The sequence below is a fragment of the Malania oleifera genome, chromosome 8, assembly GCF_029873635.1.
Source record: "Malania oleifera isolate guangnan ecotype guangnan chromosome 8, ASM2987363v1, whole genome shotgun sequence".
NCBI classification, from domain to species: Eukaryota; Viridiplantae; Streptophyta; class Magnoliopsida; order Santalales; family Ximeniaceae; genus Malania; species Malania oleifera.
The window spans coordinates 86,565,246-86,637,334 of NC_080424.1; the positions used below are offsets into that span (position 1 = coordinate 86,565,246).

General features: G+C 35.5%; 2 protein-coding genes and 1 long non-coding RNA gene across 7 annotated transcripts; 1 reads left to right on the plus strand and 2 right to left on the minus strand.

The window, feature by feature from the left end:
* Positions 1-7,073: 7,073 nt before the first annotated feature.
* LOC131162943 (abscisic acid 8'-hydroxylase CYP707A1-like) lies at positions 7,074-11,111 on the plus strand. Its single transcript, XM_058119571.1, has 9 exons — positions 7,074-7,342; positions 7,503-7,824; positions 8,145-8,294; positions 8,435-8,683; positions 8,803-8,892; positions 9,082-9,160; positions 9,771-9,877; positions 9,990-10,108; positions 10,604-11,111. Exons 1-9 carry the CDS (start codon positions 7,146-7,148, stop codon positions 10,710-10,712), a joined length of 1,422 nt encoding a protein of 473 aa, XP_057975554.1. The 5' UTR covers positions 7,074-7,145; the 3' UTR covers positions 10,713-11,111.
* Positions 9,935-31,320, minus strand: LOC131162944 (uncharacterized). Of its 2 annotated transcripts, none has more exons than XR_009138874.1 (2): positions 30,942-31,320; positions 9,935-10,461 (listed from the first exon to the last, which is right to left on the minus strand). It is a non-coding gene; the product is annotated as an uncharacterized LOC131162944 (long non-coding RNA). The 2 variants fall into 2 exon arrangements; XR_009138875.1 differs by lacking the exon at positions 9,935-10,461 and adding an exon at positions 25,700-25,988 and having other exon boundaries at positions 30,942-31,312.
* A 3,685-nt stretch (positions 31,321-35,005) lies between these two features.
* LOC131162945 (thioredoxin-like 4, chloroplastic) lies at positions 35,006-49,945 on the minus strand. 4 transcript variants are annotated; one of them, XM_058119575.1, is made up of 5 exons: positions 49,604-49,945; positions 49,260-49,440; positions 37,106-37,564; positions 36,554-36,607; positions 35,006-35,325 (listed from the first exon to the last, which is right to left on the minus strand). In XM_058119575.1, exons 3-5 carry the CDS (start codon positions 37,397-37,399, stop codon positions 35,203-35,205), a joined length of 471 nt encoding a protein of 156 aa, XP_057975558.1. In that variant the 5' UTR covers positions 37,400-37,564; positions 49,260-49,440; positions 49,604-49,945; the 3' UTR covers positions 35,006-35,202. The 4 variants fall into 4 exon arrangements, with proteins under 4 accessions (XP_057975558.1, XP_057975556.1, XP_057975559.1 ...); XM_058119573.1 differs by having other exon boundaries at positions 37,106-37,590; XM_058119576.1 differs by having other exon boundaries at positions 49,536-49,945.
* Positions 49,946-72,089: the final 22,144 nt, after the last annotated feature.

A 72,089-nucleotide genomic window follows, 5' to 3' on the forward strand; every position in this document is an offset into this window, starting at 1 on the left:
GAAATTGCATTCATTTAAAATATTGTGAAAGTAATATATAAATCTGCCCATAACTAAGTAGTATCCAGGGCTAACTTTTCACAATATGGGACCTTAGGTGAATGATTTAATTAGGAAGTCTTAATATTTTGATTTATTTTTATTTTTATTTTTATTTAAAATTAATTTTTCTATTCAAGATTACATTGAGACTTAAAAAAAAAAAAGAATTAAATTACAATTACTTTACTTTTTAAAATACAATTTTATTTACTTTTGAGATAGTGGAAAAATCAATGTATGGAAAGAAATAACATCATAAATAATATTAATATTAAAAAAAAAAATTGGCAACGCTCACTTTGGAGATAGCGGTAAAATCAATGCACGGGAAGAGATGATATCATAAATAATGTTCATATTAAAAAAAAATTTGGGACAAACTGTTTAATGGCCTTATGGTCAAGTTGGCATTGGTAGTATCTTAATAAATTTATATTTGCAAACCTCTCGTTCTCAAGTCTTTTCAAAAAAGAAATTTTCTCAAGTCTAAATTTAAGCTTCTCTAAAATAATACCGAGCAGAAAAAAGAAAAAAAAGTGAGTGACCCATAATTTCTTCCTCATAAATCAAGCGTTAATTTTATTATTAAAAAGTTTGGCAATCCAACAATATCTGACTGGGTTAATATTTTATTATTTTATGTTTTTAAATTTTTAAATTTTTTATTTCAATTTTGATGAAATACATAAAATATTATTAATCAGAAGTGTATGTAAGATTTAATCATCTTTTCGTGTACATGAATGAAGGCATCATTACTAGCGTGCATATATAAATTAATTCTAAGTAATGAAACATGTGGTTCCTTTTTTTCCTTTCTTTTAATAAAAGTTACAAATTAAAATTATTCGATACAAGATACATATATATATATATATATATATATATATATATATGTCACACACACACTTATAGCATATATACCCTGATGTATGCAAGTTAAATTGGACCGATCATATTATATGTATTTTTTTGTATCATTTTTTTAAAATTTTCAAAGAGATCAAGAAAAGCTAAAAATAAAAGATAAGAGTGAAAGTACATTCAACAAAAACTTTATAAAAATAATAATCCCTCTTCTAACTTATTAGCAGATTTTATATTTGTAAATCCCCTAAACTCTTTTCAAAAATACAATTCTCAAATTCACTCAAATGGTTGATCAATTATGGTTGACTAATACTTTATTACTTTATAATTTGTTTCTCAATTTCAAATTTTTTATTTTGAGGCTGATATAAATATTAAATATTCTAAAAAGCAATGTTGAGTGGATGCATTTACTACCTCTTGTCCTATAAACTTGAAGGAAGACATTAACTCTCCAAGAAGAGATATAAATTTTTAATAATGTTTTTTCTTTTTTATCTTTTCTATAATAAATTACATATAAGAGAAATATTTATACAAATGTAATTGCTTGTCGTGTTGAGAATCTGAACTTGGTGAAAAAAAATAGAGACAGCAAAATAGTAATACTGAATTGTAATTGAATGAATGAATTTACATCAGACTTGAGTCATATTTGTAATACATCAAAATAACAAAATAAACTAATAACTAACTATTCTAACTAATTCTTTAGCTAATCTCTACTAACTAACTCTTCTCTTCTAACTTCCTTTCTGTTTTAACTCTTTCTTCTTTCCTTTTTAATTCCATGTTCTCAATATAAGATGGAATACTCCAACACCCCCCCCCCCCCTCTCAAGATGAACATGGATGTTAAGAATGTTCATCTTGTGAAGATTATGATGAAAAGATAAAGATCTGAGGGGCTTTGTAAATATGTCTGCTACCTGTAATCTTGACGGAATATAGAAAAGTTTAATAACATGTTGCTGCATTTTTTTCTCAAATAAGATGACAATCAATCTGGATATGCTTCGTTCTCTCATGCTGAACAGGATTTGTAGCTATGGACATTACTGATTTATTGTCAGTATATAACAGAGCTGACTGGGAATGATTGATATCCAAGTCTTGTAAGGCATACAATAGTCATTGAATTCCACATGTTGTAGTAGCAAGGGCTCAGTATTATGCCTTTGCAGACGAACGACTAATGGTAACTTGTTTCTTTGATTTCCATGAAATCAATGAGTTGCCAATAAAAATTGCAAAACCAGTGACAATCCTTCGAGTATCTACACAACCTGCCCAATCACTTTTTGAAAAACCCTTTAATTGAAAATCTGAAGAGGATGGGAAGAAAAGACGTTGCCCCGGAGTAGCCTTTAGATACCTCAATACCTGAATGGCTGCTTGGTGGTGACTGACAATAGGTTTTGCTAAAAACTGACTGAGCACTTGTACAGAATAGGCTAATTCAAGCCTGGTCTTCGATAACCTGATGGATCTCCATATAAATTATCATTTTTTGATAACTTGAGAGTAGATTCCATAGGGAAGGCAACAGGTTTTGAACCAGTTAAACCCGTGTCAGCAAGTAAATTAAGTATATACTTTCGTTGGCATAAAGAGATACCAGTTTTGGACCATGCAACTTCCAAGCCAAGAAAGTATTTTAGCTGTCCTAAGTCTTTGAATTTTGCATCTAAAAAGGACTTCAACCTTTCAATTTCCTGAATACTATTACTTTCCAAGAGCACATCATCCACATAAACTAATAAGTTCATAAAGGAACTGTCAAATTTCTTAATGAACAGAGAACAATCAGAATTACCTTGAACAAATCCATAGGAAATAGCTTGGCAAACCATTGCCTAGAAGCCTGCTTTAAGCTATAGAGACTCTTCAAAAGACAACAAACTTTTTATTCTCCTTGGACAGCCAATCTAGGAGGCAATTCCATGTATACCTCTTCATGTAAATCACCATGTAGAAATGCATTATTGACATCTAGTTGATGGAGATGTCACTATTTGACTGCAGCTATAGCAAGTAATAATCGAATGGATGTAATTTTGACCACAAGAGAGAAAGATTCAAAGAAATCTAGGCCTTCTTGGTGAGTATACCCTTTGGCCACCAATCTAACTTTATGTCTTTCTATAGTTCCATCAACTTTATATTTTACTTTGAATACCCATTTACAACCAATAGTCATTTTATTTGTAGGAAGAGTAACAAGCTCCCAAGTTTTATTCAACTCCAAAGCATTAAGTTCATTTTTCATGGCAGCTTGCCATTCATGTAGTCTAGAAGTTTGTTGATATGTTTTGGGTTTTGGAGAGTTTGTGATATAAGTTAAAAAATCTTTATGTGATGTGGTCAGTCTACTGGTAGAAAGAAAATGGTGAAGAGAATAGAAATTACCAGGAGGGTCAGTTGAAGTAGATGCCTGAGTTGCACTTTGAGATAAAGAGATATTACCACAATAATAGTCTTGCAGATATGAGGGTTTTTATTTAATTCAGGTTGATTTTCTGAGTTATAGGACTTCTTTGTCAGTTAAATCAGATATTGGATCCATATTGGAAGGAGATAGAAATGTAGATGAGTCTAAATCAACGTGTGTATGAGGTTCAGAGAAAAGAGTAGAATTATTATGTGGTGATGCAGATTCTATATTCTGATATGAATTGAAGAATGAGCTGGAAGAAGGGGAAACTGAAAAAGTTTGTGAAATAGGAGACATAAAGGAATGATGTTCAGGATTTGGTGGTAACATTTGGAAAAGAAAAATTGTTTTATGGACTATGACATTCCGAGAAACAATTATCTTATTGGTGTTCAGATCCATGAGCTTATAACCCTTAATATCAGAAGGATATCCTAGGAATATATACTTTGTGGCTCTTGAATCAAATTTATTTTTGTGACTATTTAAAGTTGATGCAAAGCAAAGGCAACCAAAAATTTTTAAATGAGAAAGATTAGATGTTTTATTAAAAATCCTTTCAAAAGGGGATTTATTTTGAAGTAGATTGAGAATTCAATTGATTATGTGTGCTGCAGTAAGCACATAGTCACTCCAAAAAATTAATGGTAGATTTGCTTGAAACATTAAGGCTTTTGCAGTGCTCGGTAGATGTTGATGTTTTCTCTTCACAACACCATTTTGTTGTGGAGTTTCTACACAACTTCTCTAATGCAAAATACCATATTTATGATAAAATTTTGTGAGTAAAAATTCTGGTCCATTTTCAGACCGTATAGCTTTGACAGAAGAGGAAAACTAGTTTGCTATCATTTTACAGAAAGTTTTGATTAAAGATGACACTTCTGATTTAGCTTTAAGCATGTATACCCAAGTACACCTTGTGAAGTCATCGACTATAGTGAAAAAATATCTAAAACCAGACTAAGAAGTAGTGCCAAAAGGACCCCATATATCACAATGGATCAAATCGAAACTTTTATTAGAATTACTTTGTTATACAAGAAAAGGAAGCCTTCTTTTCTTTGCTAAAAGACATATGTCACAAACATTTGTACAATCAAAAGTGATAGCAGAATCAATCTGTTTGAGAGAATGTAATCTTGAACTAGATACATTGCCTAATCTACAATGCCATATATCTAATGTTTTGTGAGTAAAAGATAAAGTAAAAGGTGTAGAATTAAACTGAAATAAATTGTAGGTTTTAACTTTTGATGAAGCTTGAGTTAGATGGTAAAGTCCTTCTTTCTCAAGAGCAATCCCAATCATCTTCTCCACTGACTTGTCCTATTAAAAACAATGAGAAGCAGTAAAGATAAGAGAAAGACTAGATTGTTTAGTGAGTTTGGAAAGAGATAGTAGATTAAATGAAAAATGAGGAACAAACAAGACATTATGTAAAAATAAGGAATCTAAGAGACATACAGTACCAATATGTGTAGCTGGAGCTGTAGTACCATTAGGGAGATTTATGGATGCATTAATTAGTTTAGGTATAGAGTGATATAAAAGTGGTGAGCAGATTATATAATATGTTACACTTGTGTCAAGAATCCAATATAATCTGGGATTTGGCTTAGAAGCAACAGAATTACAAGAAAATAAAGTTGGTTTAAGTGTAGATTGCACTTTACCAGAAAATTGAGAGGTGGTGACAAGATTAACAGTTGGTTGGACATTATTTTGGTTGGAAGAATTGGGATGTGCTAAATTTGCAAGTGCCATTAGTTTATTAAATTCCTTTGGAGTGAAGCAAAACTTTTGTTGCTCATTACTATTTTGATTTTAGACTTCTGGAGTTGTAATGACAGCATGAGCAGAAGCCTTATTTCTTCTTCCCTTTGGTCTATTCCATCCAGGGGGATAACCATGAAGTTGAAAACACTTATCCACTGTGTAACCATTATAGTTACAATGAGTACAGTGTAGGGTAGATTTCTTTGGTTTGTCGTTGAAAGATTTTGGCTGGAAATTCTATTGATTAAATTGCTTTGCCATCAAAGCATGAGTCTCATTATATGTAGCATAATTTGTAAGCTGCCTCTGACTTTCTTCTTGAGGCAGTAGAGAGAAAACTTTGGACATGCTTGGTAATGGAACCATTAGCAGCAATTGGCTTCTAATAGAGGCATAAGAATCATTTAGCCCCACCAAGAATTTGAGTACATAATCAGATTGCTGTCTGATTTGTAGAAAATTGAAAAGTTCACAAGTACATGTTGCCATCTTACCACATGTGCATGTTGGAAATAGCCTATAGCTAATGTACTCGTCCCAAAGAGTCTTGAAGTACTGAAATACTTGATAACAGAAAGAGCACCCTGACTAATGTAACTCAAAGATTTCTCAAGATGGAAAACCCTTGGTCCATCACTCTTGAGATATTTGGCTTTAAGTTCATTCCAAAGATCAACAGCAGAAACCACAAACCCCAAGCTATTTCGTATTTCTTTTGAAATAGAATTCATCAACCAAGAAAGAACCAAATTATTTGCCCTTAACCATGCTATGTGTTTGACAAGTTGATCAAAAGGGGGAGAAGCAATCGAACCATCTATAAATTGTACCTTATTCTTGACTGTCAATGCAATGACTATCGAACGACTCCATGCAACATAATTCTCTCCATTGAAGATTTATGATACTAATAAAGCACCAGAATTATCACTTGTATGCAGGTAATATGGACTCGATGAGTCATCTGAAGGGTTGACAAAAGATGAACTAACAAGAGGAGAATTTCCAAAACTCATTTTCAAGAATTTAATCATGAAAAATGCAAGAAACATAGGATCTTCAAGAAGAAAAGAAGAGAAAAAAAAAATCTCAATTAGAATTTGCAAAACAGATTGCAAAAATAGGAAAGATGCTACTGTTGCTTCTAGTGCAAGAGCCCTGATACCATGTTGAGAATCTGAACTTGGTGAAGAAAATAGAGATGGCAAAACAGCAATACTGAATTTTAATTGAATGAATGAATTTACATCTGACTTGAGTCCTATTTATAATATATCAAAATAAAAAAATAAATTAATAACTAACTCTTCTAACTAATCTCTACTAACTAACTCTTCTCTTCTAACTTCCTTTCTGTTTCATGTCCTTGTTCTTTCCTTTTTAATTCCATGTTCTCAATATAAGATGGAATACTCCAACAGTAGTACACTAAACACGATTTTATTATGTGTGAAAACATAGTAGGGTCTACTTTACTTTTACTTTTAAAATGGTATATGAGTTAATGGTTTGAGAAATTACGATGATATTTTATAGAATTTTTTTTTTTTTTTTACTTACGTGGCATGATTTTTCTAAAGAGTAATAACGAACATGCAGTATGAAATTATATTAAGTTAAATTCATACAATGTCTGAGCTGAGATTCAAATCCAAATTTTTAAGCAGAGTCGGGGAAAAAGAAAAAACAGAAAGAGCATAAATGAGGTGGACACGTTGGGACAGAGAAAATAGTCAAAAAAATAATAAACAATTGGAAGCAAAATTATGAATTGACCTCGTAATAATTAATAGCGCACCACTATTTCTTTTTGGTAAATATGAATGCTTCTCATGAGTCATAAATGATAAAAATCCTACGGAGCCAACAAATGACATGCCCCCCGTCTCTATCCACTGTTCCCCACCTCCCTATATAAACATCCCCTTCTCCTTCCCCAGATAACTCAAATTCACAAAGCCATTTGCCCAACTTTTTACCCTTCAGCAGAACTCACTTGCCCAGATACAGAGAGAGTGAGATGGAAGGAGCTCTTGCGCTGTATGGTGTTATTTTGTTGCTTACTGCTCTTTTCTCATACATATTCTTGAGCAGAGAGAAGGGAAGCCAGCAGAGAGCTGTTCTTCCTCCTGGTTCAATGGGCTGGCCTTACGTAGGAGAGACCTTGCAGCTCTACTCTCAGGACCCAAATGTTTTCTTGGCCAGAAAACAGATGAGGTTTCCCTTTTGTGCTTGTTTGCTTGCTACCTAGCTCTCTCTTCCTTTCTATATATTTTTTTACTGCAACATGATATATGAACTTGAATGTTGTGGACATGTCATGTGCATGATCTATGTATGATTTATCATATATGTTGTGTGGGTGATGATCATGTAGATACGGTGAGATTTTCAAGACCCACATCCTAGGGTGCCCTAGTGTGATGCTGGCGAGCCCCGAGGCGGCTCGGTTCGTGCTGGTGACCGAAGCTAAGTTGTTCAAGCCCACCTACCCCGAAAGCAAGATGCATTTGATCGGTCCATCGGCGTTGTTCTTCCACCAAGGCGACTACCACATGCGTCTGAGGAAGATGGTTCAGAGCTCGTTGTCCCCAGAGGCCCTCCGAAATCTCGTCGCCGGCATCGAAGCCATCACCCTCTCCGGCTTGAACTCATGGGCGGGTGGCCGTGTCATTAGCACCTTCCATGAAATGAAGAAGGTAGGTTTGGTTGGTTTTTTTTTCATTAATGCTTAATATATGCTCTTGGTGTGTGTGTGTGTGTGTGTATAGAAATGGTCACACTCCTACAACATGCATGACAGTTTCCAAAACCCCCTTTCGATTGACAGCTCACTAGTTCTATTCAATTACCAAACCCCCTTCTCTATAATACTACTATTTGACAAACCAAACACAACCAACCCCCAACCCCACCCCCCCACCCCCATGGGAAAAGAAAAGCCAGAGAGAGAGAGAGAGAAAACATTGTCCTGCTTATGGTTTTCTGATTTTGCATATGTATTTTTATATATTTGCAGTCATCTTTTGAGGTGGGCGTGCACTTAATTTTTGGTAATTTGGAGGATAGCTACAAGGAAGAGCTAAAGAAGAACTATACCATAGTGGATACAGGTTACAACTCCTTTCCTACAAACATCCCCGGGACTCCATACAAGAAGGCCTTATTGGTAAGAGGCAAGCTGTAACGCATTAATTTAGCATCATTAGTCAATCATCTTTTTACAAATTATATGGTAGCCTTGACCTTTTAATTGAATTAACTTTTAATTCCTCCACCGCTTACGTCATTATGGATTCTTATTTGAAGGCAAGGAAGAGGCTAAATAAGATCCTACGAGAAATCATTTGCAAGAGGAAGAAGAAATTGGACGAGAACAATCTCTTGGGTTGCTTTTTGAATTCCCAAGATGAAAAGGGAGAGGCCTCATTAACCAGCGAGCAAATCGCAGATAACATCATCGGTGTTCTTTTTGCTGCTCAAGACACCACTGCAAGTGCAATGACATGGGTTCTCAAGTACCTCCATGACAACCCAAAACTTCTCAGGGCCGTGAAGGTATAAGACCCTAAGCTAACTACCAAGAAGAACCAGCCCACAGATGACACAGATTACATAAATATAACTTTGTGATTACTTAATTTATCTATTGGTGAATGATGATAACTTGCCTGCAGGCTGAGCAGAAGGTAATTCATGAACTGAATGCTGAAGGTAAGAAGCCGCTAACATGGGCTCAGACCAGAAACATGCCAACTACTCACAAGGTACATACATATATATATACACAGTGCCTGTGGTCATCTGCATGGCGATGGGGGTGGAGATTATTTTTATTCCTGCAGTGAATTCGGTTTTTTACATTGTTTAAGATGATGTAATTTTCTTAGTGGGGTTATATGTTAATTGCAAGAGTACGTCTGGCTAACAGTCGGGGCGATCAACTGTGTACACAGGTTGTACAGGAGTGCTTGAGGATGGCAAGTATTATATCCTTCACATTCAGAGAAGCGGTGGCTGATGTTGAATATAATGGTGAGAGAAAGTTTGGAAAGAGAAAATCTGTATAAAAAAATGTATAAATTAAGGCTCCTTTAACAGAAACTATTTTCTGACCACAAAAAAGTCATTTTTTTATGTTTGTTTGTTTGCCTGGAAAGAAAATACCTTTTTTCTTGCTTGGAGCAAGTTATTTACTACTATCAGATGGAAGATATTTTTGTTGAAAACACAGATGTGACCAAACAATAGAAAATAAGAAAATTAGTTTTCGAAAAACAAAACATTTACCCCCAAACCAACCGAAGCCTGAAGCCTTCCAGATGTAAAGTTTGCTCAAATAGGGAAACAATAATGGCAGTAAAAGTGCAGCCAAATAGTAAATAAGAAAAAGAACAATTAAAACCCTAATCAATTCACAGTAAATAGAAGATTATTTATCTAGAGTATTTCATACTTACGAATGATCTCTATATATCCAAAGAAAAGGAAATAAATGATTAAATGAAGAAAGAAAACACATGTATATGGTCCTACTCTTGAACCCTGACATTAGGACTAGTGGGGCAGGCCAAAGTAAAAAATAGGCACTGACATTGTGATTCTTCTTTCTTTCTTTCCTTTTGCCTTTTAATTTTGAAAACAGGGTACCTTATTCCCAAGGGTTGGAAAGTGTTGCCTTTGTTCAGGAACATTCATTACAATCCAACATTCTTCAGTGATCCTCAGAAGTTTGATCCTTCAAGATTTGAGGTACAAGTTTCAACTGTGTGCGCGTACATATATGAACTTTAATTTTTGTGCATGAAATTGATATAATAATGGGGCTTATATATAAATATGTAAATGGGTACATATATAATAGGTTGCACCAAAACCCAATACATTTATGCCATTTGGGAATGGAGTTCACGCCTGCCCTGGAAACGAGCTAGCCAAGCTGGAGATGCTTATCCTGACCCACCATTTGGTCACAAAATTCAGGTATCTAAACTTACTCTAATCTACTCAGGACAATGGCAAATTTTGTTTATGTGAACATATACATTTCTCATGAAACAAACTTACTGAAAATGAGTAGAGAGTAATTGGCGAGAGACAGAACTAAACTGCTTCCAAGCAAACAGTTAAAGAACAAAAAAGGGTGAAAAGAAAGGTCATTACTCATTACCCAGCCTCGGGTGTGTTCCCCTTGTGACAAAGATATGGACTTTGTGTTGTCGATGAGGAGTTTGAAACTTGTACTGACTTACTTGTAGGAGGATGAGAAATAAAGAAAATCCCTACCAACCCATACATCAATCAGGCCCCGGAAGGCGCACGAATTACAATGCTAGCTGAAAAACAAAAACAGAAAAAAAAAAATAACTAATGCATAGATGAGGATGATTGAATAAGGTGGCAATGTATATCTAGGTAGTGAGTTAATAGGCGTTGACAATATTTAAGGGCATATTTGTTTTGTGATGGGGAATGCAGGTGGGAGGTGGAGGGTTCCGAGAGTGGAATTCAGTATGGGCCATTCCCAGTGCCGCAGAATGGACTCCCAGCCAGATTTTGGAAAGAATCTCCCCACTCCAAAGCCTAAAAGTTAAGCTTGGGCAAGCAGCTGCTCTCATCACCTATATATGTATATCAGTATGCAAATGTAGTCCCCCCCCCCCCCCCCCCAAACTTGCTTTTTATTTCATCTCTCTCTCTCATAAGCCAATCATGCATTTTCCAAAGTACATGGGGATGGAATCAGAACGATTCCCCTTTTTTTGTGTTTGCCCCATTTTGTTATTGGCTTGATCATTTCCTCCTCCTAGCTAGTCTGCCTGCCTGTCATTATAGTTTATGTGTCCCAACTTCGCACTGTGTATCCTATCCCAAAGCAAAAGGGGGTGGCCAGAAAATTAAAAATAAAGAAGAGTTGCAGTTTGTATGCATTGCATTGATAATATTATGATTAATGGAATGATTTTTTATCTGCAGTTCGTAAAAATCTATTTGTCAAGCCTCCAAGTTTTAAAATACTTGTTCAAGTTTCCTTCTTAAAAGTGTTGATTAAGTTTAAGTTGGGTCGAGGTGAGTGTTATCATATTCAACCTTGAGTTTAATAAAGTGCTAACTCAAGCACAGGTAAACTTGAATGTGCATGTTCAAATTTGTTTACTAAAATATTAACTGAATTCAAGTTGATCTCGGGGTTGATATGAAGTTTTGATCAACACCAATTGATTCAAAGGCAAGTTTATATATTACATTTATGAAAAGAGAATGTTTAAACATTATGAAAACCTACTTAATTCAAATAGTTTTGTCGAATTAATATGTTGACTATTCACATGTAATAAATGCATGTCACTCACTTTTTAGGAAAGGAAAATAATAAGCTTACTAAGGAGATTGTATCTATGGGAATCTCCCAAAACACACAAAGGGGCACCTTGCCTACATGGGCCCCAAAGTGGGTCCCACCCTTTACGTCTCCTCAAATCCTCTAAACAATCGAACCTTTTTAGAAAATTACTCACTGCCATTGTGAGTACTTGGCTCCTGAATTTAGAAGAGTAAGTTAATGTGTATACACGCCACTTCAAAGGAAAATAAAGAATGGTATAATGATTATGCTCTCAGATCGTCTAACTTATCAAAACTAACACCTTTTTTTTTCTAAAGTAAGAATGGTACTCGAAACATAGTTAGAATTAGTTTTAGAATTTGAGAAATGGATAAAGAGTAAAAGATTAATGAGTTTGAGTGGTTTGCGAACTCGCATCTTCCTATTATTTTAACTTTTAAATGAGTCGATCAACAAAAATTTGGAACAAAGCTAAGAAGAATTTGTGAACGAGCTACTCACGAGGTTTAACAAATCAAACTTGATTTTACGTACCTCAAAAATATATTTGAAAACTCAAATAGAGAAGTGTGAATGAATCATCATAGCCAAACAATGAAAAATGTACGATATAAATTCAATATATATATATATATATATATATATATATAATTTACAAACAATAATTTACTCATGAGGTTAACACAAGCCAAACTCTTATCTTAGCTGAAAAATTAATTTAAAAATCACTCAAATATGTACATAAATATATGAATTCACATGAATCTTTACTAGTGTGTACATATATATATATATATATATATATATATATATATATATAAAGTTAGGGTGACATCACGTGCAGTGCGAGGGATGACCACGCGTCCCAGTCAGTTGAAGCAAGCAAGAGCATACGTGGCATTGACAGGGAGTCACGCGTGGCGGTGGGAATGGGAAGTAAATGGGCCGTCACCTCAGCAACTGGGCACTCCCTAAAGGCCCATGAGGGCATTGCGTGCTTTGTTGACCACAAAATAAATATGGATGAACATTTTCCTAGTGGGCCCTACCCAGATTTAGATCCTGGTGGAGGCCCTGCTTACTATAATATATATATATATATATATATATATATATATATATATATATTATTAATTAGATGACCCATTAACAGAGTTCTTTATTTTATTATTACTATATAATTTATTATTTTTGCATAAAAATTACATTTAGATTTCATTTCAAACGTGACTAATCAACTGCTATTTTATTTTTTATTTATTTATTTATTTCTATTATTATTATTATTATTATTATTATTATTATTATTATGTCAATTTTTAAAAATTGTCAAAAAAAAAAAAATGTAAAATATGCTCATTTCATATACTCAAAATATAAAGCTTATTATTTTTTTTTCTTTTTGACTGAAAATGTTAAGACCCATTTAGTTTTGAAAAATCTTTCTCATTTTCTAATTATTAGTTTTTCAAAGAATTATAAATTTTTTTTCTTATTTTAAATTTTTTATATTTGTATTTAAAAAAATAAAAAATTTAGTTAGATGTACAAAATAATTTTAAATTTTTTTTATTTTTTGATTCTTAAATGATGACAAAAAATAAGTTATTTTAAAATTTTTAAAACTTTATTTAAGTAATATTTAGAATCATAAATTTTAGATCTGTGTGAAATAGAAAAAAATTAAAAATATAATCTACAAAAATTAAAGTCTAAGATACGAATCCTAGAGTTGAAAATTAAAAAAAAAATAATGAAAAGATGTTTTACAACTTTATTATATAAATTTAAAAAATTAAAAAATAAAGTGACATTTTTATAATTACTTTAAAAAAATAAAAAATAAAATTACTTTCACAATCAAATAGTATCAAAATTATTTATTATTATAATACAAATTTTGTAAAAATAAAAAATTAATTAACTTTTTTTGTAATTTATTGAAAAATTAAAATAAAAAATATTTTTCAAAATTAAATGTATCCTTAGCCGTTTATTACATTGAACTATGATAACATTAAAGGAGTTAATTTTTTGTCGTTCTGAGCTTCATTTTTTATTTTATTTTTATATACTTGCATTCTTGTTAAATTTTATTGCACTAGCTTATTGACATTTAAGAGATTTGGAAGGTGTTGACTTTTTGAGTCTGTCTCCTATTTTAATTATGACAAATCACAGTATCTTATCTGCGTGCTAAGTGTATGAATAGGTTTACTTTTCTTAGCACGAATAACAGATGAGATATGGAAGTCGAAAAGCACTTAAACGAGCACATCATTCAACGCAATCCATGATATTACAAAGGAGCAAAGCATGATGTTCATTTGTTTCTCTTTCAAGTTGTATTATAATTATAATAAGTTTTTTTTATGATATGTAATAATCTGCATATCATGCATAATAGGTTTAAATGCTCAAAAGGTCATAGACTAACCGTAGGTAACCAAACCTGACTTCAGTCGACCGACGCCGAATTTTTGGCCTTAATTTAAAAGCCTAAGTCATAGACTAACTCTTGATTCCCAAGCACCTCATAAAAAATCTCCTTTAACTCACAAATCATATATATGCAAATAGGGGTAAAATTTAAGCAAGAACATGACTTATCTTGAAGCTTGAAAAGGCTTCGACCGACCGAACTCAGCGCATTAAAAATGACTCGGTCGACCGAACTAACCAAAAATCAACTTGTTGACTTTGCTCGGTCGACTGTTTAGTTTTTGAACGTATCTTCCACAGTCGACCGAACTAGCACGTGTCTGACCCCCAACAACTTAGTTGATTGAACTTCTAGTTCATTTGTGATTGAGTTGACCGAATCATATGAATAGCAGACTAAATTTCAGATATAGTCGACCAAACCTTGAATATTTTCAAAATCGCCTTGAATATGGTCGACCATATTTGTAGTTCAAAATCTTCACGGTCGACCGAACTTGACAATTGGGTCGACTGAACCATGAATACGGTCGATCGAAACTCTCGAGTTGCCATATTTTTTAACCACGGTAATAAGCATTAAATAGGGATTAACTTTTAACTAAACTCAAAATCCCCAATAAGTCCCCAACGGTCAAAATTTGAGTAATATCTATATATACCCCCTCATTTGCCTTGATTAGTAACTAGATTAGTAAAAGTAATTAGGAAAAATTCTCTCAAATCTTTTATACCTTTTTTGCTATATACTCAATATTTCAAGCATATTTTTCATACCCTCTTACATACTTATTAGCAAATATCATTTTGAAATAGTGAGTTTATTTTTCTAGTTCTCCTCACTTGCAAATCAATTGCAAGGTATAGAAAGATTTGATTGTTTTATTGTGTGCATATTTCAAATCATTTCCTTGGCACTACTCTCTCATATTTATACATATTTAAAAAACCTTTTTGAGAGTTTTGCTTGATTGTTTATTCCCACAATATTTCGTATATAAATATTTGATTGGAAATAACTTGTTTTTAGCTTCCTAGTCTTTGCATTCAAATTATAAGACTTGAGAGCTTGTATATTTTATTTGGTAAATCTTTTGCAAGCTTAAATCCTAAATATCTGTTGTGATTATATTTGATAAAATATTTGTGTGATACTTGATTAGAGTTTTGAGGTAGCCTTGAATATTCACTCATTGAATATATATTATCTTGAATTAAATTTTCAATGTCTCACTTGAGCTTAAATGCTATTATCTGTGAGTGCATTAGTTAATATTTGTGCGTATTGGTACACATTTGCTTATTGGAGAAGCATTGAAATTGTATACTGAAGTTTATATTTGATTATCTGTTGTATTCCAGGGGTGGCATGAGGGAGTGTTGATCTAACCCGTAAGGATCGGTTGTAAAAGTTGAGGTCAGCCCTAGTAATTTGACATGGTATAGTACCCAATGCCGCTCCACCCGTTAAGTGAGTATAAATGGAATTCTCAAACTTGAGAGCTGAGACGGGAACGTAGGCAGCATTGGCCGAAATCCCATAACATATCATGTGTGTACTTTATATTTTCGTAATTTATTTACTGCACATGTATGTTACTTTCAATAGACTGTGAATGATGCGCATGATTTAATTTCCGCACATTATATTTATCCGCACATTCAGGATTGCATTTATAAAGACCCTAAGTTGTGAAATACTACTAATATTTTTTTATTCCTGTGAATAAGTTTAAAATTTCAATTCACCCCCTCCTCCTTTTGGGAATACACTAATTCCAACAGAATGCTAAAATCAGTCACATTTTGAAAATCAAGAAAATTCTCAAAAGAAATTATAATTTTATTTTTATATTTTTTTGTATTATTTATAAAAGCAAATTTTACTAAGTGATTTGAAATTTTAATTTATGAGTAAAAACTAAATTTATGTATGAAAGCATAAATTATGTTTTAAATTTCAAAAATTTAATGTTAAGCTTTGAGACACATGTAAAAGTTGTTATACCTAACTCTTGCTCATTTGTAAAAATCTTATCTTAATCTCAATGAAATGTTGTCCATTTTAGTTCATTATATTTGGTCAACTAAAGAACAATGTACCTAGCTATAAATTTAAGAACTCATTTATTTTCATATGATAAAACTACATTTAATAATAGTCATGGCGTTGTGACGTCAAGTACCTTTAAATATTAGTAAAATGCTTCTTTTTAATGCTAGAATACCAAAAAATAATATTATATTAATCACAAAAAAATTCTAATAAAAATTTTTATATTAATGTAAAATCTCACGATTTTTTTATAAAACATTTAAAGTGTCCTTCATTATGTTCATCTTTCTAAGAAAATCAAAAGTGTAAAATAGATTAATGTCGCGACGTCTCAAAGAAGAGTCCGGAATGGCGAGAAATAACAATATTGAAATTTTGATGGAGTTGTTACTAACATGTTATTTACCTCAGTGCGGTTAGACCACCTAATTACTACTCATTAATTGGTCTCTAGACTAATCCTAAGCCAAGAAACTAGTAGTCTCAGTCTGCTTTTACCAGAATTTGAATCAAGAGTTCAGTTATGTCAGGAGAAGGTACTAGCACCCCCCACACACCCATTCTACAAATGATACCTAATTAATAATTAATTATTCCTAAATTGAAGCTAATGATCTTTAATTAATCCTTTTGAAATAGACAAATAAATAAATAAATAAAAATCAAAGTGCAATTAGGAATGTCTAATAAGACCTCCAAACGAAATGATCTTATTAGATAAACCCCCCTCAGGCCTAATACATGTGAGGTCTGAAATATATTTTTACGCTTTTTGAAATCATTGGGATGCACACACACAAAAATCAAGTAAAATTATCAAAATTTATACAAAAATATCTTTAAAACATTCCCAAAATTTTTCTGAAATTTTTCGACATTTTTCTAAAATTTTCTAGGATTTTTTCTCATTTTTTGGGATTTTATTTTCCATTTTTTAAAAATTTGGAGCCAAAATAACTCAAAATATTTTGCTTGACTTCAAAAATATTTTTCCTATTTTTGATTTTTATGATTTTTTATTATTATTATTTTTAATTAAATAATATAAGAAAACTAATTAAAATTTAAATATAAATAAATAAATAAAACGATTCAAGTAAAACAAATCGGTTCAACCGATCTGAACCAGGTCAACGGGTTTGGCTTAGTGGGGACCACATGTTCACTTAGAGTGGTGACATGTGGCATCCTTTTTATTTAGTTTTTTACATATTTTTAAAAAATTTACTATGGCATGATGACGTCAGCATGATGTCACCCCTGCCACGTAGTATCACTTGGTTTCTTCCCCCTTTTTTTTTTGTTTATTAATTTCTACAACGGGTTGACATCACTCTGCCATGTGACATCATCTAAGTGGCTCGAATCACTTAACAAGGATCGCTGACGTAGTAGCGATCCAACTGTTCAAAGAAAACACAAATTGGACGGCTGAGATTAGGCCATATTACCCCTAAAATACTAGGCCCAGAACATGACACGTGTCACCACCCAGATGTGACACATGTCCCATTACTCTTAAATATAAAAATCATTTTTTTCTCTCCTCTCTCATTTCTTTGGGTTCATTCTCTCCCTTTTTTCTCTCTTTTTCTATGCACTCCCTTTCCCTGTATTTTCTCTCATCTTCTCTCATTTCTTCTTTGTTTTCTTTTTCTCTCTCACCTTCTAAACTCTCTGTTCCACCTCTCAACCTTGACACTCGAGATCTACACTCTCTTTCTTTCTCTACACTCTCCTTCCTTTTCCTTTCTTTTCCTTTCTTTTTTAGATTTTCACTTCTCATTTTTCCCTATTTTTTGTTTTACAGATCGAATTTTACAACAAAAAGGCAGAAGACTCCATACCCTAGATTCAAACCTAGATCAAGGTTTCCTTAAATAAGTGTTTCTTCACACGATTCTTTTTGTTTTCCTTTATTTTCTCACGAACCAAACTCCAAATCAATCTGAGCCTGTTTGTATTTTGTTCATTGGGGTCCGTTTGGGTTTGAAATGAGTCAACCCACTGAATTGGGTTATGGGCTTAGCTTAATATGTGTGGGTTGAGACATTTGGATTTGGGCCTCTGTATTTGGGCTTTGAGTGAAGGCTTGGGCTCAGTCCAACGCGTGGGCTAAGGCCTTTGAATCGTGGGCCTTGAACTTAAATTTTTGGGCTCAAGCCCAATGTTTGGGCTAAAAACTTGAATCTGAACATGTGGGCTCATCCCATGTTTTGAATTTTAAAACAAATTAGGCTCAAACCTTGTATTAATGGACCCATATTCAAATTGGACCTAAGTCTCAGGTCTGGAGATCCACTAGTTAGATTGGTCGGGCCAACCTGGGTTCAGTGGGTTGGGTCAATGAACCTGGTTTAATGGGCCAGATCCACCAATTGGATCTGGCTCACTGGTTCATTTTCAGAGCATTTATCGAATTTAATATAGAACACATAACTAAAAGTAAAACACCTACCTCTGGTCTTCAACTCCTCCAATCTTTCACTCATTTTCCTTCGATTTTATCTGCAATTCTGAATCCGCAAATTCTGATCTTCAAAACCTCCAAAATCTCTTAATTCAGCTATGGTGCTCCTTCTCCAACCTTGCTAATTCTTTAGGTCCCTATCTTTTGTTTTTTTATTCTCAATTTGATTATGTGAAAATTTCACCATCCTTCACTGTGTGCAAAGTTCTCTATTTATAGGACTTCTCCTCAAATTGATTAACCAATCAAAATCAATTTAATCAATCAAAATCAAAACCATTTTGCTAATTAATTTAATTAATCAACTTAAATTTTTTTCAATAAATCTTAAGTAGCTAATCAATTTTAAATTCTGATTTTCCTAACTAAATTTTTATTGTGCGTGTGCAGGTACAAGCAAAAAGAACTGAAGATCTTTTCCCTTATTTTAATTTTCCCTTTTCTATCATTTTTTTTTTCATTTTTCAATGTAAAATTTATTTCTCTGTATTTTTTTTAATTTCTCCTATCTTTCTTTTTTCTATATTTGTTTTTTTTATAAAATAAAAAATTTGTTTACTTTGGTTATATAAGGCCCCCGGACAATTTGGGGTGTCTACAATTAAATAAAATAATGTATAATAAATTAAATAAAATCATGTGTAAAGTAGCCATCCTAGTAAAACATTTCAATATTTAAATTTAAATTTTTATATTTAGAGATCTCGAGCTCTAAGCTTGTAAATGAATAAAAGAAATGAGAAGAAAGATAAATACATTAGTGCCTAAACTTAATAGGTTTTTAATCAAGCAACACAAACCTATGCATCAACACATATACACATTATTAGTTACGAAAAAAAAAAAAAAAAGGCAATACATTTTTCAACAAGCATTTTTTCCTCTCTCATTTTTTTGATATGGCATTCATCGTTTAAAATCTTGATGGGGATCAACATGCACCTCGAGTATTTTTCGCAGATATTGTGACACGTGGACGACCATCCGAAGTCCGCAATTGGATGTGAACTTTATTTGCAGCAATTGAAACTTCTCTTAGAAGTTAGCTTGGAAAGACGATGACAACTTGTAAGAGAGTCTTGATTTTTTCAAGAAGTATGACAACTTGAAAGTTAAAGAGTTTTGGGTTTTCAAGAAGCATTTATTTCATTTTAAGTTCCTAAACTCCATTATCATAATTATTCTAGTTCCTAGGCACCTATTTCCCCATGACAAACTATTTCCTAGGAACCTCATTACCTATGTTTTAAATGTTTTATTTTACTTTTGTATTTTCTTTAATATTTTAAGAAGTCATTTGCAAGTCATATGCATGTAAGGCTATAAATATTCCATTGCTTGTATTGTAAAAGGCATCTTTTATTATCAATTAAAAAAAGAAGTCTGCTTGAACTTGTAAATCTTGTTTCTCTTCTTGTGAGTGAGTAGTGTGAGGCTACATTCTGTCTCTCGAGAGATTGGGTGGTGAGAGACCAAGACAACATTAACGTCATCATCAACACTACACAGTGTCACGAGCTAAGCTTGTTTAAGGCATTATGCTTGCCTGTGACCGCTTATCTCGTGTGCTTAGGATGGGTTTTCATCATGTAAATACTAGTGTAGGGTTATTTTCTACTAGTAGAGTTTTTGTAAGCCAAATAAGGTAGTATGACTCCTCGATCACTTTGATGTTTCCTAGTGTCAGGAAGATAATTACATAAAAACCTCTTTAAGGGAGGGTGAGTATTCATCAGTCATTATAAAACTCACTAGCAATTGTCAACGTGCTTAGCCTACTTGCCTCCCTAGCTAAGTACAACATGTCAACGGAGGATTTGTTAATGAATTACATTTGCTTCAATGTTTACTACTCGCTTGCCACGGCTTTCATGAATTGATTATTGTTTCCGCTGTTATCTGAATGAATGTTAATGAAAGTACTTCGTGGATAAATATTGGTAAACGATAGGCTGGCTAGTTAAGCAAGAGTGCTTTAGCTAGCGCCGCACGGCCCTTCACAATGGTGTGAAAATAGTCGGACCGTGACATTTGGTATCAGAGCCAAGTCGGTGACACTTGGTGAGAGCCCAAGGTTGAGTTGTTACGTGAATTCAATTGCCTTCGTTGTTGGATTTGGGAAGCTTTGGTAAGTGACCATGGCACCAAACACTGCTGAGAGGATCAGCGTGCTGGAAGCACAGGTTGAGACAACAACCAACACTATGGCCGCGGAGGTGACCCAGATGAGAGAACTTGTTGATGAGGTGATGGGATCACAAAAACATCAAACAGGTTTGATAGGCGACTTGTCAGAGGACTTTCGCCACACAGTTGACGCTTTGCAGGTCCGGATGGCAGATTTGGATGCAAAGATGAATGTGATGGTTCTTGCTATGGGGAACTCCAACACTCTGGGAGTTAGCAAAACCAAGGTTCCAAAACCCAGGACGTATGGGGGTGCTCGAGATGCCAAGGAGTTAGAGAACTTCTTGTTTGATGTGTAGCAGTACTTTCGCATTGTGAGAATGGCCTCAGAATAGGCAGAGGTGGATACTGCGACCATGTACTTGGTTGGTGATGCCAAACTGTGGTGGCGTACCAAGTACAGAGAAATTGAAAATGGAAGCTGTGTAATTGATAGTTGGGCAGACTTGAAGAGAGAGCTCAAGGCCTAATTCTTTCCTGAAAATGTTAAGTATAATGCAAGGAGAAAACTAAGAGATCTCAAGCATACGGCGTCAATTAGCGAATATGTGAAACAATTTTCTACTTTAATGTTGGATATTCAGGATATGTCGGAGAAACACAAGTTGTTCTATTTTCTTGAGGGGATGAAACCGTGGGCAACAACTGAACTTCATAGGCAAAGGGTTCAAGACTTGTCAACTGCACAAGCGGCTGCAGAACGCTTGACTGACTACGCTGGTGATGATACCGCTTCGTCCAAATGGTTTGGCGGAGAAGGAAACGGTGGAAAGTCTTTCAAGAATGGCAAACCCAAGAGTGGGGGAGCCGACTCTAAATCATCAACCTCAAAGGAAGCTTCGTCGTCTCAAGGGTTCAACACACCCAATGGAATGGGAAGAGTAAAATTTCATGCTACTTGTGTGGTGGATCTCACAAAATGAGTGAGTGTCAACACAAGAGTTTACTCAATGCCTTACAAGCTTCTACTTCGAGAAAAGGGGTGGAAAGAGAGGAGGAAGAGGATGATGCCCCAAGGGTGGGTTCAGTGCGGCTGGTGAACGCATTGGAAAGCAGGCAAAAACATCGAAAGTTACACGAGCAAAAGGGTTAATGTTTGTGGACTTGAGGATAAATGGGAAGAGTACTCGCGCTATGGTGGATACGGGGGCTACTCATAATTTTGTTTCGCAGTTGGAAGCATGGAGACTCAACTTATCCTTAGAGAAGGATACAGGACGCATGAAAGTAATTAACTCTGTAGCCCAACCTACTTTGGGAGTAGCCAAGCAAGTGACTATAAAGCTTGGACAGTGGGAAGGTCATGCGAATTTCACAGCGGTGCCATTGGATGACTTTCCAGTCATTCTAGGAATGGAGTTCTTAAGGGAGACGAGGGCAGTACTGATGCCTTCGGCTGGTTCCCTGTGTTTGATGGGAGATCACTCGTGCATGGTGCAAGTCGTTGCAACGAAAGGAGACGACGAGAAGTCTCTTTCAGCCATACAACTCAATGAGGGATTGGGTAAGGATGAGCAGACATGTCTAGCCACGGTGGTGGTAGACAAAGAAGTAGGCCAAGAGCTGGAGCCTACAACCATCCAAGCGGTGTTGGATGAGTATAAGGAGGTGTTGCCGGATAAGCTGCCTCACAATTTGCCTTCACGACAGACTGTATAGAATGAGATCGAGTTGTTATCAGGAGTGAAACCACATGCTAAAGGGCCATGTCGGATTGCGCCTCGAGAGATAATAGAGTTGGGGAAGCAACTTGATGAATTGGAAGCGGGATGTGTTCGCCCTTCCAAAACACCGTTGGGAGCATCAGAGTTGTTTCAGAGGAAACATGAAGAGCATCTACGGAAGGTGTTCGACAGGCTTAGGGGAAACAGTCTGGATATGAAGAACGAGAATTTCTCTTTTGCTCGGCGGAGCAACAAATTCCTTGGTCAAGTGGTTGAACAAGGTCGTATCCGGAGGGGTATGGAGAATGTAAGGATGATTCAAGAACGGAAGATCCCCACGACAGTGAAGGAGTTGCGTTCCTTTTTTGGCCTTACTAAATGCTGCAAGAAGTTCGTTGAGGGGTATTCACGGAGAATGACTCCAATGACAGGACTACTGGGAAGGTATTATTGGCCACATATGCGGGATGATGTGGTTGATTATACCAAAACTTGTCTCACTTGCCAACAAAACAAGGGGGAACGGAAGAAGTATGGTACTCTCATAGCCGCACCAAAGTACTGTTCGGTAGAGGGGACGACACAATTGTTCCTTGTGACTATTGTGAAACGTTGGGGTGTTCCCCAAGTTATTATTTGTGACCAAGATTTAATGTTCACTAACAACTTCTTGACATAGTTTTTCAGGATATTCAGGTCACATCTTGATATCTCTTTGAGTTATCACCGATAGACAGACGAACAGATGAAGAGATTCAGAGAGCTGTTAGATGAGTACTTGTGACATTTTGTCAATGACAACCAGAAGAGTGACGTGCAACTACTTGATGTGGCTCCATTCTGTGGCAACGCCCAAAGGCGCTCAACAACCAACAAAAGCCCTTTTGAGCTTGTTACAGGTCAGCTGCTGCTGTTACCTCACACAGTGGGCGAGCCGTACAGACGAAAGAGTCTTAAGGCGTACATCTTCACCAGTGAATGGAGACAGAATGCAGACTTTGCCCAAGCCTATCAGGAGAAAGCTTCTGAGCAGATGAATAAGTGGTCAGATCAAAAGAGAAGACCGCAGTTTCATGTCAACTGCCTCAAGCCATTCAACGCCAATACCAATGACTTGAGTAGAAGTCAGTCAAACAGCACAGAGTTGAAGACGGTGCAACTTGACAGACATGAAGTTGAAGAGATCCTTTCAAATAGAAAGTTCATATCCTTAAGAAAGAAGCGGCAGAAGTTCCTAATGAAGTGGAAGTGCCTTGATGACAAAGAAATCAGTTAGATTTCTGCGAAATATATTCAACCGTTCGTGGACAAATTTGAAGTGTACCTACCACCAAAAGTCTACGAGGACATCGACCGCATAAGTGGGGGAGAATGTCACGAGCTAAGCTTGTTCAGGGCATTATGTTTGCCTGTGATCGCTTATCTCGTGTGCTTATGATGGGTTTCCATCATGTAAATACTAGTGTAGGGTTATTTTCTGCTAGTAGAGTCTTTGTAAGCCAAATAAGGCAGTATGACTCCTCGGTCACTTTGATGTTTCCTAGTGCTAGGATGATAATTACATAAAAACCTCTTTAGGGGAGGGTGAGTGTTCATCAGTCATTGTAAAACTTACTAGCAATTGTCAATGTGCTTAACCTACTTGCCTCCCTCGCTAAGTACAACATGTCAACGGAGGATTTGTTAATAAATTACATTTGCTTCAATTTTTACTGCTTGCTTGCCACGACTTTCATGAATTGATTATTGTTTCCGCTGTTATCTGAATGAATGTTAATGAAAGTGCTTGTGGATGAATGTTGGTAAACGATAGGCTAGTTAAGCAAGAGTGTTTTAGCTAGTGCCGCACGGCCCTTCACAACGGTGTGAAAATAGTCAGACCGTGACACACAGCCACGCCTCTTACATAGCTCATAGCCACAACCACCTCAAGCTTCATTCTTGTCTAAAGATGCCCAATGATCAACATTCCAATTCATGGTGCAATTGAGTACTCGTGTGTCTTGGTGATTAACATTCCAAACCTTTTGGTAAGCTCATTTCAATTCCTTATTTGTGACCATCTAAAATAGCCCCTATGTAGCCTTATCTACTAGCTCTAAAAAGGTCTGGACCTGATAGCCCACCACCTGCTCATACAAGCCCTGCCTTAAACTGCTCTCAAACTTCCTTGTCTTCTTCTCCTCGTCTAGCACTAAGTAGGGAGCAAAGTGGGACAACTTAATAAATCTTGCAGCATACTATTGTACCGCCATGTGTTCCTAAGTCAAATGCAAAAACTCTGCTGCCTTCGCATTTCTACTAGTAGCAGGGAAGTACTGCTCGAAAAAGATCTCCCTGAAGCGGCTCCACATCATCGCTACAGGGTCAGGTCTCTGCTCCTCTAACAGTCTCACTGACCTCCACCAGCGTTTAGCTTCCTTAGTCAACTTAAACATCACAAACAACACCTTCTGCTCATATGTACACGGGAGAATTGCCAGTGTTTCCTTGATCTCCTAGATCCAATCCTCGGCCATGAATGGATATGCCCCTCCAAAGAAAGATGGGGGATTCATTCGCACAAACTACTCAATTGTGCAGCTCCGCTCTCCTGAACCTCTGGCCATCTTTGCCATCACATGTTGGGTGACACTACTTAATACCGCATCTGGATCTCCACCACCCAAGCTAGAAGGCCTTGCCCCATCACCTCCTGCATTCGTGTTACTGTTCCCAAGGTCCATCCTACAAAGGGGAACCAAACAGTCGTAGAACTCTATCATTATTACACAACTAATATACTCATCAGACTAAAACTCATAATATATTCTTCTATACTCATTCATCTTTAATATCCTCATATTTCCCAATTTAAGATTCAGTCTTACCACTCAGAAATAGAACTGACGATAGTATCCATGATTTTCCTGAAATCGTCACCCCAAGAAAAACACAGAAATGATCACGAAATTTCATGCCGCCAAGCTGCAAAATAGAACCTCAAATTCCAATCTCATCCTCTAACAATAACTGACTCATACCTCAATCTACCCATCTCCTATTCTCCTCAAAATTCATTCTTACACTCTGGTATTGTATTCTGCTGAAGTCTGTAGAACCTAGCAACCTAAGCTCTAATACCAAATTGTGATGTCCCCTTTCTGGCGTTGTCACTTAACCTAGTGGGCCTTGCGCCCGTGGCAACAACAAGTACCTATCAGAGCACTCACTGAGATTGAGGCGTTACGTATCGTCATCCCTCAACTCAGCAAGCCCCCGAGCGGAGAGTCTTACTTCGCCACAATCATTCATAAGCGAGAGTTCCCGGGGATCGAGGGTAACTACCTCTTTGCTCTGATACCAAACTGTGACGCCCTGGTTTTTTATCTTTTATTTTTTATTTAATCAAATACCTCTGATACCATAATAAATAGAGGGTCAACCAAGTCAACCCGGACCCAGGGTGGGGTACCAGGGATACACCTGTCCACATTCATATATTGTTTACATAGCGGAAAACATAACACAACCAAGTTCTAGGTACAATACCAGAGTACTACATTCTCCCAAAAACATACAGGCCAACTCCCGAAAATCATCAGACCCCCAAAGTCTATACAAACATATATCAAGTCCCAAAATAAAAACATGCCCTGACTAATGGAAATCTACTCCCCTCAATCATGGAGCTCGGTCCGCCTGACGCCCCAAATTTCCTGAAATGTTTAAGATCTATGGCGTCTCAATAAGTGGGAATAAATTATTATTAGTGTGTGGCAATAAGTTTCAGTGTATCATATCATGTTTATAAAAATATTAATTAAACTAAGATATCACGGGAATTTGTACTCATATCCACAAACATATATGTATACTTGTAACCATAAACTTTTCTCGAAAACATAATCATGCTCAATAAATATTTTTGTATACAAAATATCATATTTGTCAAAGTACAATCATATGAGTGTATCACATTTGTAATGAGGAGACTCATTCATCTCATCGTCATGTAATACCCCACATGACTGGGTTGTGCGACCCGAAGGCGAGACTTAACCTTGGTTGGCCTATCAGACTAAGTCAAAATACCTTGTTTATAGTACGATTGACCCACAGCAGCCCAGCCCGGACCCAAAGGTAGTCAACATCTTTCCAAAGGCCCAATCGACTTCCAATACCTACACACTCCCCGAGCTGTGTGGTTGCACTAATTCAATCTCTAGTAACAGTACCGTGCTCTCGTATCATTAATCAATCGGGTTCTCGTTTCCATCACTCATTTTACATAAAAATTTATTTTTTCCAAAAGTTTTCATTTCTCATAAACATGCCCAAGCACATAAGTATCCAATGGTTGTTCATCATATCTATTAGTATAAAACTATCTTGATTGTGTATGTCACATATTATCATATCATGTCTGATAAAAACATGTTTGTATAAATCTCATTTCAACATATCAATATATTATCCATATCATCATATCTGTTTATATCCCCACACAAACCTCATTCCCTTATATAAAATATTCACAGATTTATTTTCAGTAATCAAAATTAAGTCTCATGCCATAAATATTTCAAATAATATTTAACCGTATCATATTATCCAATAAAGCATTGGATATTTCCAAAACTACCATTTCACATATATATATATACCCGATAAGTTAGAAAATTCACATATATTATTTCCATATCATACTTTAATTTAATCCTTTAATTTCTAGAAACTTCTAACATAATTTAATTCCCTTTACTTAGCTTACTGAGAGACCTGCTAAAATCCCTAATTCCACACCCGCGGTGTTCAAAGCTCATTTCCCCAATTCAATCAACTCAACCCCAGAATAATAATTATTTTAATATTCCTACGCTCACATGCTCCCATTAACCGATTAAATTCTAAAAATGCGGGTTTGATCCACTTTCCATATTCAAATTTAATTTCTATCATATTTAAAAATACCAATATGATCAAATCCCCGAAATTTAATCTAATTCCAAAATATTCCTCAAAAATTCGATATAATCATATACTCCAATTTAATAATCACATATTATAATTTAACCGGTTGAATTTCTTAAATAATTGACATAATTTATACTCCTCACTTTAGCCTTTGAGTGGTGCCTAGGATCCCCAAATCAAAAATCTGTTCCGACTAAAATAATGAGGATCAAACCCAGGAGTGGTGCCTACGACGCTCCTACGACAAATCCACTCCAATTAAAATGTCGGTGGCGGAGAATGGAACCCAATGGAATTTTCCGTCTTCGATCAACGCACGTATCGAGGAGAAAGAGTGAGTTGATGGAGGAGAGAGAGAGACTGAGAGAGAGAGTGTGCCTTCCTGATTTCCTAAAGCATCTCAATACTTCAGGATTGATTATATATATATATATATATATAATATTATATTATATTATATTATTTAATTAAAAAAATTATTTTTTATTTTTTGTTTTTTTTGGAATCACTACATCGATAGCATCAAGAAACAGTACTCTCAGTGCAAAGACTTATGTGATATTTTTTCTTATTTGCTTTAGGGAGTTCCTAGATCTCACCTAAACTTTGTGATTCATGATGGATTTCTTTTTAGAGGGGCTAGAGTGTGTATCTCATCTACATCTCTACGTGACCAGCTGATTTGGGAATTACATGCTAGAGGTGATGCAGGTCACTTCGGTAGAGATAAGACCATGGCTATGACTGAGGATAGGTTCTACTAGCCTATTCTGAAGAGAGAAGTTGCTATGATTGTTTCACAATGTTGTACTTGTCAGACAGCGAAGGGTAGAAAACAGAATTCAGGATTGTATACCACTTTGCCTGTGCCACACATTCCATGGCAGGATATTAGTATGGACTTTGTGTTAGGTCCCCCCAGGACTATTAGGGGAAATGATTCAGTGTTTGTTGTTATGGACAGATTTTCAAAAATGTCACATTTTATTCCATGCAATAAAACACATGATGCATGCATGATTGCCACTATATTTTTTAGGGAAGTAATGAGACTTCATGGTCTTTCCAAAACCATTGTTTCTGATAGGGATATAAAGTTTGTGAACTACTTCTGGAAAACCTTATAGGCATTACTAGGTACCAAGCTCAAATTTTCTAGTGCATATTGCCCACAGACTGATGGGCAATCTGAAGTGGTGAATAGGAACCTTGAGGACCTATTGAGATATTTGGTACGTAGGTGAAAACATCACAGCTTGGGATTTATGCCTTCCTATGGCCGATTTTGCATTCAATAGTTCAGTGAATAGGACCACAGGACTTAGCCCATTTCAGGTTGTTACAAGATATAATCCTAGGATGCCTATAGATCTCATTCCATTACCACTTGAGTTTAGGGTGAGTGAGCGAACTAATGCATTTGCAAAGCACATACATGATTTACACTCTCAAATAAGAATGAAAATTAATTTAAGCAATGCGCCTTATAAATCTATTGCTGATATATATCACAGGTTATAGGAATTTTCAGAAGGTGATATGGTTATGGTTCGAATTTTCCCCGAATGGATTCCTTCAGGAAAGGTAAGAAAGTTTCATGCCAAAAAGATGGGACCATTCAAAGTTCTCAAGAAAATAAGGTCTAATGCTTACATGTTAGATATTCTTGATGATTTTGGTATAAGTAGTGTATTTAAGGTTAAGATCTAACGCCTTTTCTAGAAGCTAATTCTTTTGCAGAAACTAGCTAGCCCTACTAACCCTACAGATGAAGCTACTCCATTTATAACTCCAGTTGCACCAGAAAAAGCCAAATTTACCTTTACCACCAACATTAGTCTTACCAAAGAAACTCGAGCAAATTGAAGATATTCTAGATGTTAAAACAAAAAACACATGAACTAGAACGTACCAACAGTTTCTAGTCAAATGGAAAGGGAAACCACTATCAGAAAGCAATTGAATTCTTAAAGATAATGTCCTTCATTTCAACCCGAAGTTGTACATCGAGTACTTTCGACATAATTCTCCGGATGAGAATTTTTTCGGTTGGAGAGAGATGATGGGGATCAATATACACTTCGAGTATCTTTCACGGATATTGTGACATGTGGATGACCATCCGAAGTCCGTCATTGGATGTGAACTTTATTTGCAGCAATTGAAACTTCTCTTAGAAGCTAACTTGGAAAGAGGATAACAACTTGTAAGTCAAAGAGTCTTGATTTTTTTCAAGAAGCATGACAACTTGCAAGTCAAAGAATCTTGGGTTTTCAAGAAGCTTTTATTTCATTTTAAGTTCCTAAACTCTACTATCATAATTATTCTAGTTTTTAGGCACCTATTTCCTATGACAAACTATTTCCTAGGAACCTCATTACCTATGTTTTAAATGTTTTATTTTACTTTTATATTTTCTTTGATCTTTTAAGAAGTTATGTGCAATTCATGTGGCAATACATATGTCATCACTTGTATTGTAAAAGTCATCTTGCATTATCAATTAAAAAAAGAAGCTTTTACTTGAACTTGTGAATCTTATTCCTTTCCTCGTGAGTGAGTAATGTGAAGTCACATCCCGTCTCCCTAGAAATGAGTGGTGAAAGACCACGACAACATCAACGTCATCATCAATGTTACACACCCACACCTCTTTCATAGCTCACAACCACAACTACCTCAAGCTTCATTCTTGTCTCAAGATTCCTAAGGATCAACAAGTTTGTTCATGGTGGGATCGAGTACTCATGTATCTTGGTGTTTGACATTCTGAACCTTTTGGTAGGCTCATTTCAATTCCTTGTTTGTGGTCATCTAAAACAACCTCTAAAAGTACCTTATAAGCCTTGAAACTCTATCGGAATCTTTGATTGAAAAACCTTGTTCATTCTCTTTGAATCTTTCTAGATTTTCAACATGAACATGCTTGCTAGTACCATGCTTAGGGATATTTGATTTGTACACTAGGACTTATGATCTATGACTTCTAATATAACATTTTTTAAAGTGAACTTGATTACTTGAATAAATTGATCAACTAAGGGCTTTTGAATCAAATCATATATGTTTTCAAAATCTCAACAACTTGTGATCATTAGAATATGTTTGTGATGTTCATACTGTTAATTTAATTCTTCTCATAGATTGTGGTATTATGTGTGTGTTACAAAGAGTGTCAACCGTAGAAGTAGGACTACTTAGAACCGTCCTACATCAAAGCTACTCATTTTCTAAATTTATGAGTGCATGGACACAACTAATAATAATTTTTAAAAAATTATTTTCAATCAACATATCTACAACCTCATATTTTTTTAAATGCCCTCATGAATTATCATTTATTTATATAATTTATAAATTATAAAAACATAAATAGTTTAACAAAACAACTTCAATTTAAAATTTTTAAATCTTCTTTCATAATTCTTTCACCATCTCCACCAACACCCACTCCCCATCATGTATATAAGGTGGCATAGGCCCTCTGTTAATCAATACTTCCCGCTTGGGTCAACCCAAAATTGGGAATTCGTATTTCAAAATTTCATTCATTTCAACATCAATCTTTCCATGATTCCCAAAGGGCACACTATTCTACCAAAAATCTAAACACCAAGAAAATATCAACTGACGATTGATTTCCCATGAGAACAAAAGGTACAGGGGTTTGTTCTCCCCTTGGAAAGGCTGCGTACCTGAGCGAATTGGAATTTTCAGAATTTCCTTTCTTTCGTGGAAAACCCCATTTCTGGGGATTCCGAATCCGTGACATTTGCTTTGAGTGACTTCTTCTTCCCCGGGTCTCTTGCAGGGTCATCACTGTTCCTCTCTGCTTTTGTGGAAATGGGGGAATGGGGGGCGTTTGGTTTATGGTTTATCATTTATGCCGCCCTCGTCTTCCGTCATTTTTGTTTCTGCAAAGCACACAGACCCTTCAGCTTCCAGAACTCTCTCAGCTCCAAACCCTTCTGAATTTTTTTGCAGCCGTTCCCAAACACCCCCATTCTTGGGATCCCCCTTTCGGCTTTGTGCTTCGACTTAAAAGGGAAAGATTGAAGCTCAATTTTGCGGATGGGGCTGACAGTGCCATTAACTAGGTAATTCGGTTAAAGCTGAATTAAACGGGTTAATTTGGATCGATTTGATATGATTCGGTTAAAAGTTTATTTGGTTCGATTTGATTTTTATTTTTATTGTATTTTGATTTTTGATCATCGGATCAAATTTTGGATTCAGTTAATTTAGTTAATTGAATTAATCAAATAGTATAAATTGATATATATATTAAAAAATTTTATATATAATATATATAGTAAAATTTTATTTATATTATATATATTAAAATTTTATACATATTATTTATATATTAAAAATATATATTTTATATATGTTAAAATATTAAATCGGTTAAAGTCGGTTAACCGATTTAACCGAAATTCTGTTTGGTCCGTTTTGAGTTCGGTTAAATATGAAATTTTGATTAGTTCGATTAATGAGATTTATTAATCGAAACTTTTTTATCAATTCAGCTAATTAACTGAATTTATCGAATCGATCGAATGCTCACCCCTACCGATTGCAATCGTTTTGATCTCGTTTTGATAAGGTAGTGATAGTCTTGTATGTTTAAATAATAATAATAAAGGTTTGAAAATTAACAACTTATTTGCTAAATATTTTTAAAATTAAAACAAATTAAACACCTAAGTAGTCAAATTAATATTATTATTTTTCTCTTATTTCAAATAACTTTCTCAGAAAATTATAAAGTGGGACCCGAATAGATTTTGTGGAGGCCTAGGAGAATTGTAGTGGAGTGAGATATTTTTTAGGCATGTGATAAGGACGCCACGTGTTTCCCATTCTTCCATTGACGTTTGCTTTGGAACCTTCTGAGGGAGGCTCTGGTGGCTCGGAGGCCGCCACGTGTACTACTTAAAGACCACAGTTCCATTATCTACATTGATTGCACACGTCACCATGTACCAGTTGACCCCCACAATTCCCAAGATTGCTTCAAATTGGGGTGCAACCCACTCCCACTTCCAAACACTTTCTCCAAGCAAATCAATTAATTAATTCATCATTCTCTTGTTTAATTGGCAGCGAGACAGTAGATTTTCTTTTATTTTCTTTTCATCATTCACACCCATAAATAATTTTTCCGAAGTAGATTCGATTAGAAATGATATAATCTAATTAATTAGAATTGTAAATTAATCCAATCAAGTCGAATTAATCAAGTAAGCTCAAACTTGACTTTTAAATTTAAAATTTTGTGTTGAAACTCAACTCAATTAAAATTTATTTTATTTTAATAATCAAGCTGAACTTAAATTTGAACTCGAGCTCAAATTCGACTCAACTGAAGCTCGTTTCAGTCTGATAAACGAATCAAGACGCTAAACTACTTAAATAAATTGATAACTAACAGTACAATTTGAGAAAAATATATTTTGAATTAAAAAAATTATATTAAATGTGTATAAAGCTTTAGGGGATCGATTGATTGGGTGCGAATTTAGTTGTTACTAAAAATTAGGGAAAGATTGATTAAGTTGGAAATTTAAACTAAATTCATTTTTTCTAAATTTTTTAACGGAATAAAATGTCTTTCTGAAACATATAATCTTAGTATGTTTGCAATTGAATCTTCCATGGTGGGAAATGTAAATACTACTTTAGAGGTATTTTCTTCTCCCTATAAATACCTTTCATAATACATCATTGGCATTGCTCTTTTCACGTTTCTTCAGTCCTATTTCCTTGTCAAATAGTTCAGTATATCACTAATAAGATCTATGGGCATGTAATGGCACTGTCTTCTATAATTCTCTAATTTTTATGAAATATTGGTGTAAGGTAACAATGTTGAATGACTAGTTATCTACGTATTATTAATGTTTTATTGCTCTTTTGATTCGCACTTAATTTTGTATTGTATTCATCCAAATATATATAATCATAAATTCAAGGAATTAAATTTATGCATCAATTGTAGCATCAAGTCCATAATTGGCTAAATCATAATCAATCTTATACTCCAAAACTTACGATTGGGTGATGGTGGTGAGGGGAGGTGGCTATGAGAGGGGTGATAGCAACAATGGTGAGAGTGACTTTAAAAGGCAATTATGAGTGGTGGTGGTGGTGGTGGTGTCAACAATAGTAGGAGGTGGCTATTATAGTACTTATATTGGAGGTAGTGATACATAATAGTGGTGGTCGTGGTGGCAACAACAATATTCACGTTGGGTGACAATGTAGTGGTGGAGATGGGTAATAATAGTTGCATTCGTGACAGATGTCACAGGTGGAAACAAATGAGTAGTGGTGAATGCGAAAACAGGAATCAACAATGACAAACATGAAGGTAGTGGCTCTAGTAGCAGTAATGGCAATGGCAATGGCAATGGCAATGACAATGATAGTGTAATGATGGTGATATCATGGTGCCGATTGGTTGTGATGGACCTGATGGTAGTGGAGGCGTCGATGTGTAGTGGTGATGGTGGGATAAACTTGAGAAATAGATTTGGAAAAAAAAAATTTATGGAATAAAATAATTAAAATATGCTTTTCAACACCTATTATAAATATAAAAATTGAGTTTTCCATTTGAAAAAAAAAAAAAAACAAGTATTGCATGTGAAATTTTGAGTAGAAGTCAACATTTAGAACAACTCTATCAACCATTGCAACATATGTTACATATGCCAACTTACCCCTTCTTTAATATGCCTACATTATAGAGCTCATTTTCTTTTCAAATTTGAAAACCCAATTAAAAATTTTTGTTCATGTTCTATTCCCATTATTATACCTACTTTATAATGCCTACTTTTAATATCAAATGAAATGTTTTAACAAAATATTTTCTTTCTCAAGTTGAAGATAAGCAATTTGATTGGCATAGTTCCCTTTCCTCTTTTCAGTGTTCTTTGAAAAATAAAAAAATAAAAAACAATCTCGTGGTTGACATGCTGCATTCATGGGAACCAAAAACTCATTTTTTTTTTCATTCTACAATGGAAAATAGCCTAATACGTTGATTTCATCATATTGCAAAATAGCATTGGGCGTACATGGCTAAACACTCACATAAACTAAGACATTGTTTTGCTAAGAGACCTTCAAAACCCAATTTGTGCATTCTCATAAGACGTACTCATTCTCTCCTATAACTCACTCACCACTATAAGTATATGTGCATGTGTGTACGATGCGTGTAATTATAATCACAATTCTGCTAGGAGACGCTTAGTCACAGTTTGACACATCTATATTAATGACGTGTTTAACATTTACGAATGAAATGAAATGGGGATAAATGAGATCGAATTTATCACTTGATCGTGTCATGCCTTCTATTCAAATTTTCAATTCATTCCTTTCCTCCTCCCATTCCATCTGCAAACCAAACAACCTTGGGAGAGGCAGGAAGGGATATTAAATATACCTCCTATTTAACCCGAGAAAGAAACGCATTCAAAGTGTTGTAATATTTGTTTTTATATTTATAAAAAAAAAAAAAAAAATATATATATATATATATATATATATATATATATATATATATATATATGTTCACAAACTCTTTTCATATAGTTAAACTTCGAAAAGATTAAAATGAAAACAAAAAAATAAGGCGAGTTAACACATTCATGTTCGTATAGGTAAAGCACTCACTCCATCTACATTATATTTGACGTGAGAATAACATGAACACAGCCGACCGCATCCCAAAAGAAAACAATCAAGCATTCAACATCATAATCTATTAAATATCAATCGAATTCATGTAGAGAGAAGGATTTCAATATGTTCTTCGAAAATATATTACAAATGTGACACATCTTGAAATCATAAGCAAAATAGTCAATGGCTAGTAGTCTTATATATGACCAATAAAAATCATCATACAGAAACAAACTTTGACAACACAAATTGATAAATTCAAAAGCTTTGAGGAGTCAGAGATGAGTATCTAAGAATAGCTGCAACAATCCTATCTTTGTCTCGAGTTGGAAATGCTTCCAAAAGGACCCCATCTTTATAGAAGTGGAAAAGGGGCACTGCCTGCATGCATTAAAATGTAAGTAACACAATAAAATCTAAGATACAGAGTAGACAACAATTTCATAGAAAATAAAATTAGTTAATAAAAATGCTAAAAAAAATACTGATATTCAGCCTTAATTGCTTACCCCTAAGTTTAATAATCATACGATTACAGCAGAAGCTATTTTCTTAGAGGCTTACCTTAATTCTAAGTGGTTCAGCAAACTCCTATAGCATGCCTCCCCCACCACATTGATTGGGTAGTGGGAATAGCGGGAGGGCATGCACCCCCTCAACATTCAGACTAAGTCATAGGCTGGGGTGGAGTTCTCCAACGAACTCTTAATTGGTCCAACTTAGCTCAAACTATAAATCAAATGTGCGTGTGCTTACATGCATGCATGCATGCATATATATATATATATATATATATGTATATATATATATATATATGTATTTGTATGTGCATGGTAGAACCCGGGCTTGACCTCAAAATTAGTCAGGCCAACTTGATCGGTGAATCAATACAAGTTTACGATATGTTTGGTATGATTATTATTTTCTACTTCTGTTTTTGTTTCTGTTTCTGCACAGTGAAGAAACAACTTATAAAAATGCATTTGTTTATATTGTCAATTTTTCATTTTTGTTGTCACTTTTTAACTATTTGCAAAAAAAAAAAAAACCTGAAAATCAGATTTTATGGTCTGTAGTTAGAAATTTTAATATCTAAAATAGTTTTTTTATATTAAATCATTCATTTTATACATTTTCAAATTAAAATAAAAATAAAACGATCATACAAATTTAAATATGATTAAAATAAAAAATATACATAAATTTCAAAAAATATTAATAAATCCAATTACAAAATATTATTATTATTTTTCAATTGTCATGTACAATAAAATTATTATTATAAAGTAAAATTTGAAAGCATAACAATCATGTAAAACAGTTATTATATTATTATTACTTTTACAAATATTAACCACATAGATTGCTAGTTTCTGATTTTTAGTTTATGTTTCTGGTTTTTTATTTTCATTTCTAGTTTTCATTTTCATTATTTTTTTACGGTGATGCCTAATTGCCCCTTAGATATAAATGCAAAGAACAATCTCCAAAGCAAACACAATCGTTCATAAATCTTAAACGTATTTGATATTCAGCACAAATGACATTATATTTGTAATGCCAATGAATCATATAATTAGAATTATAAGCTATTTTCACAAAACCATACCTTAATTCTAAGTTTTTCAGCGAACTCGGATGGCTCATCATACTCATCAATTACCTGCCAAGGCCAACATATTTAGAAACTTCATGTTTAGAAAGAGAAAACTTAGCCATAAAATCTACTACTAGTCAGATTGCAAGAGAGCCATGTGCTCAATTTGCTGGTCACTAGATGGGAGCAGGGCAAGCCACACGCACTAAGGAAACCAAGAAATTAACACCTTCAATATTCATAATCCTTGTACACGGATGGTCATGGTTGACTCTCTACCATAGCGATTAGAATGGACAATTCAGAAGCGATACCAACTTACAAAAAGTTCTTATTCATTCTATTGCAGGGCCATTTTTTGGGTGCTATTTTGTCTTTTCTTTTCTTCCCTTTTTTTTGGGAGGGGAACGCAGGGTGGAAAGGTGGGATGATATGAGAGCTCTAGCATCCCATTTCCCATCCTTTCAAGCACTTCTTGTTGAAGTACAATCCCTGAATTCCAAGCTAACTATAACTCTATGGTAATTTGAAAAAAAAAAATACAAAACATAGTACAATACTCACATTATGCTTTAAGAATATTATTGGAGCTTCTTGATCACCAGATCCCCTGCACAATTTTGCAAACCCCTGCTGTATGTACTTGCAACTTCCACAGGAAGTCCGATAAAAATCTACCACAACTAAAGAATCAGTTTCCTTGGCCTTTTCAAGGATTCTGAAGAATTCCTCATCAGTCCTGAATTCTCTAACACATTCAACAGGACAGAGCTCATCATCCTCATCAGATAATTCTCCTTGGCTGTCTTCAGCCATGCCTTTGGTTTTTTCAGTTTGTAGTGTATGTCTAAATTTCATGAACTCCAAACTTGTGTTGATAGCAACATATGGAAATTTTGCCCTCAGTACACATAATCTAACACGAGTTCTTCCAGGAAGCAGACTGATAACAATGGAAGAAATTCTGGAGTCCAGTTGTCCAACAGCGTTCTTCCCAAATGAGGCCTTATGATAATGAACAGTCTGCCCTTGCATGACAACAAAGCAATCTATATATTGTTTAGAACTTTAGACCAAATAATTTCAAGGCAAACCTTTTATATATATTGATTATTCTATGTACAATGGACAAATCAATTGTCAAACATTTACTATAACACTGTCATTCCATCAGCTGATTAATATCACAGTAAGAAATGGGGAATCATCAGAGCCAACTCATATCTGAAAATCATATGAATATGCAAACGGAATCAAACCACATCAAACTAGCCAATAATGTTCAACTAATTCGAAAGTTAATCAAAAAGAAAAATACAAGTATATTTTTTTTATATACAAATAGATATTTTGGATTTTCCATAATATGTGCTGGACCTTTGGACTTTATTTCGAACTCTCACTATCAACAAATGTGGAATGTTAACCATATCAGAACATTCTAGTTTGAAGAATTCATGTAACAAATCAAGAATACAAATTTTTTCCCATCATAGCATGATGATTTGAACTCCAAAGGCCAGCCAACACCTTTTCTTCTCCCCAAAAGAAACACAAAAGTATGACTAATCATTCTGGGGGAAAGATCCATTGGGACTGGATCTATTGGTGAACCTTCACTCAAATTCCAGCATAGGAGGGATAAATCTTAGCTCCAATATAAGCCGTCCAATGCTTCATTGAGAGAGCACAGACTCTCTCTCTCTCTCTCTCTCTCTCTCTCTCTCTCGAATTCAAGAAACATGTTGCTCACTTGCTGTGAGAGATTTCCAGAAGAATTTGAGTCAGTTTAGTAACCAACTTACAGCATCAATAAAAGGAGCGTGTGTGGGAAAGCAAGTGCGAGTGTAAGCATGGCTGTGGGTGCTGACTGCTGGGCACCAATCCAAGAGTGTGTGGGTTGTGCTTGAGTGTATGTGACTGTTTACTAGTGTAAGGTGTTGGGCACCTAATATTTTTTTTTAATATATATTAACAGAGTTATTTTTTGTTAGGTCTATCACTTCCAATTCTCAAGAAGTGGCATCAGATCCAGTGGTCAAGGACCGTCATAGAGATCATGGTGCGGTCAAGGACTTGTTAGAGCTGGAGCCAGAAGACAGTCAGGAGACAGCTGGAGATGCGTTACAAGCTAAGAGCTGAGTCAGAAACGCGGTGGAATTTATCTCTCCATTAATCTCTCCGTTATAACTTCCATTTGTAATTGATTTTATTTAATTTTGATTTAAATTCCAAGCCCTATAAATAGAGGGTTGTGGAAGATGTAATTATGTGTGCAGAAGTGTGAGAAGCTCAGAGAGAGCAGAGAGGAAGAAGGGAGGAAGAGAGAGAGAGAGAGAGAGAGAGAGAGAATTGTAATATTTTCTGGCAATAGTGAATACATGGTGTGTGCTCTGTGGACGTAGATCGTTATTGACCGAACCACGTTAAATCTTTGGTATTACTTTGATCTGGATGCTCACAGGTTCCTAACAAGTGGTATCAGAGCCCAATTGGAGCAGAAGAGCCAGATTGGAAGTGATCCCGAAATTCAGAGCTCTGTCCAGTAAATCAAAACTGCGTTTTGAAGCCACCATCGCATTCAGCTCGCCGAGACGAAGAGAAGGTTGCCAACCGGAGCTCCAAAGGAGTTCAGAAGAAGCTGCACGCGCCCTCACACGCCCCGCCGGAGCAGAATGCTTTGCCACGCGCCGAACACGCGCAGGAGACCTATCCCTCACGCGCTGCACACGTTGCACTCGTCTTCCTTGCCCGATCGGTCTCGACCCGACCCGATTCACTACCCAACCCGACCCAGCAAGTCACTCAGACCCGGGTTAACCCAAGATCCAGTTCCTGACCCGGGTCTGACCTCCGCCTCAATGCCACGTCAGCGCGCACGTCAACTGCCACGAAATCAGTGGGCCCCACCCTGCCACGTCAGCAAGTTTAACTAGGTTTGACCAAACTTTGACTAAGCTTTTCGAAGTCGTTTTGGGTCCGTTTTTCGAGCAACTTGAACCATTTCTAGGGATTTCGATCGTTCCAGATCCAATCGCGCTATCCATTTGAACTAATTCCATCTCTAGATCAGTGAATCGAGATGTCGAATGAAAAAAGTTCAAAAATCGAAACGTTCAATGGAAACAATTTCGATTTTTGGAAGATGCAGATAGAAGATTATTTGTTTGGAAAGGAATTACACTTACCGTTGAAGGGTAAGCCAACATCCATGAACAAGGACGAGTGGGAGTTGCTTGATTGAAAAGCCCTCGAAGCCATCAAAATGACGTTGTCGAAATCTATGGCGTTCAATATCAAGCATATAACATCCACAAAGTCTCTGATGGATGCGCTCTCTAATATGTACGAGCAGCCTTCATCCGCAAATAAGGTACATCTCATGAAAAGACTATTTACGATGAACATGTTTGCAGGTGAGAGTTTCAACAGGCATTTAAATAACTTCATTGAGTTGTCTGATCAACTCGCCTCATTCGGGATAACGTTTGATAATGAGATTCGGACTAACTGATTCTCAGTCAGTTGCCTGAAAGTTGGAATGGTGTCGTTACAGCCATCAGTAGCTCTGCAGGAAAATCGAAACTTGTATACGATGAGGTTGTCAGCATAATTTTGACGGAGGAAATAAGAATGCAGTCGAACTATGGCTCCACTTCGAGTTCAACCTTGAGCATGGAGAGTCGAGGCAAAGGAAACAGGCATGGACGATCAAACAACCGCGGCAGATTTAGGCCCAGGCGGTCTAAATCCAGAAATCCCAGAGGTACGCAGGACACAGGTTCCCAAAGCACAAAAATTATTGAGTGCTGGAACTGTGGAAAGACTGGTCATTACAAGAACCAGTGCAGAAGTCAGAAGAAAAAGTACGAGACGAGGGCAAAGACAGAAGCAAATATTGCTTCTGAAAATAATGAGATGTTAATCTGCTCTTTGGAAAGCAAGCAGGAGTCTTGGGTGTTAGACTCCGGAGCTTCATTCCATGCCACTTGCAACAGAGATTGCCTGGAGGGATATACATCAGGTAATTTCGGTAAAATTTATCTGGGCAATGATCAACCATATGACATTGTCGGTAAGGGGACTGTAAAGATCAAAATGAATGGGTCAGTTTGGAAACTGAGAGATGTCAGGTATATTCCAGACCTGAGGAAGAATTTGATCTCAGTTGACAGATGAAGGCTATAGCACATCTTTCATGGGTGATGAATGGAAGATTTCGAAGGGTGCATTGACGATTGCTCGAGGTAAGAAAAGTGGTACTCTTTATGTAACTCCTGATACATGTATGTCTATTACAGTTGCTACAAGAAATGATGATAGCAACTTATGGCATCAACAACTCGGACACCTGAGTGAGAAGGGACTCAAGGTAATGCACTCAAAGACTAAGTTGAGTGATTTACATTCGGTGCAGATTGACACATGTGAGGATTGCATATTTGGGAAACAGAAGAGAGTCAGTTTCCAGACAAATATCAGTACCCCGAAGAAAGAGAGACTTGAGCATGGGGACCAACAACCATTTCATCTACAGGAGGAAAGCATTACTTCGTCACGTTTATCGATGATCATTCACAAAAGGTATGGGTTTACTTCCTGAAGTATAAATCTGATGTTTTTTATGCTTTTAGAATTTGGAAAGCGATGGTAGAAAACGAAACTGGTTTGAAAATCAAAAAGCTGAGAATTGATAACGGTGGAGAGTATGTTGACACCGAGTTCAAGAAATTTTTCTATGAGTATGGTATCAGAATGGAAAGAACTGTGCCTGGTACGCCTCAACACCTTCAGTACCATTGGACTACAGTCTACCTAAAGAAGTTTGGAGTAACAAAGAGATAAGGCCTTCACATTTGAAAGTTTTTGGTTGTGTCGTATATGTACATGATCATGTCAGGAATAAGCTGGATCCGAAATCCTAGAAATGCACTTTCATCGGTTATGGTGGAGATGAATTTGGATATCGCATTTGGGATGATGAAAACAAAAAGATGATCAGAAGCAGAGATGCGATCTTTGATGAAAAGATGATGTACAAGGATAGACACACAACCGGGTCTGCAAAATCTGAAACAACCTTTGTAGATGTGGATGATGTTTTAGAAGGTATAAGGACACGTCAGCAGAACACAGAGAATCCTCAGCAGACTACCGAGATTCCTCAAGCAGAGGAACATGTGGAGCAGATTGTTGCACCACCACCTCCTACTCCAGCACCAGAGATTAGGAGATCTTCTCGGCAGCACATACCAAACAGGAGGTATGTGAACCATTTACTTCTGACAGATGGAGGAGAACCTGAATGCTATGTTGAAGCATGTCAAGCAGGAGATGCAAGCAAGTGGGAGCTTGCAATGAAAGACGAGATGAAATCTCTTAACTCCAACAAAACATGGGAACTAGCTAAGTTGCCCAATGGTAAGAAGGCTCTTCACAACAAATGGGTCTATAGAATCAAAGAGGAGCATGACGGCTCCAGGAGGTACAAGACTCGGTTGGTAGTTAAAGGTTTCGAGCAGAAGGAAGGAATTGACTACACCGACATTTTTGCACCAGTTGTGAAGCTGACAACCATCAGATTTGTTTTGAGTATTGTTGCCTCAGAGGGTTTATATCTTGAACAGTTAGACGTGAAGACGACATTTCTTCACGGTAATCTTGATGAGGAAATCTATATGTAACAGCCAGAAGGTTTTTCAGAAAAAGGCAAAGAGAATCTTGTATGCAAATTGAAAAAGAGTTTGTATGGTCTCAAACAAGCTCCTAGACAGTGGTACAAGAAATTCAACAGCTGTATGCAGAGGAACAATTTTCAAAAATGTAATGCCAACCACTGCTACTACTTCAAAAGGTATCGTGCTAGTTATATTATTCTACTGTTATATGTCGATGATATGCTAGTCACAGAATCAGATATAGAAGAGATCAGGAAATTGAAGAAGCAAACTATCAGAGGAATTTGATATGAAAGACTTGGGTCTTGCAAAACAGATTCTTGGGATGCGGATCTCTAGAGATGAGCAACAACGTTGCAGTTATCTCAGTCAGAGTACATCAGCCGTGTTTTACAGAGGTTCAACATGAGCAGCGCCAAGGTTGTAAATACACCATTGGCAGGTCATTTCAGACTCTCAAAGAATCAGTCTCCCCAGACAGATGAAGAGAAAGACTTCATGACTAAGGTTCCATATGCCTCAGTTGTTGGAAGTCTAATGTATGTTATGGTTGGTACCAGACCAGATATTGGCCAAGCAGTGGGAGCTGTCAGCAGGTATATGTCAAATCCAGGGAAGACACACTAGGAAGTAGTAAAGTGGATTTTGAGATATCTTCGTGGCACTATTGATAAGTGCCTATGTTTCGGCAAAAGTGATTTGAAAATCCGAGGATTCGTAGATGCCGATTTTGCAGGCGAGATTGATCATCGTAGAAGCACTACCGGATACATATTCACTGTTGGCTCAACAGTTGTTAGTTGGATGTCACAAATACAGAAGATTATTGTTTTATCCACTACAAAAGTTGAATATGTAACAGTGACAGATGCCAGTAAAGAGATGATTTGGCTTCAGGGTTTGTTAACGGAGCTTGGATTAAAGCAGGAAAGAAAAGTTTTGTACAGTGACAGTCAGAGTGCGATACATCTGGCGACGAACTCAGCATTTCATTCCAAAACTAAGCATATTGGATTGCGTTACCACTTTGTCAGATCTCTGATAGAGGACGGTGTGTTGATACTTGAAAAAATACAAGGTAACAGAAATCCAGCAGATATGTTAACTAAGGTGGTGACTGTAAAAAAGCTGAAGTTGTGTTCAACTTCATTTGGTCTTCATGCCTGAAGACATATTTTGAGCACATCATTTATTCATGATACTGGTTGAGGAGGCGTCTCTGTCTCCAAGTGGGAGATTGTTAAAGCTGGAGCCAGAAGATAGCCAGGAGACAGCTGGAGACACGTTGCAAGCTAGGAGCTGAGTCAGAAACGCAGTGGAATTTATCTCTCCATTAATCTCTCCGTTATAACTTCCATTTGTAATTGATTTTATTTAATTGTGATTTAAATTCCAAGCCCTATAAATAGAGGGCTGTGGAAGATGTAATTGTGTGTGCAAAAGTGTGAGAAGCTCAGAGAGAGCAGAGAGGAAGAAAAAGAGAGAGAGAGAGAGAGAGAGAGAGAGAGAGAGAGAGAGAGAGAGAGAGAGAATTGTAATATTTTCCTGCGATAGTGAATACTTGGTGTGTGCTCCGTGGACGTAGGTCATTATTGACCGAACCACGTTAAATTTTCGGTGTCACTTTGATCTGGATGCTCACAAGTTCCTAACAGGACTGTTGTCGAGATCATGGCACAATGAGATTCCTCTAATACGCAGTATAGGACTTTGAGGCCTGATGGTCTATACCAAGTAAGGATGGTGAATATTGCAATTTGCTAGCAGCATTGGGAAGCTCAACAACAATAATTATAATAATTGGAGTGTTCACATACAATTTTACCTACTTGGAGATTTTTGGTGGTAGTCAATGATAACATTCATGATCCAATGCAAAGAGAGAGAGAGAGAGAGAGAGGAAGAGATTCAATTACAAAGAGAGAGAGAGAGAGAGAGCTGCTGCACAAGAGGCAAAAACCAAGTACCTTTGCCTTTATGCTTTTTATATATATATTGAATACAATTGGAACTAATGAATAAACCTAACCCTAATAATGATACAAAAACTAAAATGCCCCTAGCTAAAATAGTACTTAAATATATAGGATATTATCTAACATCCCCCCTCAAACTCACGATGGCGCACCGAGAAGCATCGAGAGTTTGCCGAGTAGAAACTAGAAACGACTAATAGTGTAAGACTTTGTAAAGAAGTCAGTCAACTGCATGATAGAGGAAATGAATGGGAGAGAGTTGGTACCAAGGAGAAGATGGTGACGTGTGAGATGACAATCAATTTCAATAAGAAAAGTGCATTCATGAAAGACAGAGTTATGAGCAATCTAAATAGCACTGGTGTTGTGACAATACATAGAAGTGGGTTCAGCAAAAAATACACCCATGTCAGCAAGTAACCAACGCAACCAAACTATTTCAGCAGTAGTTGAAACCATGGCATGATACTCAGCCTCAGTAGAAGAACGAGAAACTACAGATTTCTTCTTGCTTTTCTAGGAAATGAAAGAGTCACCAAGAAAAATACAGAAACCAGACGTGGACTTGCAGTCTGTAGGATCTCCATCCCAATCAACATCAGAATAAGCACGAAGTTCTAAAGTAGATGTAGAAGAGAGCAATATACTCTGATACAATGTCCCTCTAATATAACGTAAGATACAGAGAACAGCAACCCAATGGATCGTAGTAGGAGAAGAGACAAATTGACTGACAATATGAACCACATATGTAATATCAGGTCAAGTGATAGAAAGATAAACCAAACTGCCAACAATAGTACGGTATAGAATTGGATCCGTCAATGGAACCCCATCAGAAGAGGTATAATGAACATTAAGTTCAAGAGGAGCTTCTACAGTTCGACTATAAGTAAGACGAGCTTTTTGAATGACATCTACTGCATATTTAGATTGAGAAAGGAGATAACCTTTAGGAGAATAGGCTACCTCAATGCCAAAAAAGTATCTCAGGGGTCCCAAATCTTTCATTTCAAAGTGGTGTTGTAGCTCTGATTTCAACTTTGCAATCCCATCTATATCATCTCCACAAGTTTTTTCCAATCAAAAAATTCTTCATAACATATGCCCAATATGAATAATTATTTCCATTTAATTTAGCACTAACGGCTTGGATAGAATCATCTCTTTCACCAGCCATCTTCAAATGCAAAGAAATTAATTGTAGAGATCCAATCAACAAATGAAGCCAAGATGTATATCAATGGGAAGGAGATAAAAAACCCTAGGTTCGGGAGTTGCCAAGAAAACCACTTCTCGAAGTAGCAAGGCCAGTATGCAATTTCAAAAAAGCCACCGGAGTTTCCCAGGCGAGAGAAATAACGCGGCAACAGCTCTAGCGATTCGAAGCCGCCCTCAGACTCACGGCGCCCTTTGCCAACCTTTTTATTTTGCACGACTAATGACGACGGAGAAGGCGATGGCGATGGTGTAGTGGCGTCACCATGCACGCAATGATGGATTGGGGTTTTGGGGGGTTTGTGGTGGTCAATGGCGAATGGTGTCACGTGATCGACATTCTAGACTTGCAGCGGAAGAACCTGCTGGCGTCGAGATAGCTGGCCACCAAGGCCACACAAAATTCCACTGAGCGTGGAGGTGCAAGTGCTCCGGTCTATCTCGCCACCGTCCTTGAATACCTAGCAGCAGATATTCACAATTTGCTTCTCCCAAAGAAGATTGGGTGCTCTAATACGATGATAACATTCATGATCCAATGCCGAGAGAGAGAGAGTTGCTGCACAAGAGGTAAAAACCAAGTACCTTTGCATTTATGCTTTTTATATATATATATTGAATACAATTGGAACTAATGAATAAACCTAACCCTAATAATGATACAAAGACTAAAGTGTCCCTAAACTAAAATATTACTTAAATATATAGAATATTATCTAATAGTCAATAATCACACACTAAACCAACAACTAATATTTAAGAGTAGAAGAAATGAAAGGGAGAGACAGCAAAGCATTATATGTGTTGGCTGTTAAAACAGAAAATGAGCTATTGTGACACATCAAGAATGTGTAAAACACTCAAGAACGCATGGAACACCTTGCAATCTCTATTCTTTGTGAAGAAATAATTCCAAAGTTAGACCCTGTTCATGCTAAATAGTGGGTTGCCACTCCAAAAGTTGGTGAGATGGATGGTTGATGAAAATTCGTGGTCACTTCTAAGATCTACAAAATGAAAACAAGCTCTTGGGAAGTCCTAGTGGCCTCCGGGGATCTCTTTGATGCCTAAGTCAGTGAATAGGTATGAAGAATTGAAAGGGGAAGGCTTTTTAGAGCGAGAGAGTTATGAGTTTGGTCATGTGTACTTACCCCTTAAGGCAGAGTTTTTCCCCTCTTACCTGGTCCCCAAGAGAAGATGTAAGTGCTATCAGCATGTTCTCACGTGGCCATTTCATTTCTAATGTGGGTGGTTATCCATGAGTTGATAATTGTTTTTCTATAGTTGACAAAATGCAAGAGTAAATTAATATTGACGATGTCCATCCAAGCCAAGAGAGATTTAAGGATGCTAAAGCTTTGGTAACTCAAGATGGAGAAGAAACTAAAGCTAAGTCTCTAGAAAATGCTTGAAATCCTTAGAGACTAGAATGCACCACAAGCATAGGCAAAGTCAATGAGAAGAGTAGGAAGAAAAACAAGCTCCGTAGCCTCAGCTTCACATGTCAACAGACAACGGAAAGCAAATCCCAAATATGCAAATGCAACTTTGACTGATGAAAGAGTACAAGAGCCAACCACATAGGAGGCACCACAAAGCATAAAATGGATGAAGGCAATGGAAGAAAAAAATCAAGTTCTAAGGAAAAATGGGACATGGAAATTGGTGCCAAAGCCTTAGGATGTGAAACCTATCTCTTGCAAAGGGGTATACAAGTAACAACTTGGCACAGTTGGAGGCTTGAGATTGTCACAAAAATATGGGCTACACTACAACGAAATGCTTTAGCCCATTACTACTATCTATGTCTTGTTTGCACGTGTCACTACCAAGTCTTGGAAGCTTTGGTGAGTGGACATGAAGAATGCATTCTTGCAATGATGGTTGGATTGAGCTATAAACATGGAACAACCTAAATAGTTTGAGAGCAAGGTTCATGGAGATTACATATGCAAACTGAAGAAAAAAGAATTCCTAGTATAGAGCAGCTACTCAATATCACTAGCCAATTCTGGCTTGTTTGTAAAGGCCAATGGAGGAAGATTGGCAAAGTGCTTGTCAATGTTAATGATTTGATCATCATTGCAGATGATTAAAAATAGATACATCAAATTAAAGCTAATCTTTCAATTTGATTCCAAATGAAGGAACTCAAAGAGCTTAAACATTTTCTTGATCTCAAGGTGGAACAAACCAATAAAGGATTGTTCTTGTGTCAATAGCAGAATGCAACTAATCTTTTACAAAAAAAATTGAGATAATTGACTACAAGCCATTCAATGGAAGTCAATGCAAGATCGAAGGCAAAAAGTTGGAAAATGTGAGATGTACCGGCAAATAGTGGGTAGATTGATCTACTTCATAATGATAAAAGTTAATGAGGTCACTCAGTTCATGTAGAAACCAAAGAAGACTCATCTAGAATATAATGCAACAAATTTTGAAGTATGTGAAAGGAACTTTCAACTTTGGGCTCTTATATAGAATAAAGGAGGAACGGATGAATTATGATGGTGATCACGTCGCCTATGGGTACATGTTTAGTCTTGGCTCTTGAATTATCTCTTGGTGCATAAAAGGACATCAATAGTGTCACTACCAATTACTAAGGCAGAGTACAAGGCAGTAGCAATGGCTGTCCAAGAAAGTGCCTGGTTGATGCAGCTTATCGAAGATCTTCACTAACCAATTGATTGTCCAGTGCAACTGCACTGCGATAGTCAACCAGCAATATGCTTAGCAAAGAACCCTATATTCCATGCAAGAACCAAGCATGTAGAGGTGCATTATCACTTCAGAGAGAAATAATTGCAAGGAGAGATTAAGATGAAACCCATTACGACTAAAGAGCAAGTTGGAGAACTATTTACTAGAGGACTAAACAGCGTCAAATTCAAAGAGCTCAATCAGAAACTTGGTATGAACTCTAGAACAACATTGAGAGAAAGTAGCCATTAAGTGGGAGCTCCAACCATGTCACTCTCCAAAAAATTCTCTCTAGAAGTATCACTTTCCTCTTTCTTTCTCCCCCCTATAATTCTACCTTTCTAGAAAATTTAAGACGCGTGCTGCAGCCTTGCTAACGAAGATATCCAGAAGATTCGAAGTCCATGTAGTAATAGACTTACAACAGCTACAAAAGGAGCTTAGAGCTCCATTAGCAGGTATAAGAAAGCGTCACGATGTGCAGAAGTGACAAGAGAAAGTGAGTGGCTGCCAGTGTTGGGAACCAAACCACGAGTGTGCATGTAAGTTGTCATTGGTTGCATGTGAGCTCATACTATTTAAGGCACAAGTGTTTTGGTGTGAATACTATTGAGGTGTTGGGCACTACTTTGTTTACACATGTTTATAGGGTTAATATGTTGGGTCTACCACTTCCAATTCTCAACATGGTTCCCACCGCACTCAAACCTTAAATCCCACGGTCCCCAACCCCCAAGGTTCCTTTTTTTTTTACATATGGGTAAGATGATGCAGGGAAAGCTAGGGGACCAGAAATGAGCTTATAATTTAATAGAGGTGCTCTTCACTGAGCATATAAAGAAAGAAAGAAAGAAAAAAATTTAAATTTTCCCTAGGTGCAGAGGTCTTGCATGAGAAACAATTAAACCACCACTTCGAAGGTGTTTTCCAATCTTAATACTTGCTTTAGCTCAGTGAAGATCATAATACCAAGCAAGAATCCAATACTCTCGTAATAACATCATCTGATAGCATTATGGTTCAATCACAGTAACAGTTCTGCAAATTGATTTAACAAATAGGGCTTCAATCCCATGGGATCAAAACTCAAAATTAGCCTCCGAAACCAACAAAGCGACGAATCCAAACAACAATGCTTACCGGAGCATGCGTAAGAATCAATCTGAGAGTTGCCCACGAAATGTCCAACGCATTTTCATCCGGAATCGCACTAGGCGATTGAGACAAGAAATATACAGTCTGATTAAGAAATCATACAGAACCAAACAGTTTCACCCAACATATATACTCTCTCTCGATGTATAACTGCACGAAACAATGCCTGCATGCATAAACACACGAATGCGGATCAATCAAGGAAAGAGAATAACTGAGAATTTTATGCAAATAAAAAATTAAAAAGCAGAAATATATTACGGGATCAAGGTTTCGTTCAGCTGGGTTTTTGAATCAGCAATTCTATGGAGTGACTGATTAGTGCTTACCCGACAACAGGGACAGCGCCTGCGCCAAATATCCAGGAAAGCTTCAAATGGGAAAAGGCCACGAAACACCTCATCCACTGGTTTACGGTCCACCCTATCCTGAGAGAAGAAATTAGGTCCCATCCGATTCTTCGTGTGAATTTGATCTATTTTGCTTAGACGGACGGGCTTGACAAAACCCAATTCGGATTCAATATATCTTCTCACACTCTATCCAGATCCAACACAAGCATGTAATTTCATTTGCATCTCCACTTTTTGTTGTTTTGTTTTGTTAGGCCTCCCCACAAATACATAATGGGAGGCAATGGATCTACTTGCGATCAATGGTTTCTCTCATTTATTTGAGTTCAAATAGTAATATAATATCTTATAAGTGATGGGTTATAAATTTTATATGAAGGACGGATTTTTTAAATAATTTTTTATTTCTTTGGGTTATTAATTCAATAATTAGTTTCAATAATGACAATTAATGCAAATATTTTAAAATATATATTATATAAAATATGTATATTATCTTTTAAAATTAGCATTTTATTGGATGGTGTCATGATGTAAAATACTATTAAGATACACGAAAATTATTCACTATGCATATATATATTTCCCAATTCCCCACTCTCATTCTTAACTTTTTCAATTCTTCAAACCTTAACCCTTGAAAGCTGTCGTAGCACATGTACTCCTTTAGTACTAGATAGGGTTATGATGGAAAATTATTTCATTATGCGACTTAATCATATCATATTTTAGATAATTAATTAAATTAATATTAAATTTTGAGTCATTGTGAAAAAATTCCAGATCACTCTTAAAACAAGGAAAGTTTAAACGATTGGCAAGCAAAAGGACATAAGCATCATAAATAGTTTGTCAAAATTGAAAGCAGTTCTTCTCAGATTTAAGGGATGACTAAGAGTCCGCAAGGGGGACAGGCTATTACGTCTGTTTAACTGAACAAGTCAGGCTTAACAGACAACCCTTGAACAATCTTGAGAATATATGAATAATCAGTTTTTCTGATGCACCAGATCAAACAACGTTGCAAGTGCAGAGCATACTTAAGTAATGCAAATAAAAATTTAATAAAACAACACAACTTTTTATTAATATTTATTAAGAAGGACTTACAGAAGTTGAGAGGGATGGGAGAAGAGAGAAGTTGAGTGGAGCTCAAAAACTCAGGCTTTCTCTAAGAGAAATTAAACCCTTAACTTGGTGCGAAGAACAACTAAGACAGGGCGTCCTATAAATAGATAGAAAAGGCTCGGACTTCAAACAATTTGGAATCCGGGGAAATAAGTGCGGGTGCTCAATGGGCCCCATCGACCACTTAAATGACACGGAATCCATACAAAATGATGAGCCGACGCAACGAGACAAAATACTTTAAATAAAGGTGACAGCACATGGACGGCTGCATTTGTGTGGAGATCCCACCACCTTTAAATAAAATATTAGTACATGAAGAAAATAATTACAACCCTGGCCAAAAGGTGGACAGGTGTAAAAACACTCAAAACTCACTCATAATTTACAATATAAACAGAATAGTCTGTCGCAGATGCCAACGAGGTCATTGTCTTGATAATCAGCTAAAGATAAGTGACAGGGTGGCCTGTCATTGAATTCAGATCTTGATAATTACTTGGAACAAGGTTCATCTGGATCATTCATAAATTTGTACCAGGATTCGATGTCGGATCCTAGCAGATTGAAGTTCGGAGCCTGTGGTGAGTCGGGTTCGGATCCGAACTCATCAGACGCGAGTTGAGCAATTATTTTGAGCAACTTCGATTTTGTAGAAGACTTTGACTTTCTTGAGGAAAGAGAAACTGTGGACATGGCGTCATCTTCTTCTTCAATGACAATTTTCTTTTTCTGAACTTGAGTAACCGGTTCTGGGCAAGAGGATTTTGAAAGCCATGCACGAACTTTTCCTTCTGGCATAATAAACTTATCCCACCAGCGAATTTTAAAAATTCTTCGTAAAGTCTTTGAGTGTCCAAATGAACTATCTTCTGGAGAAACTAAGACATAGTCCCAGCAGAAGATCCAAGTAATCATGAAAAATGAGCAAAAGAACAAGAGGCTGGCCGTTTCTTCACGACGACCTTTTGAATAATCAAGAGGGAGCTTAAAATTTTTTCTGAATAAATCAAAATCATTTTCAATTTCTTTTGGGAAGATTCTTGCTTCAGCTCCGAAATAAGAAAACCAAGTTAAAAACCATTTTGGAAAGGTTTTAACAATCTTTTGATCAAAATGCACGAACCAAGAGTGAGTAAAATTTCTAACGTAGAAAACAAAATATCAGGCTTTCTGGTAATCTTGATAATCGTAAGTTTGAGAAAGATAAACTCCTTTAAATTCTTTTGAAGTTCGAGGATGTTGTCCCCAAACACCTGGAGAAATAACTTTGATAATTTTTATTTTTGAAAAGTTAATCTTTTGAGGTTCTTGCAGATCATAAGTATGATCTATGATAACTGAATTAGTTTCAATAAGAATTAATTCGTAAAATCTTCTATCTTTGATAATGTCAGAAGTGTCAAAATGACATCCTCTAAAAAAGCACTTTTTAATAACCTCAAATGGTTGAGAGGCCTCCCATTCGAGTTCTACTGGAAATAAGTCTTCATAGATATTTTTAGTAAAATATCCCTTTGAGGGACCTTTTGGTGTAGAAGATCAGGAAGCAGATTTCCCTTCAATAACATCTTTGAAGCTTGGGATTTGAGGTTTTGAAGGGTTCTCTAGTGGGGAGAATCTATTTGTTAAAGCAATGTCTGGGGATTTTGAAGAAGAGGCTTTGGAATAAAAGTCACTGGCTACTTGCCTTCTTGCCATAATTTCCCTGTAAAAATTCTCTTGTTAAAAAATCTGGAATTGAATTTGATGATCCTTTGATAAATTCAATTTTGAAGCCAAAAACTGAAAGAAGTGCTTGCCATCTTGCAAAAATTTGTTTTGAGACAAGGTTTTTGACGTCTTTTTCAATAATATTTTTTGCACTAGCACAATCAATTCGAAGTAAAAACTCTTTATTAATTAAATCGCCTTGAAACTTTTGAATGTATAAAACAATTGAAAGCATTTCCTTTTTGATGGTGGAGTAATTGATTTGAGGACCTGACTAGGCTCCTGAGTGAAATCTAACCAGGGTTTCTTTTGAATCAATTCTTTGTTTAAGTATACCTCCAAATCCTTCATTAGAGGCGTCCGTTTCAACAATCATAAAGGCTTCTGGGTCAGGAAGACTAAGGCATGATAAAGTTTTAACAAGAGTTTTGACTTTAATAATGATTTTAGTACATTCTTCATTCCAGTTTGGAGGATTTTTCTTAAATCTCTTAAACAGTGGTTTGATTAAAATTCTAAGATTTGGGATAAAGTCTGAAACGTAATTAAGATATCCTAAGAATCTCTGTAATTGATTTTTATTGGTAATCTCATTTGGGAATTTTTCGGCGAATTCTAAGGATCTTTGTATTGGAGTAATTTTGTTTTGGTAAATTTGATGTCCAAGAAATCTAATATTGGTTTGAAATAATTTAATCTTTGGTTTAGACACAACTAAACCATTTTTCTTAACAATATTATAAAATATGTTAAGATGTTTAAAATGTTGACTAATTGATTCAGAGTATACAAGGACATCGTCAATGTATACAATAGTAAAGTTTGTGTAATTATTAAAAATTTCATTCATAATATTTTGGAATTCTGAAGGGGCATGGGCATTTTTGAGTCCAAAGGGCATTACATTCCATTCGTAATGTCCAAATGGAACTGTAAAAGCTGTTTTGTATTTATCTTCTTCTGCAATTTGTATTTGCCAAAATCTAGATTTCATATCAAATTTTGAATATATTGATGCCGTATTGAGTCTGTTGAGTAAGTCTCTTTTATTAGGTATTGGATACCTAATCCATTGTAGAGCTTTGTTTAAGGGTTTATAATTGATAACAAGTCTTGGAGCACCTCTTTCTATTTCAGCTTGATCTAGAACATAGAAGGCTGCACAACTCCAAGGGGATTTACTTTTTCTAATAAGTTTTTTGTTAAGTAATTCTTGTATTTCCTTTTTGCAGTATTCGAGTAATTCTTTATTCATTTGGATTGGTCTGGCTTTTGTAGGTATTTTTTCATCATTAAAGTCTTTTGTATAGGGTAATTTGACAGAATGATTTTTCCTATCCCAAAAAGCATTTGGTAATTCTGAACATACATCCTTTTCAAGTTTTTCTTGAAACAAATAAATTTGTCTCTTGATTTCTGGAGTTTGAATTTGTTCTTCAATTTTTTTATGATAAATTTCTCTTGATAAAGATTTAATATGTTTCTGTTTATTTTGAATAAGATTTATTTTACTTGTTCCTAAATCTTTAAGTGTATTGATTTCTTTCTCATGCATTTTGTCAATAAATTCAAACGTAATTTCTTGATTACAAATAGATGTAAAGATTCCTTTTTCATTTACTGTAAAAGGGTATATCATCGGAAAGAAAGGCGTTCCAAGAATAATTTCTTGTTGCATATTTTTGACAAGTACAAAAGTAGTTTTGAGACAAATATTGTCTTTACAAATATGAGCATTAGAAATTTTGTATTGTATTTTGAGCGTAGAGTTTGTTGCACTGAATAGTTGGACTTTTGTTTTTTCAAAATAACAAGTAGGAATAAGTCCTTCTTGAATACAGTTTAGATCTGCTCCTGTATCAAGTAAGGCACAACGTTTAAGAATAAAATCTTTGTTAATAACGATTTTAACATCAGAATACCATTTATGAATATTGACTTTTGATAAATAATTAAGAAATCCTTGATTAATCTGAAAATCATCTTCATCATCTGAAATGATTTTCTCTTTTCCTTTATTAATTTTTTCAACTTTTGAATTTAAGAGAATCATCTCTTGCTTAAATTCTTCACCTTGCTCTTTTAACTTCTTTATTTCTTCTTTAGTTTGATTAATTTCTCTCTATAAGTCTTGTATGGTTAAATTTTCTTTTGGTAATTCTTTAGTTTTGAATTTGTTAATTATCTCCTCGAGGTTATATCCTTCATTAATTTTGGGAAGTTTATCCTTTTCTAAATTTCTTTTTAATTTTTGTAAGTACTTATTTTTAATTTCTGGTTCTTGTATATGCTCAATCATTTCTAAAATAATTTCGTTTGTCTTTGAAATAACATTAACAGATTTTGAGCATTTGTTGCAAGAACAAAATCCTAAGTCTTCTTGACAAGATTCTTCTGAAGAATTGCTAAGAGATTCAGAACTTGAATTAATTTCATTAATAAATTCTTTTTCGGATGAACTAGAATAAGAGGTTTCTGATTCTTCTGAATCGCTATTGATAATTAAATTTAACATTTGTCTTTTTAATTTCTTTCCTATGTTCAGTTCTTTTATTTCTTGCTTAACCCTACAGTCTCTTGCATAATGTCCCTTTTTACCACACTTGAAGCATGTTTTTTGATTTTTAAATTTTTGAGGTTTATCTTTCTTTTGAGTTTCTTCGGTCTTTTTCTTTTTCTTCTTATAATATTTTTTGTCGTAATTTTTATAATATTTTTTGGATGGTTTGTATTTTTTATAATTCTTTTTTAAATGTTTTCTTGAAGGTGCTTGAATTTTCTCGTACCCATACTGAGCACAAAAGTCTCCAAGTTCACCTTTATTTCTTTTAAATTCAGACTTCATCTGAGATTGCATTTTAAGCTCATTGCATAACTTAAGACCTTCATGATTAATTGTACAAACGATTTGACCATAGGTAATTGATTCATAATTTGTTCCTAATGTCTCTTTAACACGATCTCTAACTCTTTGAGCAAAAAGTTTTGGTAATCCACTGATAAATTTTTCTTTCCAAAAGCCAGATCTTCCATCTGGTCTTCCCATAACTTTGGCAATAAATGTATCTTTGTACCATTGAAAGTCTGATAATTTTGGACAAGTAAGGTTAAGAAGAATAACACTATTCTTCTCATGCTGACTACTCTGTTCACCTATGAATTGTCTAAAAATTGACCAAATAAGTGCTGTAACAACATCACTTTCTTGTGTAGCAATTCCATTTTCTTCTTTAACTTTATTTGATTTGTAAATTTGTCTTTTTTCAAAAGGAGTGAGATAATAATCCCACCATTCTTTAAGAGTTCCAGTAAAGCCATGAGTAAGAAGAGAAACTATTTGTTCCTCAGTGGCCTTATGTGAATGTAGTTTGTAGGCAGTTGCTGCCATAGCCATTTGATGTAAAAAGGAATGAAGTTGATGTTCTATAAGACCATCAATTCTCCATTCATGAATTTCATTTCCTTGAAAGCTTCTTTGTGGAAGTAAATAATTTGATTCTTCTGATAAAAGACTTGGTGGTGTAGGTTTTTTATAATAAGTTCTTTAGCTTTGACTTCTCCAGTCTTTAATTTTATTTATGTTAAAAGTTTCTTCCGTAAAGTTTGACTCTAAAGCATTTATGGCTTCTTCTTTGGTTATTGTATTAATTTTTAAGTTTGAGGTTTGGCTAACTAGTTCGTCAATTCTTTTAATGAGTAATTCATTTTGTTTGTCAAAGTTGAAGTTCTTAAGATTATGATCAATTATATTGAATTCAATTGGTTCTTCTATTTTTGATCTACTTGATTCACCTTTTTCGTAAGTACTACAAGTTTTTATTTCAATAAGGTTTTCTAATTGCTCTTCAATTCTTGTTGATTGAGAAGCTATTGATCTTAACATTTGATTTGTATAATTATTTTGACTAATTAATTGATCAATTTCTCCTTTACCTTTGGATTCTTTATAAGGTGAGGCTAGAATTTCGTTTCCTTTATAATTGAATTTGATTGAATTTTCTGGAGGGTGTACAGCTTTGACAAAGTAGTTATCAGTGGTTTTCCAGTTTTTAACAGGGTTTTGAATAACATTTATTGTTTGCCTATCTTTGACAAATTTAAAGAAAGGAATGTCTTCTTTTGTTTGATTCATCTTTTTGAGCCATTCTTTTCTAATTTCTTCTCTTTCTTCTTGGTTGTATTTTTTGAGAAATAATTTTCTATTTTTTGCATTAAGTTCATGATAATAATCTTTCTCAATTCTTTCCATATTTGGTTTGAATTTTTCTTTGTTAATGACCATAACATTTTTTCTTTCTTCATAAAGATTTTCTCTTTGTTCTTCTATCAAGATTTGTGATTCTGTTGGAGAATTTGATTCAGGGATTTCTTGATAATATCCTTGAGGTATCTCTGGACCAAAGTCAACCCCCTTTAGCTTAAGGTTCGTTAGATTTGGTTCAGCATAAGTGTAGAGGCTTGAAATACTTTTTCTTCCTAAATCAATTGGTTGTCTAGAGGTTTGCCCTAGACTCTGACTTCTTGTGAGTAAAGGTTGAAAGTTTATTTTAACATTTCCTTCGTTGTCTTGAATAATTTTTGTGGCAACTGTTTTTTGTATTTCAGGAATAATTTGATGGTCTGTTTCATTTAAGTTTGTGAATTCCCACTCTCCCCCAGCCTGAATCTCATTCCATAGAAGTTTCTTGGGATGAGAGGCAAAGGATTTTCTATTGTAATTGGCTTGTAACATAAGAGTTTCTCCTTTTTCACTTGCTTGGATTGAATTTGGTAATATTGTTGAAGTTGTTGCTTTATAATAGATTTGATAAATAAGTTCAAGGTTTGAACTTCTTGAATCCATATTATAACCTTTAGTTTGAATATCTAATGTTAATAGTTTGTATAATGATTCATCATTAAGATTTGCTCTAATATTTGGATAACTTTCAAAATAAATTGGACCTTCAGCAATGTTTGATTCTAACATCCCTAAAAGAAAGTCATTGAATTCATGATGCCTGACATCACGAAGAACAACACAAACTGGTTTGTTAAGTCCTGCTCTTGTTAAAGGAAATAATCCACCCTATCCTGAGAGAAAAAATTAGGTCCCATCCGATTCTTCGTGTGAATTTGATCTATTTTGCTTAGATGGAAGGGCTTGACAAAACCCAATTCGGATTCAATATATCTTCTCACACTCTATCCAGATCCAACACAAGCATGTAATTTCATTTGCATCTCCACTTTTTGTTGTTTTGTTTTGTTAGGCCTCCCCACAAATACATAATGGGAGGCAATGGATCTACTTGCGATCAATGGTTTCTCTCATTTATTTGAGTTCAAATAGTAATATAATATCTTATAAGTGATGGGTTATAAATTTTATATGAAGGACGGATTTTTTAAATAATTTTTTATTTCTTTGGGTTATTAATTCAATAATTAGTTTCAATAATGACAATTAATGCAAATATTTTAAAATATATATTATATAAAATATGTATATTATCTTTTAAAATTAGTATTTTATTGGATGGTGTCATGATGTAAAATACTATTAAGATACACGAAAATTATTCACTATGCATATATATATTTCCCAATTCCCCACTCTCATTCTTAACTTTTTCAATTCTTCAAACCTTAACCCTTGAAAGCTGTCGTAGCACATGTACTCCTTTAGTACTAGATAGGGTTATGATGGACAATTATTTCATTATGCGACTTAATCATATCATATTTTTGACAACTAATTAAATTAATATTAAATTTTGAGTCATTGTGAAAAAATTTGACTCAAACAAATAATCTTGTGTTGACAACGGCTTAAACCCAAGGACTTAATTGATTTCTTAAAACATGATGAAATAAGGCAATGTAATCTCCAAATTTTTCACATTAGGACTAGTTACTTGATGATGACATATCCTCTAAAAAATAAATATTATTATATGCATGGATAATGTCATGTATAAATTAAGTTCCCACCATTTTTACATCTTGTATTTCATTTTGTTAGCACCGAAGGAGTCTTTACACGAGCACTTGTCCAAAGTTACGAATCATCGACTCTAATACCACTTGTTAGTATCAGGAGAATTCATGGATGTATTTAATACATGGATGAACACCAACTTGACTCAAAAGTTAAGTCTACTGAGTTTTAAGTCTACCCATATATATATATATACCCATCATTTAATTAGGTTTTTTAATGTGGGACAAACTGACAAATGGAACTCTCATTAATCTCCCTCTCACATGTGAGTTCCAACTAATTTGAAACTCTCTCCTTTGAGTGAAAATTGTCTCATCCATGGGAGTAAGTCCAATTCTTCAATAATTGCTGAAGTGGGTCTTAACCTCGCACCTTATATGTCTCAAACTGCATTTCACATGTTTACAAACCAATCTTAACTCCTATATATTGATCCTATTTGAATCCATCCATTAAACCTAGATCATCCTTATTGGTCACGATTACATGCTCGACCATTTTTTTTTCTTCCTTTTTCTTTCCTTGGGGACGCGATCCTCCCTTGATTTTTGGGCGGTTATGTATACCATTATTGTAACATCCTCAAAATTCACATCATTTTTTTTTTATCATACCTATGCAGTAGAAACATAAGTCATACAACCACATATACTATACAATACTAGAATTCATTACATACAGATCATAGCCATAAAACATTTCCCTTCAGTATCATCTACCCAAAAAATACAAAACTCTGTCACAACTCACCCTACAACCAGGGTAATCAAGAAGTCTCTATCCGTGAGCCTAATCTACTCGCCTAACTGGCTCACCTAAAAAATGTTGGAATGATAGGGTGAGTTGACGCTTAGTAAGTGGAAATATGCTATTACTAGTGTGTGGCGACTAAGTTACATATACTTTAATATAACATCTGAGCTATAATAAAATGATAAATATGTAAAGCATATCTTACATTTTTCGCAGTTTAAAACATAACTGTATCATTTGATTTTTCTACTTTTCATACTGCTAATATCATACTATATTTATCAAATACGATAAAACTGTATACATATACATATACATAACTGTGCTATTTCTCTGTGACTCTGTATGTTATAATTTGACCCTTCATGACAAGGTTGTGAGGCCCGTAGGTAGGACTTAACTTGGTCGGCCCTCCAGGTAAGTCATCATACTTTACACTACCTCAGTTCGGCTAAACTGCATCCACTCCTAAGCTCGAGACTGGCTGCTACCTTGTCAAACTAGCCCCCTCTGTAATGCCCTGAACCCTTAAACCCAAGTCTGGTGCATTATACCTAATCATATCCTGATAAATCATAATCTATAACATACGCAGCGGAAAACATAAATCATAATCTCCATATAACATAATACCAGAGTTTACTAATTCTAATTACCAACCATAATAAATTAATCATCCACCAGTATTCAAATATATACATGTCTCCAAAACATTATCCACTAATACCAGTATGTTTCACAACCATCCATATCTTATAAAACTTAAAACATAAATTATAAAACATAAAATATACATATCAAAATTAACACAAAAATATACCCTTTTTCTAATATATCTTCCAGAAAATGTTATAAAATCTCGAGCTCTCAAAGCTTGATCCTGAGAAATCCTGAAAAAGATAAATTCATATTCGGGTGAGACATATCTCAGTAAGGGAAAAAACAATATATTAAACTCAGTGTGTGACCATCATGAGATTATACATATCATTTTATAATATTTTCAAATCATTAACATAATTTCGTGAAACCATTTTTTGATCCTAATCAAACACATGCAAGTGTTTAACCCACAAGATTACCCAAGGATAGGGGTGATTACCCGCCCATACAAGTAGCACCCATCTGCTCTGATACTTAGGTAATCCTAAGGTCACAATTAAAACATACCAGAGCACTCACCTTACTCAGTAAGCCCTCAAGTGTAAGATTAATCTCGTACTCATACAGTTCATACAAAAGTTTATCGGTGAAGGCCCTAAGGATAGGAAAATCTAGCCACCCATACAAGTAGGTTCCCTCTGCCCTAGTACATTATGCGGCTACTGCCACATCTGTAGCTACTAGTGCACTCGGCTTACTCAGCAAGCCCTCAGGCGAAAGGTACGTCTCGCCCAATCATAACATATTCTACGTACATAGATACTTCTAACATCATAATGCATCATTATTTCCATCGTTATTCAATCATTCACATTCTTTCATGTTCATAACTTAACATTTCCTTACGTTTCACTTTAAGTGACTCTTTCCCATTTGTATCATTCACATTTCACATTTCATTTCATTACATTATCATTCCTTGTCATTTCATTTCATAACATTTTCATTTCATTCCTTTGTACTACAGCCACTCTTTAGCCGTCATTTGTTAGTCCACATAGAAATCCGCTAGAATCTACTACAGTTAGTCCACATAGAAATGCACTAGAATCTGCTAACCCGGCTTTCAACTGTCATACATTTACCCAACATCTTTCAGCTATTTTACCTAACATCTTTCAGCTGTTTACATGGTTGCATTAACACACACAAGCAACATAGTCCATGTCATGTTTTATTCACAATGCATTACTTACTTAACTTGCATCTCATACATTTAACATATAATTTGCACAGATTCTCATGCCACACAATTTATTAATAAAATTCATATACATTCCTTACAAAAATAAGTCAACCCATAATTAACATTAATATGCTGAAAATACATTTAATTTCTTATTTAATTCATCATAAAATTCTTTTCACTTTCATTCATTTATTTTCCCATATACATAGCTATATAAGCATTCCTAGGCTCAGAAAATACAAATTTCATGGCTGGCATTTTTAAACCCAAATAAAAACATATATATACATAAATAACACATAATCATTTTTAATTCATGAAAAACCTGATTTAATATATAAATTTCCCCCTTACCTAATTTCTTGAACTATGCCAACAGAAATTCTGAAAAATACCTGCGACGCTCACCAGGACCCTGAATCAAGAATCCTAATTCCATTAAATTAACCCTAAATAAAATATTATTTTAATATTTCCTAGGGTCATAAATTTTAAATAAATAAATATACCTTTAAATTTAGCCAAATTGCCAAATTTCCTAAATCCCACTCTCACTTTGGAGTAGGGCCTAGAAAATCCCAATTAAAAAATTACCTACGCCAAAATGACGACAACAACGATTAGGACCCCGTGGTGGTGCCTAATCGTTGATTCAATAGCAGATTAACAACGAAATTGAGAAAATGGAAAAAATTTACCTTTCCCCAAGAGCAGTACCTAAGTCGTTCCCACGACAAATCTACTCCAGTAGAACTGTCGGTGGCGGAGTTAGGAATCCAACAACACCTTCTGTTTCCCAATCCGACGCAAACCCGTTGAAAAATTAAGAGAAGAAGAGATGGAAACGAACGCGTAGGAAAGTTAAAAAAAAAAATTCAGAGAGGGGGGGGGGTTGTGTGCAGCCTCTGTTCTTCTACTCCTTCTTCTTTCTTCTTCTTTATTCTTTTACTTTACTTTTACTTCATATATATATATATATATATATATATATATATATTTATACATATCTTATTTCAATTAGTTTTTTTTTTTTTTATAAATCCAATGTAATAATGTTTAATTTAATAACTAATTATTTAATTATTTAATTTATCTTATTTTAATTTAATTTTTTAAAAATTTTAATTTTTTTTTCTTTTTCCCACGTCATTCCTTTTATTTATTTATTTGTTATTTTATCTATTTTTTTTTATCATTTTAATTTTTCGGGTCTTTACACCCTCAACCCAATGAATTCGGGAGTTGCACCCTCTTCGAGCACAGTTTGACGGTACCCACACACTATCTGAGATATGTGGTTGTACTCTATTCTGTATATAGCAACGGTACCGTGCTCTATAACTGTATCTGCCTATAATCTTTCCACAGGGATCTGATACTATATACATATATACTATACTCTTTTTACTGTTTTCATTATGTTTCCAAAATAACCATAATGCTATTAATCTGTACTGTAAATACTGTAATATTTATAGCATCTTGATGCTATAACTGTATAATCTATCTGTATCTTCTATCTGTATACTCTGAGTGTTATGGCATTTAGGAAAACATAACATTCTGTAAACACTATATATATATATATACTGATCTGAATAAACATCTGTGTATATTTATATCTGTCTGTGAAACTATTTAAATAAAATTGTATATGTACATGCATCTATCTGTATAATATCTATGAATATCTGACTATATCTATATGTTCTGTATAACATCATATATTAAGAAAACTGTATAAAATTCTACATCAAATAATATCTACTCAAGCCACACATACTTTATAATCTCATATTCTATAAAAACTATATAATAATTGGTATACATGCACTGTAAAATTTCGGTTAACATAATCAAATCTCCTAGCATAGCATATTTCCCTTACCTAGTTTCTGAAAAGCCTTCACTGAACTCTGGCCCTACACCCGCAGGGTTTCCCACTCAACACCCTGAAAGCAACATCCCCCAGAACAAAACATTAGTATTTTCCTGCATACAACATTTCCTATAACTGCAGGGAAAACAGATTCTGAATAAAACACATGACCTTAAGTTTGGGATGAATTCCAAACTAACTCCCCCAACGATAAGCTCCAGCAAACTTGTAGAGAACTTTGTCAGGACCATCGTGGTGGCCTCATATCTTCAATCTGGTGAGCAATGAACCCGGAATCGAAGAGAGAAGGAGTGGGAGACGTTTTAGAGAGAGAGAGAGTTTTTATGCAAATTTTCTATTGAAAAGTTCGGATTTTCATTTTTTATAGCCCGTATTCATCGATGAGACATGTCATCTCGTCGATGGGTCCTTAAGGAATTTCGTCAATGAACTTCCTCCTTCGTCGATGAATTTTAGACTGCCCCAAAACCTCTCTCAGTGTCTTCTCGTCAACGAGAAATAGTTTCGTCGACGAGTCTCGTCGACGAGGTATCCTTATGCGCTCATCGACGAACTCCTTGTGTTCATCTATGAGGTCCTGTGTAAATCTTCTGAGTTATTACATCCAAAGTGCAACATCGTCGACGAACGCGGAGCCTCCTTCTATTTCTGATTCCATTTCCCTCCCTTTTTAAATACCATTATTCTTCGGGTCATTACATTCTCCCCTCCTTATAAAATTTCGTCCTTGAAATTTACTATTCATATAGCTCATTATTCTTTAAAGGCAAAACGGTCTACTTATTTTATTACCTGCCCTCACTAATGGCGGAGGAATACCATGGTTGCATTCTATGTTCCGGGAGATTACACAAATAAAATTAAAAAACTAGTTACTAACTAAACAGTACATGTACCTACAAAAGAAACATTACCTAACTATTTACATTACCTGATTACTCTTGGAACAAATGTGGGTATTTCTTTTGAATTTCATCATCGAGTTCCCATGAGGCTTCTTCCATAACATGGTTTCTCCATAAAACATTTACTAACTGAATTTCTTTGGTGCGCAGTACTTGTGTCTTTCTGTCTAAAATCTGTACTGGCATCTCTTCATAAGCTAGCGAATCCTTGTGTTCTATCTCTGCATAGCTAATTATATGGGATGGGTCTGGGATGTATTTTCTCAACATAGCAACATGAAACACGTCGTGTATTCTTCATAACGCTAGTGGCAAAGTTAGCCTGTAGGCAACTGACCCTATTCTTTCTAGTATCTCAAAAAGGTCAATAAACCTAGGACTCAACTTGCCCTTCTTTCCAAATCTCATAATTCCTCTCAGAGGAGTTACTTTCAAGAAAACCAGATCTCTCACGTCAAACTCTAACTTCCAACGGAGAGTGTCTGCATAGCTTTTCTGCCGACTCTGCACTATATTGATTCTTTCTTTAATTAGTCGAACCTTATCATACGCCTGTTGAACAATCTCTAGACCCAAAACTTGCCTCTCGCCTACCTCATCCCATAAGAGAGGAGAACGACATCTCCTGCCATATAGTGCCTTGTACGGAACCATGCCGATACTAGACTGGTAGCTGTTATTATAGGCAAATTCAACTAGTGGTAGAAACTGAGTCTAGCTACCACCAAAATCTAGCATGCATGCATGAAGCATATCTTCTAGTGTCTGAATCGTCCTCTTGGTCTGACCATCTATCTGGGGATGGAAAGCAGTGCTAAATGCTAACAGTGTACCCATAGTCTCCTGAAAATTTTTTCAAAATCATGAAGTAAACCGAGGATCTCGGTCCAAGACTATGGATACTGGTACTCCATGAACATGAACTATCTCCTGAACATATATTTCTGCCAGTCTGTCCATGGAATAGCTGATTCTAATAGAGATAAAATGAGTGGTCTTCGTCAAACGATCCACAACCACCCAAATTGCATTTAACCCCTGACGCATTGATGGTAATCCTATAAAGAAATCCATCGAAACGTGATCCCATTTTCATTCTGGAATAAATAATGGCTGCAACTGCCCTGCTGGTCTCTAGTGCTCAACTTTAACCTGCTGGCACGTCAAGCACTGCTGTACAAATTCAGCTATCTCTCTCTTCATTCCACTCCACCAGAAGTACTCCCGCAAATCCCAATACATTTTAGTGCTACATGGATGCACGGTGTATAGGGATATGTGAGCCTCCTCCAATACAGTTCTCCTTATCTTAGTATTTGCAGGAACACAGACCCTAGTACGGAACCGCAAAGATCCGTCATCTGATATGCTGAATTCCTCACCTAGACAATCTCGCACCCTAGCCGTTACCTCTACCAACTCTGCATCATCACTCCAGGTTGCTTTAATCCTCTCGTATAGCATAAGCTAAACCACTATAGTGGCAATGGCTGCCTGAGAACTTTCCTCTATTAATTATCTGTTGAGCCTCTCCAAATCTATTAAAATTGGACGCGGAATCTCTATGGCTGCTAGTACTGGTCCCATTAATTTCCTACTCAAAGCATCAGCTACCACATTCGCTTTCCCTGGGTGGTTACTAATGGTGCAGTCATAGTTTTTAATAAGCTCTAGCCACCTTTTTTGTCTCATATTTAGTTCCTTCTAAGTAAAGAAATACTTCAAGCTCTTGTGATCCGTGAAAATCTTATACTTTCCACCATATAGGTAATGCCTTCAGATCTTGAGAGGATACACCACTGCAGCAAGCTCTAAATCATGGATAGGATAATTCCTCATATACTCTTTAAGTTGTCTAGACGCATACGCAATAACCCTGTCGTGCTGCATCAACACGTATCCAAGACCCTTCAAAGAGGCATCATTGTATATTACAAACCCGTCCTCCCCTAATGGAATAGCTAATACCGGAGCTGAAACAAACCGCCGCTTTAACTCTTGAAAACTTTGTTCACAGTCGTCGGTCCAATTAAACTTCTCATGTTTTCTCATAAGCCGTGTTAATGGACCTTGTCGCGACGTCCCGGGAGCGCGTGTGCCCCGGGCGGCGAAATTAGAAATCATTTTAATATTTCAAGGAAAACATGGAATTTTGGAGTCGTCACTAACCTTTAGTGCGGTTAGAACACATGATTACTACCCCGTTAGGGGAAGAATCGGTCTACATTATTAGAGTTGGGGTCGGGAGTTCGGTTACGCGAGGGGAAGGTACGAGCACCCCCTACGCGCCCGTTCTTACGAACGGTACCTAATTAATTTAAGATTATCCCTAAGTTAATCTAATAAGTCTTTAAATTACTCCTTTTTATGAATTTATAAATACATGTGGAAAATAAATAAATAAATAAATATAATATCTATATATGTATTCCCTTAGAGCTTAGGGTATGTGATGCCCGAAGGCTCATACCCCCGCAATAAAATCATAGGGATTGGAATATCGAGAAAATATCTTATAAAAAAAATAAGTATAATGATATAGAAATAAAAAATATAATATAAATTACTTAAAGAAAATAAATACGGCAATTATGAAGAACGCACATCATGATAATGATAATAATACCTAACTTAAATATATGTACATAACGTAATAGTAATAATAACACGTACCTTAGCATATGTATATATATGTATGATAATAATAATTATAATAATAATAATAATAATAAATAACTTGTACCCTGATTTATGGTAATAATAACACGTATCTCAAATAATATATATATACATACACTAACAATAATAATAACACCTACTTTAACATATATATACCTACACAAAAAAGATAATAATAATAATAACACGCAGTGGGATATACAATAATGACACAATTCTAAAAATATATGTATGTATATGTATATAATGATAAAGATAATAGTTGTAGCAATAATAATATTAATAATAAAAAGATATATCTTAATAATACAATACTTGTCTTAATAGTAACATACAATTAATAATAACATATACAACATGGAAATAATTAAAGAAACAAATCAATCCTACAATTAAAATGTAAACTATACAATATGGAAACAAATCAATTCTAAAATTAGTATATAATTACACAATTATGAGTATGACAACAAAATAATGAAATTATGGAAACAATCAATTCTAAAATCAATATGTAGACATGCAAGGATAAATATGGGAACAAATAAGCTTTAACATTAGTAAGCAATAATATAAAATGATAAAGATGGGAGCAATAATAAAATAATGATCAAGAATACCCTAAATAATTACATAATCAAATAAGATAAATATATTACCCATTAAATGTCACAATATCAATAAATAAATAAAAACCCAAAATAATTATACAAGCAAATAAGGTGAACATATTACCCATTAAATATTACAATAAAAACAAAGAACCGAAAATAAGCATATAAGCCAATAAGATGAATATATTACACATTGAATATTATAATGACAACAAAATAAACCCTAAAACACTAACATATTACATATTGAAATTAACAATAATGATAAAAACCCTAAATATAATACAAGCAAATAGAATGACTATTACATATTAAACGTTACAAAATCAACAAAGAAATCATGAATAAATGTACAAACCAACTAAATACATTGCACTTAAAATATTATAATATTAACACAACAAAAACCATAAATAAATATTCAAGACAATAATTGCATTTCAAATATTAACAATAAAACATAATAAAATACAGACCTATTACTAAAAGTATTACAACATTAAAACACATAAATAACATTACAACACAAAAAAAAGTAAAAATATATATAAAACAAATATGCAACATAATAATAAATAATATGCAAAATAAATACACATAATAATAATGATAACATATAAAAAAAAATGCATGAAATAAATAGTAAAATATATATATATATATATATATATATATCTTATGTGTGCAGTGCCTGCTGTGTGCAGGAATCTGCGTAGGGGTTTCGTGTGTGTGTGTATGTGTGTTTGAAGGCAGGAAACTCACTGTGTGTTCCAGCGTGTGTGTGTGTGTGTGTGTGTGCATCGTGTTTGAGTGCAGGGACTTACAGAGGGGGGGGGTACAGCCGGGAGACGCCGACGGCGACGGGAGCGAGCGACGGCGACGGTGACGGTGACGGTGACGGTGACGGGAGTGAGTAACGGGCTGCTGGGTGGTTGCTCCTGCGGCCAAAGATGATGGGAGTGAGCGACGGAGCTGCTGGGTGGTTGCTCCTGTGGCCGGAGATGACGGGAGTGAGCGACGGGGCTGTTGGGTGGTTGCTCCTGCGGCCGCTGCTGAGTCCTTTGTGGGCGGCGGTGGTCGCGACAGCTCCTGAGAGGCCGGTGTGATCTGCGGAGTTGCAGCAGGGTGAGGATTGATGGGCTGTGAGCAGGGGAGTTCTGTTGCAGAGATTTGCTCAGGCCTCGAATAGACAAGTATGTTATCCATAAACACAACTACAAACTAGTCCAGGTACTGGTGGAACACTCGATTCATTAAATCCATGAATACTGCTGGTGCGTTAATCAACCCAAATGGCATCACGAGAAACTCGTAATGCCCATATCTAGTTCAAAATGCAGTTTTTGAAATGTCCTCTGCTCTAACTTTCACCTGATGGTAACCTGACCGTAGGTCAATTTTAGAGTAAACCTAGGTCTCCTGAAGCTAATCAAATAAATCATCGATCCTAGGGAGAGGATATTTATTCTTAATTGTCAGTTTGTTGATCTCCCTATAATCAATGCACAATCTCATGGTTCCATCTTTCTTTTTCACGAATAGAACCGGCGCTCCCCAAGGCGACACACTAGGCCTGATAAACCCCCTGTCCAGCAATTCTTGTAACTGATCTTTCAACTCTTTTAACTCGGTTGGAGCCATACGGTATGGTGCTTTAGATACCGGTGCAGACCCCAACAACATATATACAGTAAACTCAATTTTACGGTCAGGCGGCAAACCAGGCAATTCTTCTAGAAAGACATCTGGGAACTCCCTCACTACTGGTATGTCAGCTTATTTCAACTCTTCTTTTGGTAATTCTTTTATGCATGCAACATACCCTTGGCAACCACCCTGCGGCAGTCTCCTCACCTGAATGGTCGACACTAGCTGTGGCATGGCACGTACACATGAACCCACAAATCTATACTCTTGTTCGTCCGGGGGTCTGAAAATTACTTCCTTTTGGTGGCAATCTATACTGGCATGATGAGTTGTTAGCCAGTCCATGCCCAGTCTCACATCAAACTCCTGTATATCTAGGACCACAAGATCCGCTAACAACACTCTCTCTTGAATACTTACTAGAAAATTCTGAAGCACTTTCCTGCATTTTACCATAGATCCCATCGGCGTGCCCACAAATAATTCTACATCTAATAGCTGGGTCTCTACCCCAATTATTCTGATATACTCCGCTGATATAAAAGAGTGGGTGACACCTGTATCAAAAAAAATAACAATTTTATATGGTAAAATAATAAGGGTACCTGTGACCAGGTCTCCAGCCATCTCGGCATCTCCCGGCATCAATGCATAAACCCTCGCTGGCACAGTATTTCTCTAGTGACCTCCACAGGGTGCCTGATATCCTCCCCGAAATGTTCTAGGAGCCGATACATAACCCGGTGGCATTTGACAGGATCGAGCCATATGACTAGGCCTCCCACAACGATAACAAACATTCTCCCCCAGTCGGCACTCACCAAGATGTCTCCGTCCGCATCTGGTACAATTACTGGGAGGCTGACCACCCTGAAATCCACCCTGCTTTACCATCTGTCTCTGACCTCCACTAGATCTATCTCCTCTCCAAGGTCCTCGACTAGGACCTACCTAAAAACTCAAGGGCATAGTCCTCTTCTTCTGACTCTGTGTCTCAGTCTCCTTTAATAGACTCTCCTCCGCTATAGTAGCCCTGTTAACCAATTCTGTAAAATCCTAGATCCTCAGTACTGCCACCTACCTATAAATATCTCACCTCAGGTTCTTTTCAAACATTCTCGCCTTCTTCACTTCGTCTGGGACAATATATGGGCAGAAACGCGAGAGCTCGATAAATCTCACCGTGTACTGCTGGACTGTCATTGACCCCAGAGATAGACTCAAAAACTCCTGTACTCGAGCCTCTCTGACTGAGGCAGGATAGTATCTATCGAAGAATAGGTCCCTGAATCATGCTCAGGTCATCGGTACTGGAATCGCCCTCTACTCCTCCAATAGTCTAGTGGCTGTCCACCACCTCTCGGCCTCCCCTACCAGTCTATATGTAGCATATAAGACCCTCTGCTTATCGATGCAGTGAAGTACTGTCAAAATCTTCTCTAACTCCTGCACCCAATTCTCTATCACTGCAGGGTCGGCTGTTCCTGAAAAGGCTAGTAAATTCATCTTCATAAATTTCTCTATGGTACCTCCCTGAGGTAGCAATGAACTTCCCTGTTCCCTAGAGCTCCGAGCAATCTTAGCCATAACTTGCTAAGCCACACTACATAGCACAACATCTGAATCTCCACCGCCTGCGCCAGAAGGACCCACTCCATCATCTTCACTAGCGTGAGCACTACTACCCCCTAGGTCCATCCTGCAAACACACAAAACACTGTTTCAAAATCATATTGCCCATACATACCTAACTTATTCTACTCAACTAAAACTTCAGATTCTCTATTAACAATCTCTCATGTTCCTGATCCCAAAATCCAATCCTGCAATCTAAACACATGACTCGTCGATGGTTTACTATGGTTTTCCTGAAGTCGTTACTCCAGGACAACCACAGAAACAGTCACGAAAATCCTGTATCCAAATCACAAAATAAAACCTCAATTCCTTTCCTCAATTTTAGTATTATTTTCCACTGCATTCTAGAGTCTGCAAAACCTAGCAACTTAGGCTATAATACCAAAATGTAGCAACCTCAAAATTCACATCATTTTTTTTTATCATACTTATGCAGCGAAAACATAAGTCATACAACCACATATAACATACAATATTAGAATTCATTACATACAAACTATAGCCATAAAACATTTCCCTTCAATATCATCTACCCCAAAAATACAAAACTCTGTCACAACTCACCTACAACCAGGGTAATCAAGAAATCTCTATCCACGAGCCTGATCTGCTTGCCTAACTGGCTCACCTAAAAAATGTTAGAATGATAGGGTGAGTCAACGCTTAGTAAGTGGAAATATGTTATTACTAGTGTGTGGCGACTAAGTTACATATACTTTAATATAACATCTGAGTTGTAATAAAATGATAAATCTATAAAGCAAATCTTACATTTTTTGCAGTTTAATACATAATTGTATCATTTGAGTTTTCTACTTTTCATACTACTAATATCATACTATATTTATCAAATACTGTAAAACTGTATACATATACATATACATAACTATGCTCTTTCCCTAAGACTGCGTATGTCATTATTTGACCCCTCATGACAGGGTTGTGCAGTGTGTAGGCGGGACTTAACCTGGTTGGCCCTCCAAGTAAGTCATCATACTCTACACTACCTCAACCCAACCAAACTACTTCCACTCCTAAGCTCGGGACTGGCTGCTACCTCGTCAAACAGCCCCCTCAACCCAGTGAACTGGGGAGCTGCACCCTCTCCGCGCACAATTTGACGATACCCACACACTATTTGAGATATGTGGTTGCACTCTATTCTGTATATAGCAACGGTACTGTGCTCTCTAACTGTATCTGTCTATAATATTTTCACAGGGATCTGATACTATATACATATATACTATACTCTTTTTACTGTTTTCATTATGTTTCCAAAATAACCATAACGCTATTAATCTATACTATAAATACTGTAATATATGTAGCATCTTGATGCTATAACTGTATAATATGTCTGTATATTCTATTTGTATAATATGTCTGTATACTCTGAGTGTTATGGCGTTTAGGACAACATAACATTTTATAAACACTATATATATATACTGATCTGAATAAACATCTGTGTATATCTATATCTGTCTGTGAAACTATTTGAATAAAACTGTATATGTACATGCATCTATTTGTATAATATCTGTGAATATCTGACTATATCTATATGTTCTATATAACATCATATACTGAGAAAATTGTATAAAATTTTACATCAAATAATATCTACTCAGGTTGCACATACTTTAT

Excerpts from the sequence above, each read along its gene's own strand:
- LOC131162943 (XM_058119571.1), top strand. The coding sequence starts at position 7,146 with ATGGAAGGAGCTCTTGCGCTGTATGGTGTTATTTTGTTGCTTACTGCT. Across the intron at positions 7,343-7,502 it reads TTGGCCAGAAAACAGATGAG|ATACGGTGAGATTTTCAAGA; the intron begins GTTTCCCTTTTG and ends ATGATCATGTAG. Across the intron at positions 9,878-9,989 it reads TTGATCCTTCAAGATTTGAG|GTTGCACCAAAACCCAATAC; the intron begins GTACAAGTTTCA and ends CATATATAATAG.
- LOC131162945 (XM_058119573.1), bottom strand. The coding sequence starts at position 37,576 with ATGCAAGGGCAGACTGTTCATTATCATAAGGCCTCATTTGGGAAGAAC. Across the intron at positions 36,608-37,105 it reads TAATATTCTTAAAGCATAAT|GTAATTGATGAGTATGATGA; the intron begins GTGAGTATTGTA and ends TGGCCTTGGCAG. Across the intron at positions 35,326-36,553 it reads CTGAAAAACTTAGAATTAAG|GCAGTGCCCCTTTTCCACTT; the intron begins GTATGGTTTTGT and ends TAATGCATGCAG.